Raw genomic sequence first — 72089 nt, forward strand, 5'->3', positions numbered from 1 at the left:
TTCAGCAAAGAGCTGAGTAAGCTAAAATGTGCATACAAGAATGGAACGTGCCTGCAAACACTGGAAGAGGTTACAGACAAATAGATAAGTTGAAAATGAACATCAAGATATTCTAAGCTCAGCAAACTTCCCTCATGTCAGCACTGAGGCAAGCCAAGTCACTGATAGGGGGGAGGGTCACCCGGCTTGGAGTAGGGGAGAAGTAAACAAGGGCAGAGCACAGCTGGGCAGGGGCAGAACACAATAAGGAATATTGATAGGTTTGAAGGCCAATGAGGTAAACGGGGAAGTACTGAGAATTAAACTGTATAAATTGTGGAGTAATTTTTGGATTGGGGTGGCTATCTGCTAGTTACCCCTTCTTGCAAGAATGTTTCAATAAAATTTGCTGCTTCAGAATTTGACTCGGACTGAAATTTATTATATTGTGAGCTCTGTTTCTCACACATCAAAAAAGGTGGGTTGGTTAAAAAATGTCAAGGTGAAATTGTGTAAAACTATCTTGCTGAAGTTTTCTGATGACTTAACAGAAAGGGTCAATGAGGGCAATGTTATTGATGTGATTAACATGGATTTCCAGAAGATAGCATACAACAAATTGTGCGGAAGATTATAAGTCATGATACAAGTGGCACGGGCAACATGGATACAACATTAACTGAGTGAAAGGAAAGAGAGAGTCAATGGTCAGTGGATATTTTTCTGGCTGGAGGAAGATTTGGAGTGGAGTTCCCAACGGGTCAACATTGGGACCGGCATGTTCCAGTAAGGAGAAAGGATAAGGATAGCAAGGTAAGGGAATCTTGGATAAAGAAGGAGGTTGTGAGTTAACTCAAAAAGAAAAAAAGCAAATGGAAGGTTTAGGAAGCTAAAATTGGACAAGGACTGTAAAGAATATAAAGAAAGCAGGAAATAATTCAAGCAGGGAATTAGTAGAGCAAGAAGGGACCATGAAATTGACAAATAGGTTTAAAGAGAATTCCAAGGCATTCTAGGCATACATTAAAAATAAAAACAAGAGGATAATGAGGAGAAGGTAGGACCTTGGAGGCTTGGAGGCTTGCGAAATCCTAAATGAATACTTTGTGTCAGTATTGACCCAGAAGAAGGATTTAGAGGATAGTGAGATTAGTGTGGAGCATACTAATATGCAAGGGCATTTTGAGATCAAGAAAGTAGTGGTATTGGGTTTTTTGAAGAGCATTAAGGTTGATAAGTCGCAAGGGCTTGATGCTATCTACGCCAGGTTTTTGAGTGAGGCAACAGAGGCGATTACTGGGACCTTGACCAAGACATTTGTATCTTCACTAGCCACTGGAGAGGTACTGGAGGACTGGCAAGCAGCTAATGTTGTTCCTCTGTTCAAGACTGCAATTAGGGATAATCCAGGAAGTTATAAACTGGTGAGACTTTCATCAGTCGTTGGGAAGCTATTGACAGAATTCTCCAGGATCGGATTTAAGCACATTTAGAAAAGCACTGCCTAATTAGGGGCAGTGAGCATGGCTTTGTGTAGGGCAGGTTGTGTCGTACTAACTTGGTTGAATTGTTGGAGGTGATCGATGAGGATAGAGCGGGTGGATATTGTTTCCATGGATTTTAGTAAGGTTTTTGACAAGGTCCCTCATGGTAGGCTCATCCAGAAGAGTATAATGCATGGGATCCACAGTAACTTGGCCACATGGATTCAGAATTGGTTTGCCCATAGAAGGCAGAGAGTAGTTGTGGAAGGGTTTTTTCTGGCTGGAGAATGGTGACTAGTGGTGTTCCGCAGGGAATCATACTGGGACCTCAGCCTTTTAACAGATATAAATGACTTGGATGAAGTTGTAGATGGGTGGGTTAGTAAGTTTGTAGATGATGCAAAGATCTGTAGAGTTGTGGATATTGTAGAAGGTTGTGAGAGGATGCAGCGGCATATAGATCAGTTGCAGATATGGGCGGAGAAATGTCAGATGGCATTTAATCTATCTAAGTGTGAGGTGCTACTTTTTAGGAGATCAAATGTTCAGGAAAAGTATACAGTTAAGGGCAGAACCCTGAACATATCGATGTACAGCGGGATATTAGGGTTCAAGTTTGTAGCTCCCTGAAAGTGGCCACGCATGTAGATAGGGTGTTAAGAAGGTGTGTGTCGTACTTTCAGTATTGGTCAGGACATTGAGTCCAAGAGTCAGGATGTCATGTTGCAGCTTTATATTATGTTGGTTAAGCATACTTAGAATATTGCATTCGTTTCAAAGTTAAAAATCACACAACACCAGGTAATGGTCCAACAGGTTTATTTAGAAGCACTCGCCTTCGCAGCGCTTTCGATGGTCGTGGAATATAAGATCGTAAGACACAGAATTTACAGCAAAAGTTTACAGTGCGATGTAACTGAAATGATATATTGAAAAAGACCTGTGTCTTATAATCCACAACCACCTGATGAAGGAGCAGCACTCCAAAAGCTAGTGCTTCCAAATAAACCTGTTCGACTATAACCTGGTGTTGTCTGATTTTTAACTTTCTCTTCCATCATTGTATAATTTACTCTAGAAATAGACTTGCCTTACCTATGAGATAGTATGCTTTCTCGCATGACTCATGAACTGCCTTATCTGGACACTGTCGCTAATCAGCATTTGAATATAGAGTATTGACCCAAGTCCTGGGAACAATGCACCATTAATACCCACCCTTGGCAAGGTCTCAACTCTGCTGCATGCAAGTGTAAGTCGGCCATCTAGTGGCTAATTGTGGTACTGAGTCTAGTTAAGCAAATTGTCGTTGGGCCATTTATAAATCCCCGCTGAACTGGAGCTTTTCGACGCAGTCACAATCCATTTGTTTTATGGACTGGCTGCTACCCATGACATATTATGAGATGTAATAAGCTTGGTCAATTCCCAAGGTCTGCATCTGAGATTTTCTTCAACACTGTCCGATGAAGGAAAGCATACCTTCACCTTCTTGATCACTCGGTGGACCTGCATTGCCACTTTCAGGGCCTGAACACTCTGTATGTCAATGTTACCAAGGGCATTTCCATTTACCGTGTAGTTCGCTCTCGAATTGGATCTTCCAAAATGCATCATCTCACATTTGCCCGGATTGAACTACATCTGCCATTTCTCTGCCCAACTCTCCAATCTATTTATATTCTGCTGCATTCTCTGACAGTCCCCTTCATCATCTGCTAACCCACCAATCTCCGTGTCATCCGCAAATCAGACCACCTGTACATCACTCCAGATCATTGATGTATATGATAAACAACAGTGGTCTCAACACGGATCCCTGTGGAACACCACTGGTCACAGTTCTCCATTTTGAGGAACTCCCTTCATTGCTACTCTCTGTGTCCTGTTGCCCAGCCAGCTCCATCCATCTAGCTAATACACTCTGGAGCCCCCCAGCAACTTCACTTTCTCCATCAGCCTACCATGGGGAACCTTATCAAATGGGAAAAAGTGAGGACTGCAGATGCTGGAGATCAGAGTTGAAAATGTGTTGCTGGAAAAGCGCAGCCGGTCAGGCAGCATCCAAAGAGTGGGAGAATCGACGTTTCGGGCATGAGCCCGAAGATTCCTGAAGAAGGGCTCCTGCTCCTTGGATGCTGCCTGACCTGCTGCGCTTTTCCAGCAACACATTTTTAGCATTTTTACATCATCCTCAGCTGCAAAATGCAGTCCAATTACTGAGCATGGGGAGAAGGCAGAAAGGTTTCATATTTAGTATGATTTTTATTGCTTTTGTAGGATGTTTCAGACAAGCTGACCAACCAATTTAGTTTTAAAACCTGTTGTGGCTTATGAAAAGTTGTCGGAGTTGTAAGATGTTTACCTGTTTTAAGGACATTCCCAGAACAGCTCCAATTATCATGCTCTGCTCCCAAGGCAAAACGTTTATTTCCCTCTACAGGAACTAAATAGTGCATCTACAGACCGAGTTATAACATAGATTAGACAATCAATCCAAAATTGCACCTCATAAATCCATAATTTGAAGGTCTCTTATGGTAAAATCCGTGTGTCTTGTCAAGGAGGCCTGGGATCAAATCCCACCTGCTCCAGAGCTGTGCAATAACTTTGAACATAGAACATACCTACAAACAATGCACCTGAAATTTGTGTTGAGAGGTTATGGATACGTGATTTTCCAGCAATCTTGTTTTTAACTTACAGTTTAGCAACAGGGCCAACACTAGCAAGGCTTGTCATTCACTTCCATTGAGACAGTGCTGGTGAGTTGCCAACTTGAACAACTGGTCTATCTGGTGAAGGTGCATCTGTACTGATGTTAGGCAGGGACTTCCATGACTTTGATTCAGTGACAATGCAGGAATACCAGTCTAGTTCCAAATTAAGGTAGGACACGAATGTGAATGCACCTGTCAACTTTGTCTTTTTCAATGATGGAGATTCCAGAATTGGAAGCAACAGCTTGACAAGTGGCTCCAGGATACAGTAAGGACAGGAGCTGCACATGGTGCTGAACATTGGACGGTCACCAGTAAATATTCTCGCCTCTGACATTATGAAGGAGCAAATAGATGCAAAGATTACAATAAAGCAAAAGATTTTCTCCCGATTTTGAAAAATCATTAGTTAAGTCCCAGTCAGAGAACTCTGCTCAACACTGGGTAACATAATATAGGACGAATGGCAACGCACAAAAAGGGGATTCACTGAAATGGTATTGAGGATAAAGGATGATAGCAAGAATAGTTGGAACCAAGAGAAGCTAGGAATATTCTTCTTACAGCAGAGTAGGTGAAGGGATGATTTGATAGAAGCTATTTATAGAAAAAGAAACAGGCTCCACTGACAGCAGGATGAATGGCCAGTGGATGTATTTGATGGAGGAATGATAGTTGATCAAAGGTGGTTTGGTTCCACATGGGACTTCCCTCCAAGTGTCCCTCTTCTCCATCTCCATTTACCTTTTCCCCAGGCAGAATTCAGCCCCATTCCCTATTCTTCCCCCCATTCACCAATCCTTCCATTTCCCCTGCTCCCTATAGTTCCTTGACCTCCACATCTCCCCCCCAGTCTCCCTCAAGCCCTCCAACTTCCCTTTTGCTCCACCCTCAGTGAATGGAAGTTGGTTTCTCTTGCTCTGTTACTGCATGGATAGAGCGTGTAAAAGCAGATAAGTTAGGAATACCTTATGCTTACCTATGCAGGGGCTATTCCTGAAGAAGGGCTAATGCCCGAAATGTCGATACTCCTGTTCCCTAGATGCTGCCTGACCTGCTGCGCTTCTCCAGCAACACATTTCCATCTCTGATCTCCAGCATCTGCAGACCTCATTTTCTCTATCACCAATCCGGCCAACCAAGGTGTTGGTTAGGCCTCCAGTGGAGGTGGCACAGGCCACATTCCCAAAACTGTCTAATGCAATAGCACATGGTCACTATTTTAGCTAAAAATGAAGCTTAAGAAATTGGAAATCATATATAAAGTATCAGTGCACAGCCCTTCAGTATTAAACTACTTTAACCAATTAAGCACAGCAACTTGGTTAAAATGACCTCTACTTGTCCACTTGAACTGAAGCAAGTGTTAACGCTCCAATAATGACATAATATTGTTCGCAGATAGTCAAACTTCAGGACATGAAGTTAGTGCATGGTGTACTGAAGTTATGCTCACGTTTCTGCACAGCCTTAGTCACAAAGATAAAATCTTTTATGAGTGACGGCAGAAATTGAACTCCCCCTCCCACTCTGACAAGGTCATGCAGGTCCTGGGCCTCCTCCACCGCCACTCCCTCACCCCCAACGCCTGGAGGAAGAATGCCTCATCTTCCGTCTCGGAACACTTCAATCCCAGGGCATCAATGTGGGCTTCACCATTTCCTCATTTCCCCTCCCCCCACCTTACCCCAGTTCCAACCTTCCAGCTCAGCACCTTCCTCATGCCCTGTCCCACCTGCCAATCTTCCTTCCTGCCTATCCACTCCACCCTCCTCTCTGACCTATTGCACACTTAGCTACCTTCTCCCCATCCCCACACCCCTCCCATTTATCTCTCCACCTCGGAGGCTCCCAGCCTCATTCCTAATGAAGGGCTCCTACCCGAAACATCGATTTTCCTGCTCTTCGGATGCTGCCTGACCTGCTGTCCTTTTCCAGCACCTCTCTAATCTTGACTCTGATCTCCAGCATCTGCAGTCCTCACTTTCACCTAAAACTTTAACATAGTAGAAGGAAACTGCTGGTTACTGCAAGTATAAGTGATTAACTCTGATATCACATGCCCGGTGACCGTGTTCTGAGGATCTGTGTACAATGTGATAAACACTATTGCGAATGTGACTATTTTAGGCAAATGGAGGGTGAATGAATAACATCCAAGTGTAAAAGTAGCTCTGGCCATAACCCAGGACCGTGCTTCTTTCTACATTTTGGCTCAGATTCTGCAGATATGGGAATTCAGAAAATCATGCTCAACTCCAGCTCCACATCTAACACCATAGTAAAACAGGGAAGGTAACCGGCAACTTGATTCAAACAAGTACCATATTGTAAGAAATGCTAATTATATCAAATGAGCCCACACTAAAACCCCATAACCATAATGATACTGAGGTCAATAAAAATCATTGTACAGGATTCTGTACAAGGTATAGTTTAATGAACAAAATAAGATAGAATTAAATACACTTCCATTTGCGAATCCACTGGGGTGAAAATGCTTGGAGGTTTCGCTGCCATCAATCCCCTAAACGTTCTGTAATTAAAGCCTCCATTGGGACTTCGGGAAACCCCAGTGTTTCAGCAAATCGCAATGTTCCTTGGTCACTCAGCATCACATGATTGGTCTGGAACAGCAGCAGCTTCCAATCAGCATTTAATTACACAAATCACAACATATCACCAACAAAAACAGAATTTGCTGGAAGACTTTAGCAAGTCTTGCAGTGGCTGTGGAGAGAAATCAAGATTTAACATTTTGGGTCCAGTGACTCTTCCACAGAGCTGCTAGTCACTAGGAAAGCGTTGTTTTTTTATGCAGAAGATAGAGTGGGTTGGGGTTGGGGGTGGGGGAGGGGAGGAGTAAAGTGGAGATGGAGCCCAGAGAGAGAGATAAACCGTTGGGCAGACGGAGAAGTGGAGCAGCATGGGAAATCAAATAGCTAATAGGGGGATAAATTAATGGCTAATAATGGGTTGGTATGTAATAGCAGACCATGCAAGGACAAGGCTTGGGGTTGGGACAAGGAATGGGAGAAGGTGTTTCAAGTTCTAAAATTGTTGAACTCAGAGTCTAGAAGTCTCTAGAGCTCTCAAATAGAAAATGAGGCACTATTCTGGAACAATGCAGCAAGCCTGACACAGTGATGTAGGCCAGAGAGCAAGATGGGATGCTGAAGTTTCAAGCAACTGGAAGCTCAGGGACATTTTTTTACACACAGAACATGGATGTTCTGCAAAGCAGTCACCCAGTCTATGCTTTGTTTCCCCAGTTTAGTAGAGACCACATTTTGAGCAGGAATTGCAGTAAACTAAATCGAGTGAAGTATAGATTAAGCATGACTTCATCTAGAAGGTGTGTTTAGCCGCTGAGATATTGATGAGGGAGGAAGTAAATGGGCAGATATTCCACCTTATGGGGTTGCAGAATGAAGGAGGAGTGCACCAGAGTCTCCCAGAGAGAATGGTCCTTGCAGAAGGCTGACACGGGAGGAGAGGAGAGGAGATGGGAGGACATATTTGTTGATGACATTTGGAGGTGGCAGAAATGGGGCTTATGGAGTGTAGAGAGACCTAACTCAGTTCTTCTTTTCTTCCCTTGTCCACATACCCCACAAAGAGACAACATAACTGGGCTCTACGTGGGTATCTATGGCCACCTCTCTGACCTGAAGAAGGTGAGTGCCATTAAGAGAAGCTGTTCAGGTGAGGATAGGCTCAGCCAGGTGGAGGAGGGTGGTGGTGGGTAGGGCCCATCAGGCCATTTTTCCAGGAAGAAGCAGAGAGCCCTGAGACCACCCTGATGGGGATGGATGGGGAAAGGATTGCTTGTCCACAGTAAAGGGGAGGTGGCTAGAGCCTGCAAACTGAAAATTCTGAAACTGACGTAAAGTATTAGAGAAATTATAGATGAAAGTGGGAAGGGACTGGTCAATGGAAGAAAACCAGATGTGAGTTAGGTATCTCTACACTGCATAAGCCCCATTTCTGCCACCTCCAAACACCATCAACAAACTGTTCTAGTAACTGTTTGTGTGGAGTTTGCACGTTCTCCTTGTGTCTGTGTGGGTTTCTTCAGGATGCTCCAGTTTCCTCCCACATTCCAAAGACGTGCAGGTTCGGTGAACTGGCCAAGCCTCCCATGAGAGGAAACATCCTCCCTGCATTTTCCCTGTCAAAGCCTATGTTTCAATGAGATCACGGCTCATTCTTCTGAATCCCAGTGAGTACAGTCCCAAACAGTTTAATGTTTGTTCATAAGACAATCCATCCATTCTCGGGACCATCCAAGTGAATCTCCACTGAACTGCCTGCAATGGAATGATGCCTTTCCTTAAATAAAGGGACTGAAACTGTTCACAGTACTCCAGATGTAGTCTCACCAGCACCTTGTACAGTTACAGGAAGACTTCCCTACTCTTATACTCCAACCTCCTTGAAATAAGGGCCAACAATCACAATTGCCTTTTTTTTCCAGAATCCCTACAATGTGGAAACAGACCCTTCGGCCCAACAAGTCCACACTGAGCCTCTGAAGAGTAACCCATCCAGACCCATTCCCCTACCCTACTACTCTACATTTACCCCAATCTAATGCACCTAACTTGCACAGCCCTGAACACTATGAGCCATTGGTTTAGCTCAGTTGGCAGGGCAGCTGGCTTGTAATACTAATAGCGGAGGTTCAAATGGCACATTGGCTGAGGTTACCAAGAAGGACTCTCCTTCTCAACCTTTCCCTTTGTCTGAGATGTCGTGATCTTCAGGTTAAACCACCACCAGTGACCTCTGTCTAATGAGAAATCAGGACTATGGTCACTTTGCCTTTTCTGTTCTGTATGATTTGAAATGGACTTTAATGGAGTGTATTGCACATATTATTTCATAAAATGCTGCATACTTTTGCAACAAAAAAAAATCCTTGATTCACATAAATTATCCAATTGTATTACTTAACAATTCAGTATTCTACCTCATCAGTGTTCTGATGTGGATAGCTGCCAGAATTTGTTAACCCAAACTGTACACAAAATCTTTGAAAATGCTGCAACCTGAATGTCCCTGTGGAGATTTCCAGAGAATATAGATAATTGGCTTCATTGACTCCAAGTTTAATTCAGTCGGGTTGTTCGAGGCAGAGTAATGCAGTCAGAAAATGCATGGAATTATTCGCAATGTTAGCAAAATATATGACATGATCCTGGCCATCATTGGTATTCCGGGTAAGTGGGTTTGTACAGAAACTGTGTAAATATGCTGGTTTTACTGTGGGACTGATACTGCTGACCGTCTTTCTGCAGATACCAGGTCACTTTTTATCATATATTTTCAAACTGGTCGGTTGGTCTCAATTAACTCTGGAGTTTTGATTTACTGCCTCGGATACAAGTGAGGTTCTGATTGTAGTTGGCATGACTGTTTAGTACAGTGATATCTAAACCAGCGATGCCTGCAAAAGAAAAATTGATATTATCAAATCAGAAACAGAAATTGCTGGAGAAACTCTGCAGGTCTGGGAGCATCTGTGGAGAGAAAACAAAGTCAACGTTTTGAGCCTGGTGACCCTTCTACAGAATTAAATCTGTTCCAAAAGCTTTGGTTTTGTTTCTATTTGCTTCATTGTCCCAGCTCATCTTGCTCTTCTGCTCCCACCCCTACCCAAATGTGGAATCCAGAGCAAACTGAGGTCCAGTTGCATTTGGTCCACTTTGGTAACTGAGGTCACTGCTCATGATATGATTCTTTAGCAATGTGTTTAAACTTTGGTCAGAAGACAACTCTTCCATACAGGGCTTCATCCTCGTATTTGGACCTTCTGTTACTCAACTGCAAGAGGCCACTCAAGTCATCATCCAGAGGTGTGATGGGAAATGGGGTAACATGGTGGAATGTGGAGTGGAATTCTGGTCCAGGTAATGTCTAAAATTAGGAATATCTGACCAAACTTAGATTGACCAAATCCCAGTACGATCTGAAGATACAACCGGAATGGGTTCCGATCTTCAACATTGTGCAGCTTTAGCTTCTCGTGACTCTAAAATAGGTGAGCTCAGTCAAAGAAAACCATTCCCATTTTTCCAGCCTGATAAGAAGTGTGCTTACATTTTCACTGATTCTGGGTTTACCTCCTTTCAGCTTCCTGAATTCCCACACCAGGCTGGGAAATGCTCAAACTGCAAAGTCAGTTAAATCAAGGTTCAAAAATCTCATTGAAACTTACAAAGATGTCAATCAGCTTTGAGGAAGTGGACTAAAGTTTATCCCATAAACTCTCTGTGTATTAAACCTTGGAATAGGTATGTCTGAGATTAAATGAGATCGCAGTTGTGATGTTTAACCATTTGCTTAATTCAAAGTCCATGTCTTTTTGTATCAAAATACAGATATGATAACCTGGACTGGACTCGGACAGTATGTTTGCTTCAAACTATTTTAGTCTATTTTCTTTTCTCTCCCTAGCAACAGTTAATTTAGTGGCACTTAATATTTTGTCTCTGGAAAGTGTGGCCTGTCTTCCTGCACCTCTTGCTACCTGGTGGCTATGGCAGCATCTGATCTGATGGTTGTTATCACTGAGGTCATACTGAGGCAGATCAATGTTTATTATTTCCCTTTATCTTTTTTAGATAAAACTCCTGTGTGAAGCATAACCTATGTCCTGTCAATAACAGCCACTTCTTGCTCTGTTTGGTTCATTGCCACTTTCAGCTTTGATCGTTTTGTCACTATCTGCTTCCAGAAAATGAAAAACTAAATATTGCACAAAGAGAAATGCTGTTGTAGTTCTAACAACAACCTACCGTGGTTTTGTATTTCAAAGCCGAGCTATTATAGTGAATCCCAGCTGGGTGGGATTTAAATGGTTCCTTACAGTTCTTAATCCATTGTTGCCATTTGATCTAATTCTGCTGCTCAATGCTCTGACAGTCAGACACATTATAGTAGCCAGTTGAGTCCGTAAGGGACTGAGGGGTCAGAACAAAGAAGAGAATCACAGTGATCCAGAGATGGAGAGCATAAGGAGGTCTATAATTTTACTCTCTACCATTTCTGGCAGCTTTGTTATTTTGTGATCCACATATGTGATAAATTTCATTTACAATACTATTCCTCGAACTGATCCCATCGATGGAAATCATTCTTTACACGTATATGAACAAGTCGGAGTTATTTTGGTGAATTGAAGTGGTTGCACAAATGCATTTATTTGTGGGGCAACATAGTCCAAATTCAGGCACCAGATCAAGAAAGCAGTGAAATGTTCTTTTACATAAATCAGCATTGTAATGAACAAATAGAACAGCATAGAGTGTCCAAATACAGATCCTAGTGTTTCCAAAGCATGGAAAGTTTATTAATATCTTAACTTGACATTTGCATATCTCTAGTGGCTGATTTTGTGGGTGGATGAATGAGATGCTGCTGGGAACGGTGTGTAGGGGGATGCAGGCAGTGTTGTAGATGGTAAAATAATTGTGATTCTGAAAAAACTGCATAGAGCTGGTATCCCATTATCAGGTCACCTTTTATCTACATGTGCACAGTACACTGGCTGTGGGTAGCCAGCTCAGAATCAGTCCCTGAAGTGAGGAGACTGAATTTCCTATTTTTTTTTCTTTTCTCTTAAACTATTTCAGATGGTGGTAATTCTGTGTGAAATTGTGCTCTGTTATTATCCTTATGCAGCCTGTTTTGGAAGTCAATTGCTCATTCATTCTCTTTGCCCAATCTGTCTAAATCATAGAATCCCTACAATGCAGAAGGTGGTGATTTGGACCATTGGGTCTGCCCTCACCCTTCAGACAGCATCCCACCTAAACTCAGTGCATCACCTTAACACTGTAACCCCAATTTACCATGGTCAATTCACCTAGCATTATACACCCCTGGACACTACTGCATAGTGAATCCACCTAACCGCTACACCTTTGGACTGAAGGAGGAAACCCATATGGACACAAGGAGAACATGCAAACTCTACACAGACATGGGGTGGAATTGAACCCAGGTCCCTGACACTGTGAAGCAGTGACGCTAATCACTGAGCCATCATTCCAACTTTCCCACAGATGGAAGAAACTGGAACCAAATCAATGAAAACAGAGTAGTTGTGGCTATATCTTCACCCCAATATTGTATAATGTTGCAGAACCATTGGCATTACCTCAGTGTCCCTTAGCTTGTTGTCAAGGAAGAGCTGAATCTCATGGTCATTTGTACAATTAACAGACTTGTATAACAGATCTGTGTAATCACTGGATGGCCGTCTGTGAAAAGGATTGATGTTTACCCTCAGAAACTCAATCAAAAAGTAAAACTTGCTGACTTTACAGGTTCATGTCAGTCTCATTCATACCTTGTGTTGATCCCGTGGGAATTGTGTGAAATAATTGCTGGAATAGGGAAGGATCCAGCAATTCCTTTCCCTCCAGCTCAGTCTGAACAGCATCAAGAAGCTGTGACTCTGGGACTGGAACAGATCTGCAGCAATTTCGGCTGGTTCTAACAAGTCAGTCTGACAGAGAGAGAGAGGTTTGTGTGTGGATGTGGGGATGGCACGGGCTGGGTCCTGGTCACTGGATATCCCACACTTAGTCTAGGTTCAACCCTCCCTGTTCCACTAAGCTGCCATCACCTGACTGGTCGCACTGTATACTGCAAAGGTTGTGCATCCTGACAACATCAGTCTCTAAAAATTGTCACATGCCTAATAAAGGTGTGCCAGTACAGCTACAGTGCTGGCGTGGAATACAATGTCTACAGTATGAGATAACTGATGTATGGACAGTCCACAGTGTGCAACGTATATACTGTCTACAGTAATACAATATCTATAGTAATGCAACATCTATAATATTTGATAACTAATATACGGACACTCTGTAGTGTGCAAAGTGTGAACTTCCAACAGTGATTGCTGTCTACAGTGTGTGACAATGACATGTAGACAGTTAGCAGAGTGCACGTTTGTATTGTCTACAGTAATACATAGTCAACAGTGTGGGAGACTGATATTTGAATATTTAGCTGAGTGCAGCCTGAATTGAACGCATGGGTGCACAATGAGATGCTGGGTCCTTTCCAGTCTTTACCATTGGACGATGCACCATTTGTTGAACTCTAAGACTGAATGGAACCTTGTGGAGATCTGTGTTAGAGGCAAATATTTAACAGACAAATCGACAAAATTGCCGTTGGACATTGACAAGTTGACCCTGTTTTAAAAAATTCTCAAGGTCAGGTTCGTAGGAGAGTAGTCTGACACAGAACAAACGACCAAGAGGCGAGTCTGCTAGAATATGGGCATTTTATTCCCCGCAGCGTCGCCAGAACGGGTCTGGCTTATACTCACTCTACATGTTACCAAAACTGGGAGCCGTCAGTTCTCGTAGAGCGGTTGCCAACAACCCACGCTCGGCGGTTAAATGTAACCCCGGAGCAGACTCACCGAACTGGAGACCTTTCCGGCTGATATACTCTTTTCCAGATATAAACATTCATGTGAACAGCAGAAAAACACATTCCATTCTGGTTACATACAGATAATAACAGCAGAGCAAGGCTAAAAAACACATTCCATTCTGGTTAGATTCACACATGTATTGGGACATAATTTTTAACCGTTTCACCACATTCCACTGCTTGGAATTTTACACCACATTCCACTGCTTGGCCCAATACATGTGTTACATTATGATTCACACATGTATTGGGACATAATTTTACACCACAGACCCGACCCTGCAACCCGACATGAGATAGGGACCAGAGATGGTCAAAGTGAAATCACAGTGAATGCAGTCGGAGCATCAAAGAATGGCCTTTTAGGGACTGGGAGGGATATTACTTAATTAATCTTCCCTTACAAATATGATTTCTTTCAGAGTTTTGTTAGCGGGATCTCTGCAAGTGTCGGGGTCTCCAGTGTATTTGATGAGAGTGGGACAGGCACACGTTGTGCAGATGGTCACTGGTTCCAAACTACGACCTGATACTGACTGATTTTACACACACTGTTGATGCAGACCCTGTCATTCCCACAGGGGAACAGTTACAGCACTGACCAATCTCTGACCCAGTATCTAACACAGACTGTCACTAAAGTCTAACGCTGGGAATAATTACATACTTGAACATATGTTTATTACACAAACAACCATATGTTTATGACAAATTGAGTATAGCTTTATGTACAACTGAAGACAGGTAGTAATAAGAAATAATTAATAACAAACAGGTTTATTGTAAAATTGAACAAATTGCAGAGTATGGAGTACAGGAGTTGGAATGCCTTGTTGCAGGTGTACAAGAGCTCTTTGAAGAAGTAACAAAGAGGATTGATGAGGACAGAGCAGTAGATGTGATCTATATGGACTTCAGTAAGGCTTTGACAAGGTTCCCCATGGGAGACTGATTAGCAAGGTTAGATCTCATGGAATACAGGAAGAACTAGCCATTTGGATACAGAACTGGCTCAAAGGTAGAAGACAGAGAGTGGTGGAGGAGAGTTGTTTTTCAGACTGGAGGCCTGTGACCACTGGAGTGCCACAAGGATCCTCTGCTTTTTGTCATTTACATAAATGATTTGGATGTGAGCATAAGAGGTACAGTTAGTAAGCTTGCAAATGACACCAAAATTGAAGGTGCAGTGGACAGCGAAGAGGGTTACCTCAGATTACAACAGGATCTGGACCAGATGGGCTAATGGGCTGAGAAGTGGCAGATGGAATTTAATTCAGACAAATGCGAGGTGCTACATTTTGGGAAAGCAAATCTTAGCAGGACTTATATACTTAATGGTAAGGTCCCAGGGAGTGTTGCTGAACAAGGAGACCTTGGAGTGCAAGTTCATAGCTCCTTGAAAGTGGAGTCGCAGGTAGATAGGATAGTGAAGAAGGCGTTTGGTATGCTTTCCTATATTGGTCAGAGTATTGAGTATAGGAGTTGGGAGGTCATGTTGCAGCTGTGCAGGATTAGGCCACTGTTGGAATATTGCATGCAATTCTAGTCTCCTTCCTATTGGAAAGATGTTGTGAAACTTGAAAGGGTTAAGAAAAGATTTACAAGGATGTTGCCTGGGTTGGAGGATTTGAGCTATAGGGAGAGACTGAATTGGCTCGGGCTGTTTTCCTTGGAGCGTCGGAGGCTGAGGGGTGACCTTATAGAGGTTTACAAAATTATGAGGGGCATGGATAGGGTAAATAGGCAAAGTCTTTTCCCTGCGGTCGGGAAGTTCAGAACTAGAGGGCATAGGTTTAGGATGAGAGAGGAACGATATAAAAGAGACCTAAGGGGCAACTATTTCACGCAGAGGGTGGTACGTGTATGGAATGAGCTGCCAGAGGAAGTGGTGGAGGATAGTACAATTGCAACGTTTAAGAGGCATTTGGATGGGTATATGAATAGGAAGGGTTTGGAGGGATATGGGCCGGGTGCTGGCAGGTGGGACTAGATTGGGTTGGGATATCTGCTCAGCATGGACGGGTTGGACTGAAGGGTCTGTTTCCATGCTGTACATCTTTATGACTCTATGACATGAGTGAGGTCACATTTGGAATACTGTACGCAGTTCTAGTCGCTCTACTTTCGAAAGTAACTATTAAACTAGAAAGAGGGCAGAAAGGATTTACTAGGATGTTACCTGGACTGGAAGGTTTGAGCTACACGAAGAGATGAGATAGGATGGGACATTTTTCCCTTGAGCGTAGGAGATTCAGGGGTGACCTTATACAGAACTATAAAATCATGAGAGGCGTAGATAAGGTAGGTAGCCAGCAGCTTTTCCCCAAGGGAGTCTAAAACTCTAGGGCATATGTTTAAGGTGAGAGGGGAGAGATACAAAAGGGTATAGAGAGGCAGTTTTCTTCACACTGAGGATGGTGAGTGTCTGGAATGGGCTGCCAGAGGTGGTGGAAGTGAGTGCAATTTCATCATTTAAGAAACATTGTTTTAAAAAATTCTCAAGGTCAGGTTCGTAGGAGAGTAGTCTGACACAGAACAAACGACCAAGAGGCGAGTCTGCTAGAATATGGGCATTTTATTCCCCGCAGCGTCGCCAGAACGGGTCTGGCTTATACTCACTCTACATGTTACCAAAACTGGGAGCCGTCAGTTCTCGTAGAGCGGTTGCCAACAACCCACGCTCGGCGGTTAAACGTAACCCCGGAGCAGACTCACCGAACTGGAGACTTTTCCGGCTGATATACTCTTTTCCAGATATAAACATTCATGTGAACAGCAGAAAAACACATTCCATTCTGGTTACATACAGATAATAACAGCAGAGCAAGGCTAAAAAACACATTCCATTCTGGTTACATACAGATAAGAAGATTCACACGGGACTAAGCAACACCTCCATTCCGGTTAGATTCACACATGTATTGGGACATAATTTTTAACCGTTTCACCACATTCCACTGCTTGGAATTTTACACCACATTCCACTGCTTGGCCCAATACATGTGTTACATTCACACATGTATTGGGACATAATTTTACACCACAAACATTTAGACAGGTGTATGGATGGGTTAGATACGGGGGTACATGGACCAAACACAGGCAAAAGGGACTAGTTTAACGGTGAAAACTGGACAGCATGGGCACGCTGGCCGAAAGGCCTGTTTCTATGACAGCGATCTCTCGGACTCTTTTATAAAAGCTTCACAGTCACAGCTCCATCTCCCTGTGCTCGACGGTGAATATCACCCACATACCAACACACACCAGCTGCTACTGAAAGTTTCTACTGAATACTCGACATCGTTCCCATTCTATTTCAGAATTCCAGGAATTGTTTTTCTTGAGCCAATGTAATATCTCATGTGTTTCACTTGATGGAAGTGAGAGAAATACACCTCTCAGTAATATTAAGTTCAAATAGTTGGTAATTTCTTGATCCTTTGATCACACAAATACTCGGACACCAGCCCTGCATTCTCTCAGTGATCGGAGCTGCTTCTTTCCATCTGAACTGAACTGATTCCTCCATAATCTAAGAAAGAAATTAATGATTAATAACCAACCAATTAATAAAGTTAAAATGACAGAATCATTCATAATTTTCCAATTGAAACACACATTTTGAAATCAAACTGTGAGCAGCTAAACAGTAACAAATCGGTGTAAGTGGTGGGGGAGAGAGAATCTAATGAGCTGCTGCACACACAGACAGTGCTGTAAGAAACTAAGGTGTTGATATTTGGGGAATGATGTAAATTGAGGATGTAGTTGGACTGGGGGAAATCGCATTGGACTTGTAATGCAGTGACCTAGAGTACAAATGCCAGCAACTGGCTGAATTTTATCTCAAATAATTAATCCATCTGGAATTGAAAGTTAGTTTCATAGTCACCATTGCATAACCTAATCAGTGATTGCTGTAAATACACATCTGCTTCACTCATGTCCATCACCAAAGGGAATCTGGGAATCTTACCTGGTCTGGCCCAGAGGTATTTTCAGAAGACATTAAATAGTTCTGACTGATATACAATGTGTGGTTAAAGATGTATGTTTCAGATATTAATATGGAATGAAAATGGGATGGATATCTGGTTTCAACTTTGGCACTAAGGTTTACAACACACGTAATTAACACGGTAATGACTCCTTCCTAACGACTGGTATCAAGACAGATATGGGCAAGGATTTTGATTTTGCTGATTTTTCATCACTTCACACAAATGTTGATTGTACTTTGAACACCACCTCAAAGACGTGCTTCAAATGTCAAGGACGGAGAATAGATTCCGACTGGGGAGCATCAGATTCTCAGTAGCAACACAAGGGACCAAATTCGTTAATTCGTGAGGACATTGTCAACCAGACTAGACCTGAAACTAGCGCAAAGGGAACCAATAAGAGATAACAACTTGTTTCAACTTAATGAAATGGGAATCGCGGAGGCCATGGGACTCAGCAGGAGAAAGAGCATCCACCAGAGGGTGGTAGTGAGAAGTGACTGAGGAAAATTCTGGAAGTTGAATCACTAGAACAGGGAAGGAGATTGCTGAGTATTCAGTGTCAAAGAACAGCTGGATTAACTCCTGGAAAGGGAGGGTGAACAGCAGTGTGTGTGATTCAGGTGGGAACTAACAATCAACAACTTTAAGGCAGAGCAAAGAGTGTCTTTCAGCAAGGTGACGGTCCTCCAGGAGCAGTTGATGTTTGTCTCGTTGTGCGTCCCGGGGAACAGACTGTAGAGCACAGAGTCTTGTGTCATGGAGCTGCTCAGGATGAACCTTGACAAAGGCCACTGCATCTTTCTCCGGACTTCCTTTGCAAAGACAAATTCCAGAAGGAGTTGTGTGACAGTCTCTCTCACCCCCACAACCAGAGAGTAGCATGCTGAGGCGAAGAGAGTCCGGGTGTGAGAGAGGCAGAGAGAGAGAGACAGACAGACAGACAAAGAGAGAGAGACAGAAAAAGAGAAAAAAAAGAGAGAAGAGGATTCAACGACAGGAGCAGGGCTGTCTAGTTGCCTATATGCAGTGCCTTGGTGAGACTATACCTGAAGTCATGTGTATAGTTTTTGTCCCTTATCTAAGGAAGGACATTCATGCATAGAAGGAATACAACAAAGGTTTCCCAGACTGACTCGTGGGATAGCAGGACTGATGAATGAAGAGAGACTGGATCAGTTAGGACTATTTTCACTGTAGGTTAGAATAATATGGGGCACCTTTTAGAAACCTACAAAATTCTAACAGGAAAGGTCATGGTAAACACAGGAAGGATGTTCCCAAGGTCCAGAACAAAGGGTCAATGTCTAAGGATCTGGGGTCGGCTATTTCGAGCTGAGATGAGGATAAATTTCTTCACTCAGGTTGAGGTGAGTCTGTGAAATTCCCTGTCAGAGAGAGTGTTTGTTGACTAAAACACTGAATGGTTGGAAAGAAAAAGTTACATATTGTTCTCAAAAAGAACAGAAATTTCTGGTGAAACTCAGCAGGTTTACACATAGAGAAACAGAGTCAGCTGTGAAGAAGGATCACTGGACTCGAAACATTAACCTTACTTTCTCTCCACAGATGCTGTCAGGCTTGTTGAGTTTCTTCAGCAATTTTGGCTTTTGTTTCAGGTTTCTACTATCTGTATTTCTTTGCTTTAGTATGTCATGTTGTGGTTGTGCAGGCCATTGCTTTGGCCACTTTTGAAATGCTGCATGCAGCTCTGGGCTTCTTGCTATAGGAAGGATGTAGTGAAAGTTGAAATGGTTCAGAAAGGATTTACAAGGATGTTGCTGGGGTTGGAGGGTTTGATCTAGAGGGAGAGGCTGAATAGGCTGGGGCTGTTACCCTTGAAGCGTGGGAGGCTGAGGGGTGACCTTATTGAGGTTTATAAAACAATGAGGGGCATGGGTAGGTCAAATAGACAAGATGTTTTCCCCAGGGTTGGGGGAGACCAAAACTAGGAGCATAGGGTTAAGTTGAGGGGGCAAGATTTAAAAGGGTCCTAAGGGGCAACTTTTTCACACAGAGGGATGGTATGAGATTGGAGTGAGCTGCCAGAGGAAGTGGTGGAAGCTGGTACAATTACAGCATATAAAAGGCATCTGGATGGGTTTATGAATGCAAAGGGTTGAGGGAGATTAGGGCCAAATGCTGTCAAATAGAGTCTGTGATGATGTTGCTCCTTTAACAAGGTTCTGTTGTACTTGGTTTTCTTCCCCCCCCAGAGAGATCGTAAAAGACACAGGTTCGAAAAGGTTTGGGTTTCGAAGGGTTTTAGGGCCAGTTTGATTATAGCTACAGATACTGCCTCCAGCAAAAAGTTTTATTTTTAAAAGAATTTGTGCAATGAAAGGGGAATGGTCACTTCCGCCAGCTCAGCTTTTCTCTGGTTTGATTTGGTTTTTGGACGTCTGGCTATTCACTGAAAGCAGGCAGGTAGTGTTTTGAGGCTGCTGATCCAAGAAACAGTTACGTGAAAGAAGCAGGTTCGTGCTGATCCTCTCTGTCTGACATCTCTCTCCTGTAAGAGCCTGTGTTTGATGCTACCTTTTGCGCCACGAGGTATTTATGGGGATTGTTGCAAGTATAGGGAACAACAGGTAAAGTCTGTTTGGTTTTTGGATAGGTGAGGTTATTCTGCATTCGGTTCTCTTTTGCTTCTATTGCATTGGGTAATCTTGTAAATAAATTTGGTTTTGTTTAAAACGAAGTGGTTTGACCAATGCACCTCTCCTGCAATATCCACTTTACACCTTCTTAAAACAACGAGCAAAGTTAGGGTCTAGGCTACTTTCTTGAACTGTTTTGAGGGGGTCTGGCCTGGTCCATAACAAGTCAGAGACATGTACAGCACAGAAACAGATCCTTCCGTCCAACTCGTCCATGCTGACCAGATATCCGAACCTAATCCAAAAATCATTCAACACCAGGTTATAGTCCAACAGGTTTAATTGGAAGCACTAGCTTTTGGAGCACTGCTCCTTCATCAGGTGGTTGTCCGAAGCAGCGCTCCGAAAGCTAGTGCTTCCAATTAAACCTGTTGGACTATAACCTGGTGTTGAGTGATTTTTAACTTTGTATACCCCAGTCCAACACTGGCAGCTCCACATCCTAACCTAATCTAGTTCCATTTGCCAGCGCTTGTCCCATTTCCTTCCTATTCTTGTACCCACCCAGATGCCTTTTAAACGTCATAATTGTACCAACCTCCACCATTTCTCTGGCAGCTCATTCCATACAAGCACCACCCTCTGCATGAAGAGGTTGCCCCTGAGGTCCCTTTTCAATGTTTCCCCTCTCACCCTAAACCTATGCCCTCTAGTTCTGGACTCCCCCATCCCAGAGAAAGACCTTGTCTATTTACCCTAACCATGGGACTCATTATTTTATAAACCTCTATAAGGTCACCCCTCAACCTCCGACGCTCCAGAGAAAACAGAGTTTATTCAGCCTCTCTGTACAGCTCAAAGCCTCCAACACTGACAATAACTTTGTAAATCTTTTCTGAACCCTTCCAAGTTTCACAACATCCTTCCTCTAGGAGACAGACCAGAATTGCACAGAATATTCCAAAAGTGGCCTAACCAATGTCATGTACAGCTTCAACATGACCTCCCAACTCCTAGACTCAGTCCTCTGACCAATAAAGGAAAGCATACCAAATGCCTTCTTCACTATCCTATCTACCTATGACTCCACTTGCAAGGAACTATGAACCTGCACTTCAAGGTCTCTTTGTTCAGCACAGTCCCCAGGACCTTCCCATTAAGTGTATAAGTCATGCCCTGATTTGTTTTTCCAAAATGTAGCACCTCACATTTATCTAAATTAAACTCCATCTGAACTAGATTAATTTGGGGTATCTGTTCAGCATGGACAGTTAGACAAAATAACCTGTTTCTGTGCTGAACATCTCTATAACGCCAGGCAGATAAAGTTCTTAAGGGTTAAAGGGGTCAAGGATATCAGGGAGAAAACAGGAACAGGGTTCAAAGTTGGATTATCATCCTTGGTATATATAATGATAGATCAGGGTCTATGGGCTGAATGGCCTGCTGCTGCTCTGATTTTCGATGTTCCGGTGAATTAATATGTTAAGCACCCCTGAAGAACTTGCTGTGGACATGACTTAAGGAAATTATTGTTTACAATACAATGGAAATGTTTAATGTTTTAACATATGCACTCACTGAATCAGCTCCAAATTCTTGCAGTTGATGATGAAGTTTCTCATTTTCGGAATGCAATCATCTGTGAATTTATTTCCATCCAGGTATAGCATTGACAATGATTCGCTCTGACTAAATGCCATCCTCAGGTCTTCAATGCAAGCAAATGTCAGATTGTTATCCTGCAAACTAAAGATTGAGAATTACAAATCAGTTTTCAATACAGCTCGAAAAGATAAAAGAAATTCCACTGAGAAGGAAGAGCAATCATTGGATCAGCATAACAAAGTGAGAAAGCTTTTGAACCATCAGCCTCCTTTTCATTTTATTTGACTCAGTAATGACGAACTAATAATCAATTAACTTTAATGCTTTTAGTCTTTAACACTATTATTCCTTAATTGAAAGACATTACTCTTAATTTTGAAAAGAATATGCGTACCTACAACCTCACAGAATCAAACAGGGTACAGTGCAGGAGGAGGTGATTCGAGGCTCCGAATGAGCAATTCACTTCCTGCCACTCTGTATCCCGTATCCCTGTGCACTGGGCCTTTCCATACTAAAGTTTAATTCCTTTTTGAACACTTCAGTTGAACCGGCCTCTGCCATGATGTCAGTCAGGCACAACATTCCAACCTTAACCAGTCACTGTGCAGAAAAGATTATCTCACATTGTTCTTGCTTCTTTTGGCAATTTCTTGAATTTTTGTGCTGATATACTTGATCATTTCATGGCAGTGAACAGTTTATTGTTACCGACTCTTTCCACTGTCATTATCATTTTTAATACTTCATTCAAATTACATCACAGCTTCCTTTCCTTAATGGAGACGGATCCAATGTTTTCAATCTATCTTCAGACCTTATGTTCAGGATCCATGAAATCCTTTTCATGAGTCATTTCTTCCTTTCTCCGATGCCCTGCATCTCTCCTCAAGCATTGTAACAACGTGGGATGTAAACACATCAGCTTAGGCCAAATTGTATTAATTGAACAAAAAAATTAACTTAACTTTTTTACTTTTGTCTCTGAATCTTAACAACACTTTTTGTTGAGAATCTGAAAATTGTGCTTCTCTAGTTGGAAGAAGTGTGGTTTGAACTGGCTCCTGAATGAATGGCTTAACTGTAACTTTAAAATAATGCTCTTTCCTTGATCTTTTAGCTAACGATCCTGTCCCATCATTCAGCATTTTAAACATCTCCATTGGTTACCATGTGACCATAATTTCCACAAAAAGATTCTGATTCAATTTCTCCCTAATATCTTCCTGTTGAAATTTGATTGCAGTCTAATATATACTTGTTGTGCAGAACAGAACAGAATACTCCAGATGCAGTCTAGCAAGATCGAAGAATGTGGTGCTGGCAAAGCATAGCCGGTCAGGCAGCATCCGAGGAGCAGGAAAATCGACATTTCGAACATAAACCCTTCATCAGGAGTCCTAATGAAGGGTTTATGTTCAAAGCATCGCTTCTCCTGCTCTTCGGATGCTGCCTGACTGGCTGTACTTTTCCAGCACCACATTCTTGACTCTAATCTCCAGCATCTGCAGTCCTCACCTTCCCCTATATATTCAACAGTGGTCATGCCAAAGATACAGCAAATTCCCGACTTGCCACAAATCATTGCACATAAAATTTGGGGTTAATGTTGGGAAGATTACCTACTCCAATCGCTTTGTTTTGCATTCCGAATACGCCAATGATGCAGACAAAATGTTGACTCCTGTATCTCCAATGTTATTGTCATTCAACCTAACAGCCAAGAAAAAAAAACAATCAAGGAATGGGAAATCTCTCCGATTAACATAACATAAACTTCACCTTACAGAAACTCCATCCAATTGTTTCTCATTGACACACTGAGGCATGGGTAGATAGAACAGTGTTGTGCAGTATTAGAAAACAGATTGAAATCTTGCATAACTATTCTCACTGAATTAGTTGGTGACCAGTGAACACATATTTCAAACAGTAGATTAATTGCTTGAATGGTGAAAAATGAGAGGTGTACAGTTCTTATCATATATTTTACTCAGTAAATTGCTGTTACTCGTTCACTGACTGAAAGGCTATTGACAGTACAACCCAGTACAACTCTGAAAAGAGGAATTTGATATATACCTGAAGAGAAAACATGTGATAGCTTTGAGGGAAGAGGAGGGGAATAGCATGAAGTGTGTAGGCCATTTAAGGAGCCAGTGCAGACATAATTGGCCAGATGGCCTTATTATGTACTACCCATTTTATGACCTGGAAATAGAATATATATTTTAACCCAAAACTGGACACATGGGATTCAGGGAGAGCTTGCCAATTGGCTTAACAGCAGGAGACAAAGTGGAGGGTTGTTTTTCACACTTGGAGGCCTGTCACCACCAATGTTCCATGGGGATCGGTTCTGGCTTGTCTTTTGTTTGTCACTTATAGAAACGATTTGGATGAAGGCATGGTTAGTAAGTTTGCAAATGATATCAAAATTGGTGGCATAGTAAAGAAGAGGATTTTCTAAGGGATTTTGACAAAATGAGTCAATGGGTTGAGAAATGGCAGATGGAGTTCAATCTAGATAAATGCATTTTGATACAACAAACTTGGGGAGAGGTTAATCAGTTAATGGGAGGGCTTTGGGCAGTGTTGTACAACAGAGGGAGCTAAGGATTCAGGTACATAATTCTTTGAAGTTTGCTTTGGTGAGGCCTCTTCTGGAATACTGTGTCCAGTTATAATCACTTAGGTAAAAGAAGAATATTGTTAAGGTGGAGAAGGTTCAGAAAAGGTTTACCAGGAAGCTTTGATATGGAAGGTTTGAGTTATAAGGAGAGGCTGGATAGACTGGGATTTTTTTCCACTGGAGCATAAGAGGTTGAGAGGTGACCTCAGAGGGTTATAAAATCATCAGCGGCATAAAAAGGCTTAATGGTAGGTGTCTTTTCCCGAGGATGGAGGATTTCAAGACTAGGGGCACATTTTTAAGGTAAGAGGAGACAGAGTTAAAAAAGTCACAAGAAGAAATTGTTTTAAACTCAGAGGGTAGTTCCTGAGGAAGTGGTGGATATGGGTGCAATTAGTGGCAGATGGAGTTTAATTCAGATAAATGCGATTTGCTGCATTTTGGGAAAGCAAATCTTAGCAGGACTTATATACTTAATGGTAAGGTCCTAGGGAATGTTGCTGAACAAAGAGACCTTGGAGTGCAGGTTCATAGCTTCTTGAAAGTGGAGTCGCAGGTAGATAGGATAGTGAAGAAGGCGTTTGGTATGCTTTCCTTTATTGGTCAGAGTATTGAGTACAGGAGTTGGGAGGTCATGTTGCGGCTGTACCAGACATTGGTTAGGCCACTGTTGGAATATTGCATGCAATTCTGGTCTCCATCCTATTGGAAAGATGTTGTGAAACTTGAAACGGTTCAGAAAAGATTTACAAAGATGTTGCCAGGGCTGGAGGATTTGAGCTATAGGGAGAGGCTGAACAGCTTGGGGCTGTTTTCCCTGGAGCATCGGAGGCTGTGGGGTGACCTTATAGAGGTTTACAAAATTATGAGGGGCATGGATAGGCTAAATAGACAAAGTCTTTTCCCTGGGGTCGGGAAGTCCAGAACTAGAGGGCATAGGTTTAGGTGAGAGGGGAAAGATATAAAAGAGACCTAAGGAGCAACCTTTTCACACAGAGGGTGGTATGTGTATGGAATGAGCTGCCAGAGGATGTGGTGGAGGCTGGTACAATTGCAACATTTAAGAGGCATTTGGATGGGTATATCAATAGGAAGGGTTTGGAGGGATATGGGCTGGGTGCTGGCAGGTGGGACTAGGTTGGGTTGGGATATCTGGTCGGCGTGGACAGGTTGGAGTGAAGGGTCTGTTTCCATGCTGTACATCTCTATGACTCTAAAAGATATTTCGATAAATACATGAGAAGGAAAGGTTCGGAGGGATATGGGCCTGGAGCAGGCAGGTGGGACTAGTTTAGTGGGATTACGTTCAGCATGGACTGGTTGGACCAAAGGGTCTGTTTGCATGTTATTTGACTCTATGACAAGTTGAACGCAAGACAGAAAATTGATTGTCTTATATCCATTTTTTTTAAACATTTGTGCAATTATATCCCATTGAACTCATCCATATGTAATCCAGCAAAGAGTAAAAGTAATGGTTAATTGTGAGGCATTATTGCCCTGCTTGGATAACACAACAAAGAAAAAGACTTATAGACATCAATCAATCAATAAATTCCTGCTTCTCTGATGTATTTAACAATCACATGCCATGTTTTCAGTTCCAAGCAGAATGGATAATAGTTTATCCCAACATTCATGTAAAATATGTGGTGATGAGCTGCCCAATCTCCCTGCTGCTGAGGTGAATGGTGAATTTGGTGCTACCACAAAGGGCAGATCATGCCTCCTGTAAATCACAGACTGTTGAACCTCTATTTCAAACCCACCCTGACCCTCACCCGTAACAGTTTCAGATACATGAATGGCAGCCTTGCTGTGTTAGCAACGTATTCTGCATTGAACTAGGTACAGCATTCACTTACTATTTATCTAGTGAATGGTTGGGTCAAACACAATATCAGATTAGCTTTGGTTTGTAAATGTAAACTACAAAGGATGATATTCATCTCTGCAATGGCACACAATTGGTGACAGAGGTTGGGTTCAACAGTTTGATTTGCCACCTGATCTCCATTGCTATTCTTTGTCAGTGAACTGTGTTCAGTCACATACCAGGTCTGTTCATTTAATTGAGGGCCTCTTAGGATTAGTGTTCAAACCTTCGCCAACTTTTCGTTTAATTTATTATTTTATCAATTTTGATTTGTAACTGTGAACTGCAATGAGCTGGAGATGATCTTTGGATTGTGAACAGCAACTTGTGTTTCAACAAAACAAACAAACAAGTTGCTGTTTGTTCGCGAGGTGGGGCCTCACAGGTAATGGCAGGTTAGCTCTTGATCAATAGGATCCTGTAGATGTTTCAGCACAGTGGGAGAGCAGCACATTGAACCAGATAAGAAATGTTTGGGAATTGATCAGGCCAGTACCTGGGAATTGTTGTGAACAAGCCTAGGATAGAACATAAAATCAAAAGGACTGTGGATACTGGACATAAGAAACAAGAACAAAAATTGAGGGAAAAGCGCAGCAGGTCTGGCAGCATCTATGGATAGACATATTTCGGTCCAATGAGCTTTCCTCAGAACAGCAATTTCCATTTGTTTCTGGGAGAGAACGAGATGGTCAAACATGATCACAGTTTAAGTTGGTTTTTGGCTGTGCTTTTGAGAGAATGAACTTAGCTATTGACGTTACAGCATGAAGATTTAAATGCTCCCTGCCTAACCTTCCACTTTATTTCAGAATTTCAGTCCTCAGAGTGAATTCAAAGGTGGCACAGATCGATATCTTCAGAAAATTAACAAAGAAACCATTAAATATACATTGAGAGTAAGATATGAAAACCACTTAATCTGGCCAGTTTTGTTACTTTATTTTAATTATCCCTTCACTGTGTTTATTTGTCTGTCTGTCTGTCTTTTGTGTGAATTGCCCTGAAAACAAGGTTATTGGTTTCAAACTTTGTTGTTTAAGTTTGCTCTGCTAAAGTTCCTATATTGGTAATAAATTGCTTTTTTTTGTTGTTTCAGTTATTAACCTACCGTTTCATTATCAACAGAGTCTGTGATTGGTTATAAAGTCTGGTTAGGAATTGTTGAGGTTAAGATCTTTGAAGGTTTTAATTTTACTCTGTTGTGAACACAGAGGTACGATGATTTGGCTCGGTTCTTTGTTTCCTTGTCATAGCACTAGTTAAAGACTCTGCCAGACTCCTTGTGGCTTTGAATGTCTCACAGTGTAAGACCAACCAAGTTAGCCTGGTGCTTTTTTTTTGTTATAGTTAGAGCACTCAGTATCAAGGTCAATGCGGTAGTAGCGTTAAAAATAAATAAAAAGCATGGAAAACTCCTTGACTCTCAGAAAAAAAACGAATAGTAATTGTGATTCAGCTACTATAGTGACAAGTGGCTCAACAATTAGCATTGTTTCCTCACAGCACTAGGGATCTGGGTTTGATTCCACCCCTGGGTGACTGTTGTGTGGAGTTTGCACATTCGCCCAGTGTCTGGGTACTCCGGTTTCCTCCCACAGTCAACTATGTGCAGGTTAGATGGACTGATCATGCTAAATTGCCCATAGTTTCCAGGGATGTGCAGACTAGATGGGTTATAGAATCATTAGAGATGTACAACAAGGAAACAGACCCTTAGGTCCAACTCGTCCATGTCGACCAGATATCCTTAATTAATCTAATCACATTTGCCAGCATTTGGCCCATATCCCTCTAAATGATTCCTATTCATAAACCCTCCAGATGCCTTTTAAATGTTGTAATTGAACCAGCCTCCAACACTTCCTCTGGCAGCTCATTCCATACCCATACCATCCTTTGTGTGAAGAAGTTGCCCCTTAAGTACCTTTTAAATCTTTCCCCTCTCACTCCCAGATCCCAAGGAAAAGACCTTGCCTATTTACCCTAAATATATTCCTCATGACTTTTTAAACTCTATATATAAGGTCACCCTCAGCCTTCAATGCTCCAGGGAAACCAGTCCCAGTCCATTCAGCCTCTCCCTATAAGTCAAACGCTCCAACCCTGGCAACATCCTTCTAAATCTTTTCTGTAGCCTTTCATGTCCCTTAGGAAATGCAGGGATAGGGGAGGGGTCTGGATGGGATGCACTTCAGAGGGTTGTTGCAGACTAGATGGTCCAAATGACCGTTTTCTGCTCTGTAGAGATTCTATGAAATTTATATCAGGTGGAATTTACAAGAGAAAATCAATGGGTCATTGCAGACATGTTATCTAATTTCACCCGGATCAATACATACCTTAGAACTTTGCACTTGTGGATTGCAGGGGCCAATCGTTTGATCCCCTCCTCCTGAATATAACATTTCTCCAAATTCAACTCCATCACTGATTCACAAAGTTGTTCAACATGAGACATTACAAAACAGTCCATTGGGTTCAATCTCAGTGCATTCTTTGGATTGGAGTCCCCAAAGTTCAAACGCTCCACAGATCCAATGGTCTTCTGAACTAAAGCTCTATTCTGAGACTCCGACAAATAATGGAATATGTTCAGCAGTTTCCTCTTTCCAGTGACTCTGTCCATGTTTTTGATTTCTGCCTGAACATTGACCTGCAGCCAGTCTATCACCTGACAGGTCGTGTGATGAGACAGCGGACCCAGGAATGGTTCCAGATTTCGGGATGAAGTGGATGTTGAAAGACCAACTAAAAATCGAATAAAAATCTCAAACCGACCATCATCCTTCTTAAAAGCACAGTGAAGCGTTTCCACCACGTTCTGATGCTTTGGACTCAAATACTGAGCCAGGGCGGCCAAGAATTCCTGGATGGTAAGGTGGAGAAATGTGTACACAATGTTTTTAGCTGTGTCATCCCTTTCCAAGATCTCCATCATGAATCCTGAAATGAATTTGCTGGACTCCAGCTGGTGCTGAATTAAGTGATTCTCATTAAAAACAATTCTCCTTTTCGAAACTCCCTGGTAAGCCAACTCCCCGAGTCGCTGTAAAACCATCCGCTGGTCCTCAACATCTCGCTTGTGGTTGTCCAAGAGATTGGAAAGGTAGATGGAGAAAAGTTGAGTGATGGTTTTGGGAAGAGGTTGCTTGCACTTCAGCTGTGTAAAGAGCGGGCCTAAAGTTGAGCAAATGATCCAGCAATATGAAGGGTTGTAGCACATGGTGTACAGGATCTCATTCTCCTCGATGTGTTTGAAGACATTGGTAGCGAGTTGCTCACTGCCAAAAAACTTTCTGAAAAACTCTTTTCTTTCATCAGCAAGAAAGCCCAGCATCTCAGCCCAAAGGTTGACATTGGCCTTTTCCAATGAGTCAAGGGCAGTCGGCCGGCTGGTAACCAGCACAGAACAACCTCTGAGCAGCTGCTGCTGTACCAGGGAGTGCACCATTTCAAAAACTTCACATCTGCAGTCAGGCGCAACACAGTGATTCGCAGAGACATCACCAGCCACGCGGCCAGTGAAATCAATCTGGTGTTTGTACTCATCTACTCCATCAAAAACCAAGAGAAGATATTCAGGTTTCATCCAGATATCTTCAATTATCTTTTCTAAATAAGGGTACTGATCCAATACGATTTCAGTCAGAGAAACGGCTCTGTTGATGGCATTAAGATTTCGAAATGTGAAATGTAGAACAAATTGGAACTGAGGATAGATGTTTCCTGCTGCCCATTCATGGACCATCCTCTGCACCATTGTTGTCTTACCAATGCCAGCCACTCCACTAACCACCGTGGTGCCAGACAGGCTGGAGTGGCCAAAACTGCTCCTGAATAATTGATCAATCCGGATTTTTTCAAGTTCGCTGGTAACGTACTTCCATTGCCATTCTTCATGTTCCCTGCCTCTGGAAAGGAGCTCATGTTCCACTAGTCTCCGTTCACGCAGAGTGGAAATAATGATAAGCTCCGTATATCGATCAGTGAGGGAAATGGTCATTATTTTGCTGTCTCCTTTGATGGTGTGTTTGACCACATGCTTGGTTTGGTGATCTTGTATACCTTTCATGACAATGATCAAAATTATGTTGGCATTGTTCTTATTTGTTAATTAACTACATTAAAACAATTAACGAGAAGCAAGGAGGAGTTTGAGTTGGGTAGCAATACAAAATATGTGAGTTGAATCCAAATTTTACTATGCTGGACTCCCTGTCTATTCTGAATCTTCATGTGAATCTACCTATACCCAGCTTGACCCCATATTTGATTTCATGAATTAACAAGTCCGAGACATAGATGAAGCAAATCTTATCTCGATATGAGCCTAAATATGTTTCCAAGTCAACTAATTGCCTGGCCAGACAATTGAGTACAGTCTTTGACACAGCCACTCTACGTCAGTAAGATTTCAGCCAATATGGGCTCTTCACAAATCCAATGTTTCAGCACTGTGTGTAGAAATGTGTTTCTGGGATATGTGACTTATTGAAAAACAATTCCTTATCTAGTCCTGGTTGATCAATTAGGTCAAGCTAATATCATTGTAGCCCTATTTGTGCCTTCATTCAATGCCCAAACAACATGTGTGCAATCTGATACATGTTGAACTCTAGTACATATGCAGTCGGTAGAAATATGACACTTGGATGTTTAAAGATTCTGTTTCTATACGTGACCCATAACCTCACCTTCTTTAGGTCACTGTGCGTTTCAAGTCATTGCCCAGGGTGGAGCCGACATATGAATCAAGACCTTCTTCAACCAGTACATACATATCAGTTCAGTCTGTCCACACTATGGGACCACACTCTAACTTCTGTATTCATCAGATCTGACTTCATCAGTAACTAGTCTAGAACCAATTGTGATCCTATAAATGACATCATCTTTACTCAGTCTGTAATGTATTTGATTTAAGCTTTAACTGGGTCTGGAGCTTTATGTGACTCCAGCCCAATGCAGACTTTGTAGACTCCGAGACTCTGGCGATATTGTGGTTTACATTTGCATAAAGCCACCCGAAGGCCTTGTATTGACAGTAAAAGCAAGACTTCTTTTCAGACCCTGATGTGACTGAAGGGAAAAGAAATAATGGCCTGACAAAATACCAGGGAAGATTTTGAAACCAACTGACTTGCAAAACTGAATGTGACTTTGTGGTTCAGCATCTAAAACTGGAAGGTTGGGCTCAGTCTGCTCCAGAGCAGCTGGGAAAATCAAAATGAGCATTCAGCAATTTACGACAAAGCTCAATATCACACATGTGGCATATAATCTGTGGCAGATGGAACACTGTCCATGCCCAAGTTCCAGTTCATTTGCTTTGTGTTGTAACTTGGATTGCATTTTATAGAAACAGTTCATGGTAATAATTTGGAGGGTTTGTTTCCTTTCAGTGATGAAATGTGAGACACAAATAAAATGTTAGAACTTAATTAATGCGGTACGTTTTTATGATTAACGATTACTTTTATTTTGACTTACCTTTGAGGTGATCTGATAGCTCTCCTTCCATCTCTCCGATGCGTGCATTATAAAGCAAGTCAAAACCTGGGAAAGATGTTTCATTTCATTAGTAGTGTGTGGCAGCCTCACCCATTAAAGATGAAACTTTATTGCTGGAACAGCACAGCAGGTCAGGCAGCATCCAGGGAACAGGAGATTCGACGTTTCGGGCACAGGCCCTTCTTCAGGAATGAGCAGAGAGTGTTCAGCAGGAGAAGATAAAAGGTAGGGAGGAGGGACTTGGAGGAGGGGCGTTGGAAATGTGATAGGTGGAAAGAGGTCAAGGTGAGGGTGATAGGTCGGAGTAGGATGGAGGCGGAGAGGTCAAGAAGAAGACTGCAGGTCAGGAAGGCGGTGCCGGGCTGGAGGGATTCGGCTGAGACAAGGTGGGGGGAGGGGGGGATGAAGGGAGACAGACTTTGGTCCAACAAAAACCTACGGTGATTATGACCGGATTAGGATTGATTTGTCCCCCTGGGACCTATGGGCATATCCTCCCGCGATCGGGATTGTCACTAAAGGGGATTGATGTAATGGCAGGAGTAATTGACGCGGACTACCAAGGGGAATTGGGAGTAGTCCTGGTCAACATTACATCTGGACCTTATGTGATACAGAAGGGAGACAGAATAGCACAATTAGTTATTAAACCATGTAACCTCACAACGGTGGAAGAGACGGGAGCTCCCGTTAAGGTTACTGAGCGTGGGACGGGGGGATTTGGGTCTACTGACACTAAGGGTGCCAAGGTATGGGTACGCCAGACAACTGGTCCCCCCAAACCGGCAGAGATCATAGCCCAAGGAAAAGACAGTCTGGTCACCATTATGTATCCTGGGGAATCAGTCTGGAGGAGTGTGCCAGCTCAGTCGTTGGTACCCTTATCAAAACAAAATGTAGGTTGGAAAATTAGTAGTGAGGAACGACAGCAAGATGATTTTAAGTGCGCGGCAAATCAATGGTGTGCAATTTTAGATCTCACGAGTGATTGTCAAATGTATACTTGTGTACGATGTTATAAGGGGAGAAATGTAACTTTGATAACCCCTAACTGTACATTGATGTTGAATGCAACGGTGAATATGTGTCATTGGAATATAACCGCTCGTGAATGTGAAAGCTCAAACGGGACACGATGGAACATCACGACTGGAGATGAAGACATCTGGATCAGCAATGGAACAGTTATTCAAAACCGGACTCGAATGTTATGGCTGATCTTGGTGCGCCCTAACGTCTCTGACGCGCACCGCACACAGTTGGCTCCCATTATGTCAACTTGTCAGCAGATGGCCCAGGCAGTACTGCACACTGATGTTCACTGGCAGGTGCGGCTGCCGGCTATCCCAGAATGCCAACATAAGAGGAGGCGGCGTGCATGGTATGACACTCTACGGGGAGGTGCAGGAACTGTCATGGGTATCTCAAATGCTATTGACTCTGAGGTAACCCGTACTAAATTATCTAACACGGGACAGGCCACCTCACAAGGACTACATACTATTGGAAGGTGGATGCCATCCGTAATGATGACTCAAGGAGAGACAGCTGAAATAATGATACGATCTCTGCAATGGGAACTGGATGTCTGGGGTGCCACTCAGGAACTGTTTGAGAACATTACGGCTCAGTTAAATTGGACTGCCTGTCATATTCAAATGTTGCATGCTCAAATACAGAAAGAACGCTTTTTGCGTGTGGTAACATCCCCCAATGTACAAGCGTGGAGGGGAATATGGAATGTATCTGAGAAATTGTGGATGATAACCCATCCATAGTGTAACGCAACTATGTGTAACGGATACTTTGTTACCATGAATGTAACCCACACTGTTACGGTCTGTCGATATTATGTATTACCAGTGATTGCATCTTCTGGATATTATTTTCTGAAGACAAGGGGACAGTGGTTTAGCCCAGATACCAATATTACCTATGATCTGTCCGCTTGTGAACAGACTGATCAGGGGAAAACTTGCCTACTGATGGACAGGTATCGGGACCCTTGCTTGACTAAGGGAACGGCCCTGTGCGAATGGACTGTTGAAACTCCAAGGGACATGATGTGGCAGATTGGGCCACACACGCTCTGTGTGGCTACCGATAATCCACATCCTATCGGGATGCCTCTCAAATGTCTATCAGTGGCACTGGCAGATCTTTATACATGGACAGGAGGTAGTACATGCTGCCCGTGTAGTGGACGTGGAGTCAGCTCATCATTGGTGGGACATATTGAGTGGTATGTCCTCCACTGCGGGAACATTCCTGTTCCCACCCTTGTCGATCCTGGTAGCGGTCCTGGTGATTTTAACATGCTGTAATGTCCTGACTTGCTTGTATATTTGGCGTGTACGTAGGCGCTTGTTAGAAAGAATACATATGGGCATAATGTAACACATGTATTGGGCCAAGCAGTGGAATGTGGTGTGTCCCAATACATGTGTGCTCATAATGTAACACATGTATTGGGCCAAGCAGTGGAATGTGGTGAAAGGGTTAAAATTGTGTCCCAATACATGTGTGAATCTAACCGGAATGGAGGTGTTGCTTAGTCCCGTGTGAATCCTATTACACACCTCCCCGTGTGAATCTTCTTATCTGTATGTAACCAGAATGGAATGTGTTTTTTAGCCTTGCTCTGCTGTTCACATGAATGTTTATATCTGGAAAAGAGTATATCAGCTGGAAAAGTCTCCAGTTCGGTGAGTCTGCTCCGGGGTTGCGTTTAACCGCCGAGCGTGGGTTGTTGGCAACCGCTCTACGAGAACTGACGGCTCCCAGTTCCAGTAACACGTAGAGTGAGTATAAACCAGACCCGTTGTAAGTACGAGACCTGGTTGTGGCGACGCTGCGGGGAATAAAACACTTATATTCTAGCAGACTCGCCTCTTGGCTGTTTGTTCTGTGTCAGACTACTTTCCTGCGAGCCTGGTCCTTGACCTTGAGAATTTTTTAAAACAACGTCGTCTCTCCTGCTCCTCGGATGCTACCTGACCTGCTGTGCTTTTCCAGCACCAGAGATTCTGATCTCCAGCATCTGCAGTCTCACTTTCTCATCCTTAAAATTAAATTGGGCGATTTTTCTTTTTCAATTTCTTTCTGGTTAGTGCAGACATGCTGCACTGAATTGCTTTATTCTGTATCTTTATATTTCTATCGTACCAAACCCACAACCCTGATATTCAATCTACAAACAATCTGGACTTGGAAATATTCTACCTTTCATTCACTGCAGCTGTTTAATAATCCTGGATCCCAATCCTATCGAGAATTCAGCTAGATCACATCAAATCGAGTGCAATGCTTCATGAAAGCATGTCATTCCCAACTTGGCAAGAACAATTAATGACGCAATGCAAATACTCACCGAGCCACTGGGGAGGAAACTTAATGAAATGATAAATTTGCATGTTATTATATTTCACTTTGATGTCATAATCATTATCTGACTTAGCTTGATGGTTCATGTTTTTGAGGAAGCCTTTCTTCCACCAAGGAATAATTTGTTTTTGGAATTATGAAATGTTTCCTTCACAGCTCTGGTCTTAATTTGTAAACATTTTCCCGAAGGTTTTTTTTACTGTGGAATAGCTGTCATGATATACTTTTATAAATGTATGTCATCTGTCCAAACATGAAAGGCTCTTCCCTTTAATATGAATTGATACATTTTCAAGCTGTGTTCATTCTTGGTGACAGGCATATTCACTATGGCAAAACTGTATTCATTACATGTAACTTGTTTTTGTTTTGTTTAAAAATATTTTGTAGTTGTAAGAAATCATTTTGAATGAACTCTGCGTGTTAATTTCAAGTCACATTTACCAGTTTGTTTTGTACGTTTTACAATGTAACATATGAGCACGTGGAAAATCTATATTATGATTTGACTAGAGACCAATTACCTTCACCTAAAAAGTAGACACAGTGAGTTCAAGGAACTTAGTCAGTGAAAAAAGCTGAATAATTCTCCAGCAACAAACAGCAACAGATTTTACTTAATTATATTTATGACAGTGGGCCAGAATTTATGCACCGTTTATATTCAACATTCAGAATTAACAAGAGGCAAATATGGGAACAGACTTTGATAGAGCACACTACGGAGCATATTGATTAGCAAAAGTAATTTGAACAGTGTCCAGAGATTTCTCAGCTAAACTCACCGGACATGAATAACATGGAACACTACCAAGTCAAGAAAACTTCACAAGGGGTTGTAATTCCTCACTTTCAATGATCTGGACAGGACACTTCTTCAAGAGTCCCTCAACATTACCTGCGTCAGTGACATGAGTGGCACCTAACTGGTACTTGAACTTGAACTTCATAAGGTGACCTGTTTAAAACTTGACAACATATTTCTTATTTTTTTTAGATTCCCCACAGTGTGGAAACAGGCCCTTCGAAGAGTAACCTACCCGGATCCATTTCCCTCTGACTAACGCACCTAACCTATGGGCAATTTAACATGGCCAACTCACCTGACCTGCACATCTTTGGACTGTGGGAGGAAACCGGAGCACCCGGAGGAAACCAACGCAGACACGGGGAGAAATGTGCAAACTCCACACAGACAGTTGCCTGAGGCTGGAATCGAACCTGGGACCTTGGTGCTGTGAGGCAGCAATGCTAACCACTGAACCACCGTGCCGTCCCGTGACAATGTTTCACTTATTTCTAGGTCGAGCCAAACTTAGCTCTCTCAGTTCTGAATGACACAATGACCATAGTGTTAGGGCTTAAACCAAAAGCTGCATACAACATAAACTGAAGAATTCCATCATAATTGATTTGGAACTCACTGGGTATTCCAGCGTCTCCCTTAAAACCGCTGACACCAATCCCTCCCCACCATGGTATTTTTATTTGTGCTCTCTGCTAGGATCTTGTTGCTTGCAGAGCACACACAAGCTATTCTTCCCAGTGAAATATTCATCATGGCATTTCTTCCATCTCGCTAAAACTGATCTGGGGTATCCTGACATTCTCTGACATGTGGTTTTCATCATCACATGATTTCATCCACTAACCACTAAGCCATGGGGTCCCACCTCACTAATTTCTATTTTGCTCTCAGTTCGTTATCGGTCCTTCAAGTAAACAATTTTTCATTATTGTTTTTTCTTTGAAAAAAATATTGTTTCAGTATTTTCTATTTTCTGGTGCATTTTTATTTTTGTACCCCTGACCCTTACTTTTATTGTTTTTCATATCATTAATGAGATGCACAACTTTGTTACTTTTCCTTAAATTTCCAAAGGTTCCTTCAATTACATGCCCACTTCAATCATTTTACTGATTAATAATAGAATAATGGAAAAATTCTATCATATAACTTACAGCGTAATTTCCATTGCTCAATGAACCAGTTGCTGTTAATGTCAGGGCAATACTCTCCACCAAGTCTAATATTGCATCCTCCAATCTCTCACAGTAGAATCGGGTAATCAGCAATTTACTAATTCCTTTTCCATCATCGTCTGTCAGAAGAAAGTGAACAAAACATGCAATTAAAAAATCGAATGTAAAAAGTTAAAGAAATATCACACCGAAAACCTTCTATTTTCAACCATTGATACAAAATATTAATTTGCAATAAATAATTGTGCGATTTTACTCGCAGACTCTTCCTGTCTCTATGTAGCAATTTCAAAAGGATTAATGGTCTCTTTCTCCTCCTACATGACAGAGTCAAAAACCTAAATTGTTTCAGTTCTCGTTAGTTATTTCTAATCACTCTGCCCATAGATATTACACATTTAGGATAGCAGGCTGAACTTGAACACACTTAAGAATTCTAACCCTGCACCATAGGAGCCCTTCATTGCTGTGTTTTATTAGTATATGTTTCTACACAGAAGTGTTATCACACAAAAATGAGTTCTTTCCCACTGCAACTTCTTTTGTTGTTTTTTTTTGTATAACGAGCAGCCACCACCAGTAAAAACTCATGTGTATCCAATTGATGATTTACAAGCGCAGCCTTTTTTGGGCAATGCTATACCAAATATAAACATGGCAGGGGACGTAGTAGGAAGAGAGGGAAGGGATAAAATCGAATGGAGTTGGACGGGAAATAAAGCATTGTATGCCTCTGTGGTGTTCCATCCCTCTAAAGGCATTGAGATGGACATTCTGCGCCCCATCTCCAAGGACACCTGGGCTTGAATGGAACCACAGAAGGACAGATAGTTACCTCCCTCCACAGCCACACTGCCAAGACCTGTTTACAACCAGCCTGACCATCCAATTGATGTTACGAGCTGGTTCAGTAAACTGAATTCTGTGTTTCCATGTAGCAGGATTGTGAGCCTAGATGATCTCTCCTGCTGCCACAGATCATGTATGAGGGGATAAAACAACTGTTTTTGTTCATAGGTGGTCTGCCCAGTGGCCAAGCACCAAATACCATTCATCTGCAAGTTGTGCTCAGGCTATGCAGTCTCCTGAGATGCCTGCCATGCTGTTTACCATTCGGATAGCCACAGTTACTTCTCAGCCTTTCCTGAAATTGTAACAGTCTATCCTGGAGTGTCTGATACTCATCAGGGAATATTGCCAGTAACACAGCTGATCTTTGAACTTTACCTTTTCCATTTCTTCCTTTCATTGAAGTACATTGTATTTGTCCCACATTTACTCCGTCCGTCATAATTTTGCATTTGTTCACCAGCTAAACAAAAGAATATGTACCATTGTTAGACTGATCAAAATGCTGGCGGAATTTTGTTGCTGCTGCTATTCAACAAATGTAAGCAAACTACATTCTAATAACAGCAAAATGATCGTGTTGATATCAAAATGCAATGACACTAAAAATATTTAACTGTATTGATTAGGATGAAGAGTCATCTAGACTCGGAACGTTAGCTTGTTCTCCCTCTGTGAATGCTATCTGACCCGCTGTGATCTCCAGCATTTGTTGTTTTCAGTTCCGATTCCAGCATCTGCAGTCATTTGTTCCCGCACCTTGATTAAGATCTCAGTGTGTTACCTTCTGGTTATATGATTGCCGTAGAGATCGACAGCACAGAAGAAGGTGATTCCGATTTATCCCCTTTTTCACACCTCTCTCAGTGACAGGTTGAGCAGATTAATATTTAACCGACACGACCAACACCCAGCACAGTCAAGGCTTCCTGTGACCCGGCATGAAACGGTCTCACTCAGTGGGAGCTTCCACATCAATCCCGAAGGAGCGGACTCGGGTTTGAGGACACACCTTGAGGGGCTGAGGCAGCGGAAGGAGCTTCCGGGGCCAGACCTGGAGGGGAGTGACGTCACAATGCCAGAGTAACGTTTTGGACAGAAGGGCTGCTGATTGGTCAGTAACGGTCAGATGACTCACTCTGTTCTGACCTGAAACCTCCATTCACCTTTCCCTCTCCATCAGGTTTAAGGGCCATGGGAGTCAGGCTGGTGGGGGAGCTGTACAGTCCTGGGATTTAGAGTGGGATCTAGAATTAATTGCACATTTAATGTTCTTTAATGAGATTCTAACTCTAGGGCCGTCTAGTTTGCTGGAAGTTAATTTTAATAGACATTAATTTTCAATGAAGTCGTTGTGAGAAGATTAAAATGGCAGTACACTGGGTAGTTTGCTTATCATATCGAATGTGGGAAATAAGAGACAGTTCGAACAGTCATGCCAACCAAACCTGTGGGAACTGTCCAATTGTAGCTTCTGTCAGATTACATGGGTCAGAGTGGGGACACACTTCGGGGCATTCAGGAAAGTGGGTGGAAAGCGTCATAGACAGGAGTTTTAGAGTCGTGGACACTACCAAGGTTCAGGTGGGTAGCTGGAAGGGACAGGCAGTTGGAGACTGGGACACCCCTGTGGCTAAACCATCTCCAACATGTATACTGTTTTGGATTTTGAGAGGAGAGGAGTGGAGTGGTGGGTAGGGCCCGATCAGGGGATAACAACAGCAGCTGCCAGAACAGTGCTACCACAGCTGGCACTGTTGTTCAACAGGCAGGATCAAAGTGCAGAAAACCAGTACTAATAGCGGTCTCCATATGCATTTCTGTGGTTGCAAAAGGGACCAGGATGGTGCATGGCCTCCCTTGTTCCAGGGTCAAGGATGTCTGTGAGTGGGCAGAGAACATTGTCAAAAGGAACAATGAGTTGAAGCTGTACAGGACATTGGTTAGGCCACTTTTGGAATATTGTGTGTAATTCTGGTCTCCCTCCTGTAGGAAGGATTTGTGAAACTTGAAACATTTCAGAAATGATTTGCAGGAATGTTGCCAGGGTTGGAGGATTTGAGCTATCGGGAGAGGCTGAACAGGCTGGAGCTGTTTTCACTGGAGTGTCGGAGGCTGAGGGGTGATCTTATAGAAGTTTATAAAATCATGAAGGGGCATGGATGGGATTAATCGACAAAGTATTTTCCCTGGGGTGGGGGAGTCCGGAACTAGAGGGCATTGGTTTAGGGTGAGAGGGGAAAGATAAAAAAAGGACCTAAGGGGCAGCGTTTTCACACAGAGGGTGGTGCTTGTATGGAATGAGCTTCCAGAGGAAGTGGTGGAGTCTGGTACAACTACAGCATTTAAAATGCATGTGGAATGGGTACATGAATAAGAAGGGTTCAGAGGGATATGGACCAAGGTGCTGGCAAGTGGGACGAGATGAGGTTAGGATATCTGGTTGGCATAGATGAGTTGGACCAAAGGATCTGTTTCCATGTTGTACATCTCTATGACTCTGAGCAGCCAAAGAGTGTGGTACAGGTTGGTATGAATAACATAGGCAACCCCTCTGGGGTTCACATCTCGGGATTACTCCATGTGCCAGTGAGGCGAGGAATAGGAAGACAGTGCAGTGAAAAACATTGCTAAAAGGCTGTCGGATGGAGGGCTTCCAATATGTGGATCGTTGGAATGTCCTCCAGGGCGATTGGGAACTCAACAAGAAGGAAGGATTTAATGCAAATTGGAGAAGCACCAATATCCTGGCAGGGAGGTTTGCTGGTGTCACTCGGTAGGTGTTTAAAGCAGGTGGGAGAAAGGGAGGACTGCAGATCAGAGTCGACTGTGGTGCTGGAAAAGCACAGCAGGTCAGGTAGCATCTGAGGAGTAAGAGAGTCAACGTTTCAGTCATAAGCTCTTTATCGGGAATGGGGCTTGTGGGTCAGGGGTTTGAGAGATCAATGGGAGAAGGCTGGGGCTAGGGGGAAATGTAACTGGAAATGTGTTAGGTAGGTGAAAGTGGCAGGGAAAGGTGATAGGGTGGAGTGGACAGGTGGGAAGGAAAATGGACAGGTCAAGAGGGTGGTACTGATTTCGAGGCATGGGACTGGGATAAGGTGGAGGGAGAGGAAATGAGGAAACTGGTGAAATCCATATTGCTCCTGTGTGGTTGCAGGGTCCCAAAGTGGAAGATGAGGTGTTCTTTCTCCAGGTGTCGGGTGGTTTGGGTTTGGTGATGGAGGAGGCCCAGGACCTGCTTGTCCTTGGTGGAGTGAGAGGGGGAGTTAAAGTGTTCGGGGGGATGGGGTTGGTTGGCGCTGGTGTCCCAGAGATATTCTCTGAAACAATCAGCAAGTTGGCGTCCTGTCTCCCCAATGTCAAGGAGACTACATCGGGTGCAACAGATACAGTCGATAACGTGTGTGGAAGTACAGGTAAATCTCTGTCAGATGTGGAAGGATCCTTTGGGGCCTAGGATAGAGGTGGGGGGGAGGTGTACATGGGATCAATGTGGACTTCACCAGTTTCCTCATTTCCCCTCCCCTGCACATTATCACAGTCTCAACCCTCCAACTCGGCACCACCCTCCTGATCTGTCCATCTTCCTTTTCACCTCCTCCTCTCCGACTATCACCTTCCCCCACCCCCCCCACGTTCACCTACTTATCATATTCCCCCACTCCCCCCAGCCCCACACCCCTCCCATTTATCTCTCAGCCCCCCTGAACTACAAGCCTGATTATTGATGGAGGGCTTTTGCCTGAAACATCGAGTCTCCTGCTCTTCGGATGCTGCCTGACCTGCTGTTCTTTTCCAGCAGCGCACTCTCAATGAAGTAGAAGAACAAACAGGAAGAGGTTACTGAACACTGCAGGACTGGCGATCTGAAGTGAATTTGTTCTAATGCAAGGATTATGACACATTAAACAGATGAACTTAGGGCTTGGATTCATGCCTATAACTATGACATTGTAGCTATTACTTGGTTCAAAGAAGGAAAAGAATGGTAGCTTAATGTTCTATATTTTATCATGCAAAATAGAGAGAGATATAAAAGATGTTGAGGATTATTGATTAGGGAGAATATCACAGGTTTACTGAGGGAGGACATCTTGGAGGGCTTATCCAGTGAGGTCATATGGGTAGAGCTCAGGAATAAGAGGGCTGCAAACCTTTCAATGGGTTTGTATTACAGGCTTCCCAACAGCCAGTGGGAGACAGAGGAACATATCCATGGAGAGTCAATGGAAAAATGTGAAAACACCAGGTTTGTGGTGATGTGTGATTTTAACATTCTAGAAATTGACAAGGACTCTCTTTAGGAAAGGGGCTTTTGTGTGGGTGGGGGTAGAATGTGTCAGTTGAGTCCAAGAGGATTTCTTGAAGCAATATGTCTCTAGTCCAATTTTGGAAGGGAAATACTTGATCCGGTATTAAGGAATGAGCCCAGTCACGTGATCAAAGTTTCAGTGGAAGAACATTTTGGGAACACTGACCATACTTCTGCAAGTTATACATTACTATGATGAGGATGAAAGTGGTTCCTGGCGAAATTGGGAGAAGCTAGTGATGGCGATATTAGTCACAAACTGGAGCATATAGATGGGAGTAGCTGTTTGCTGATAATATGAGACTCTTTTAAAGGCTAGTGAATTCCAGGCCAGCGTTTCCTGTGAAAGTGAAGGATAATGATGGCTCGATTCAAGTGCTTTGGATGGCAATTGGTTAAGCTACTTTTGGAATACTGTGTGCAATTCTGGTCTCTCTCAATATGTTGTGAAACTTCAAAGGGTGCAATAAAGATTTACAAGGATGTTGTTAGGGTTGGAGGTTTTGAGCTACAGGGAGAAGCTGAATAAACGGAAGCTATTTTCCCTCTAGCACTGGAGGCTGAAGGGTGACTTTATAGAGTTTTATGAAATCATAAGGTACATGTATAGTCAATGTCTTTTTCCCAGGGTATGAGAGTCCAATGTCAGAAGGCATAGGTTTAAGATGAGAGAGGAAAGGTATAAAAGGGACCTAAGGGGCAACGCTTTCACACAGAGGGTGGTGCATGTCTGGAATGAACTGCCCTTGGAAGGGATGGAAGCTGGGACAATTACAACATTTAAAAGGCATCTGGATAGGTACGTGTATTGGAAGGGTTTAGAGGGATATTGGCCAAAGCTGAAAAATGTGTTGCTGGAAAAGCGCAGCAAGTCAGGCAGCATCCAAGGAGCAGGAGAATCGACGTTTCAGGCATAAGCCCTTCTTCAGGAATGAGGAGGGTGTGCCAAGCAGGCTAAGATAAAAGGTAGGGAGGAGGGACTTGGGGGAGGGAGGAGGGAATGCGATAGGTGGAAGGAGGTTAAGGTGAGGGTGATAGGCCGGAGAGGGGGTGGGGGCGGAGAGGTCGGGAAGACGATTGCAGGTCAAGAAGGCGGTGCTGAGTCCGAGGGTTGGGACTGAGATAAGGTGGGGGAGGGGAAATGAGAAAGCTGGCGAAATCTGCATTCATCCCTTCTGGTTGGAGGGTTCCTAAGCGAAAGATGAGGTGCTCTTCCTCCAGGCATCGTGTTGCCGTGGTCTGGCGATGGAGGAGGCCAAGGACCTGCATGTCCTTGGCGGAGTGGGAGAGGGAGTTAAGGTGTTCAGCCACGGGGCGGTTGGGTTGGTTGGTTGGTGCGGGTGAGGGAAATGCAGGTCCAGTTGAGGACAAAGAAGGAAATTTCTGCATGAAGCCAGAGGATGTGGGTGAGGACCTTAGTGAATAATTTGCATGTGTATTCAAAAGAAATGGACATGGTGAATCTAGACAAGGGTATGTTGATAATTCTAGGGCATGTCTATATAAAAAAAGAAGGAAGTGTTGGGCTTTTCAAAAATCCATGAGGTTACAAGTTCCCAGGAGCTGATGGTGGCTATACTAGGGAGGAAATTTCTGGGTCCTTGTACAAAATCTTTAAATCCTCTTTAGTTACAGGAGAGATCCAAGAGGACTGGAGAATAGCCTTGTTTCCCTTGTTTCAGAAGGGCAACACAGATAATAGGGGAAATGCAGTGAACCTTATGTCAGTGGTAATTTAACATATCTGGTCAGTATGGATGGGTTGGACTGAAGGGCCTGTTTCCTTGCTGTACAACTCCATGATTTTATACCGCCAAGCCAAGAGGTCTTGGAGAAGATTCTTAGGGCCAGGATTTACTCACATTTGGAAAAAAAAGGACTAGTTAGTGACAGGCAGCAAGGCTCACAAACTTGATTGAGATTTTTGAGGAAGTGGCAAAGATCCCTGAAGAGAGCAGAGTGGCAAATATTGTCTCACTGGATTTTAGCAAGGCCTTTGTCAAGGTCTGTCATGGTAAGCAGATACTGGGGGTGAAATCATATGGCCATATGACCAATATTGTTGCACAGGGATCAGTATTGAGACCCCTCATTTGTTTATAAATAATTTGGAGGAGAATGTCCATCGTCTGATCAGTAAGTTTGCCGATAACACAAACATTGAGGGAGCTATGGATAATGTGGAGGATTGCCAGAGGATACAGCAGGATTATAGATAATCTGGAGATTTGGGTGAAGAAATGGCAGATGAACTTTAATCTGGAAAAATATGAGCTGATACATTTGGAAGGTCCAATGCATAAGGGAAGTTACACAGTAATTGGCAGAACCCTTAGAAGCATTAAAGTACAGGGGCTTGAAGCATACAGGTCCACACTTCCCAGAAAGGGACAATGTCAGTGGATGAGGTAGTCTAGAAGGCATATGGCATGCTTGCCTTCATTGTTTAGGACACAGAGTATAAAAATTGGCAAGCCATGTTGCAGAGCGTTAGCAAGGTCGCATTTGGAATATTGTGTACAGTTCTGGTCATTGCATCATGTGAGAGCATTGGAGAGGGTACAGAAAATGTTCTCCAGGATTTTGTCTGGTTTGGGAGGTATTATCTGTGAAGAAGATTGGACAAGATTGGTTTTTACTTGAACACCAGAGGCTGAAAGGCGGCCTGATAGAGATTTACAAAATTATGAAAGGTATGGATAGAATGCAGTTTTTTTTCCCCAGGATAGAAATCTCAATTACTAGGGGACATAGATTTAAGGATAAAGGGGGAATGATTAAAGGAGGTGGGAGGGGCAATTTCTTTTTCCACAGAGGGAACTTCCTGAGGAAGTGGTGGATGTGGGTATAATTACAATGTTTAGAAAGAGATGAGAGAAGTGCATGAATAGGAAAGGTTTGGAGAATTGTAGGCCAGGAGCAGGCAGGTGGGACTAGTTTAGTTTGGGATTATGCTCGGCATGGACGGCTTGGACTGAAGGGTCTGTTTCTGTGCTGTATGACAATATGACTGACTCAATGTGCCTGGAATGTGCTTTCAGAGGAAGTGGTCGAAGCAGACATTATAGCAATGTCTATTGGCATTTTGACAGACATGATTGGCAGGAAATAAAAGGATACAGACAATACAATATACAATACTGTTCACCTCCATCAACATCGACCTGGCAAAGGAAACACTTACCACACTTTTAGAAGAGACTATCTCACACACCCCAACCACCATCCAATCACATTACCAACGAAAACATCATGAAGCTAGTGGACGTGTGCCTCACCACCCACTTCACCTTCAACAACAAAATCTACAAACAAACCAACGGCACACCCATGGGATCTCCGCTATCAGGATTCATAGCAGAAGCGGTAATGCAAAGACTACAACAAACAGCCCTACCAACCATCAAACCAAAAATCTGGGTCCGCTACACAGATGACACCTTTGTCATCACAAAACGAAACAAGATAGAAGAGACATTTAACATCATCAACAACACCCTCACAGGAATAAAGTTCACCAAGGAGGAAGAAATCAACAACAAACTTGCATTCCTAGACGTCACAGTCGAAAGAAAGGACAACAGAGAACTACAAACCTGCGTATACAGAAAACCGACAAACACTGACCAAATACTTAACTACACCAGCAACCATCCCAACACACACAAACGAAACTGCATCAGAACACTATTCCAACGAGCCGCCACACACTGCAGCACAGACGAACTTCGGAAAACAGAGGAGAGCCACCTATATAACGTATTCAAGAAGAACAGATACTCAAAAAGTACAGTCCGCAGATTCCTCAAGAACAAACCACGACAAGCAGACCAAACACAGCCAGAAACCCTAACCACCTTGCCATACATCAAAGAAGTTTCAGAAATGACAGCCAGACTACTAAGACCCTTCGGAATCCTAGTAGCACATAAACCCACCAACACTCTCAAACAAAAGCTAACAAACTTAAAAGACCCAGTACAACCCATGGACGTCATCTACAAAATTCCATGCAAGGACTGCCACAAACACTACGTAGGACAAACAGGAAGAAAGTTAGCCACCAGGATACACAAACACCAGCTAGTCACAAAAAGACACGACCCTCTCTCCCTCGTAGCCCTACACACGGATGAAAAAAACCACCAATTCGACTGGGACAACACATCTATCCTGGGACAGGCTAAGCAAAGACATGCCAGAGAATTCCTAGAAGCCTGGCACTCCAACCACAACGCCATAAACAAACACATAGATCTAGATACCATCCATCAACCCCTCAGAAAAAGAACAGGAAATGACATCACCACAAATGCCAGGAACCCCATCCAGGACAAACATATAAATAGCCAGGTAATGCAACGTCTGGATATCAAACCTACAGCTCAGCGAGCAAACCTACACCCTAAACCTCAACCTGAGCTACAAACCTTCACAAACCTTGCACATACAATACTAGTCCGATTAAAACATCCCTGATTAAGATTTACAAAAAAACCCCAAAACTTCTTATCTCAAAACCAGGCAGCTTTTGTTCTTCTCTGTATTTCAGTCTTCTTTCAGTCTCCTTGGGGATATTGCGTCACAGGTTACTGATCGATAAAGGGACCTTTGAAGAGAGCTATTCTGCTGGGCAGTGTGCAGATGCTGTTGCAGTTGAGAAGATGCTCCTCCTAACTGTTCAAATTTCCCTGGTCTTATACCCCTAAAGCACTGGATTGTATCATTTTAAGATTGTCAATATACCAAATTCAAACTGGATTGGAGTTTGGTATTTTTGGGGGTATAATTTAAACTGATTGGCCTAATTTGATTCTGTTTTGTCATTTCCTGGCAACCAGCTACCCTAGCTACACCAGTAGCTGGGGCACGTTACATTATTTTTTTTTTCTGTCAGGTAGTTCTGTAGCTTTTAACTCTCTTAAAGGTACAGTACACCCCACATCTTCACAACACTCACCCAAAATTAACTTGTTGGATAAATTAATTTTGTACTTATGGATGCTTCTTAAACTCGCATTCAGATGCGTTGTGGCACAGCTCTGAAGTAGATGGGTTTTAAACATAGGCCTCTGGGCTAGGGGAAGCAATGGCCTAGTGATATTATCACTAAACTGTTAACCAGGGATGCTGGTAATGAGCCTGGTCCCCAAGTTCAAATTCCACCGTGGCAGCTGGTGGAGTTTGCATTCTGTACAAAATCAGGAATGAAGAGTCTCACAATGACCGTGAATCTATTGTTGACTTTTGGGAAAAGCCCTCCTGGTTCACTGATGTTCTTTAGGGAAGGAAACTGCCATCCTTACCTACATGTGACTCCAGACCACCTAGCTAATGTGACTCAATCACAACTGGCCTCTGGGCAATTAGGGATGTGAATTAAATGCTTCCTGAGCCAGCAAAGCCTTTCTCCTGTGAATGAATACAAAAACCCAGCCAAAAGAGTCTCTAAATATTTCAATCAATCTGTTCAGACCCATCTTTAGAGAAGATTGGTCTTGAACCCAGAGCTCCTGGGCCAGAGGTAGAAGTATCGCAAGAGCCCAATTTTGCTCCCGTGTTGAATATTGGGAGTAGCAATCTAAATTTTTCACAAGTACTTAAAGGGTGAGGTGCAATGTTACTAAGCGTAATATGCCTTCAGAGGCACATTGTGCAGTGGTAATGTCCCCATCTCTGAATCAGGTGGCCAGAGTCCGAGTCTTGCCTGCTCCAGAGGTACGCAATAATATTTCTGAACAAGTTGCTTTGCAGAAAGTAAAATGAACAGAATGGTTAGTTTTCAACCATAATTTATTGGTGCCCTGTTGCTCAGAATTTGAAATGCCCATTTTTAGGATGGTGCTTTTGCCTCCAAGGCAGAAACATATGGGATCCTGCTCCCAAGACCTGCTCCAGGTCGATGCTTGTTGCATAATAATAATGGAAAGTCACTCATCATCTGCGATATTCTCTGGTGGAAATTTAAAACTCCATTACAGGAGCCAGAAAACATCACACCACTGCTAGTTCAGTTTGGGAAAGTTGGGCGGCATGGACAAGTTGAACCCAAAGGTCTGTTTCTGTGCTGTATAATTCTATGACTGCAAGATTAGAAGAATTTTGAGCTGAGTTCTGTTCCTCAACTAACAACCCAGAGATCACAGACATTTCATGTGATGTCTCTTTATAAATTTAGAAGTTTAAGCGGTAATCTGATCAAACTCTTTGGGATATTAACAGGAAAAGACAGGGTAGGTAGGGATCAACTCTTTTCACTGATTCGAGAACTAGGTGATATGGTCTGTGTATAGGACAAAAGGTGTTAGGAAGCACATCTATGCATAAGGCAGGTAGATATTTAACATCCTCTTCCACAAATAGCTATGGATGCTGTATCAGTTCTAATTTCAAATCTGAGGTTGATAACTTTTTGTTAAGCAGAGATATTAAGGGATCTGCGTCAAAAGCAAGTAAATGGGGTTAGGCCACATGACCGCATTGAATGGCAGAAGAGTCTTGAGGGGTTGATTGGCCTATTCCTGTTCCTATATTTCCTTTCATTTTAGTGTATTTTGGGTAGTCAGTGAAACTGTTGTCAATTTGCCCACCTCTTGACCTCAGCAGGCTTGCGAAGCATGGCAGAGAGTATTTACCAGTCAATCACACCGTGGGTCTGCGGAAAAAAAAAGGGATGGCAGATTTTCTTCCCAAATGTAAGTTGCTGAAAAAATAATCAGCTTTGATGAAAATAGCTGTTACATTCACTGCCACTGTATTCCACGTGATTTCATAGATCTCAAATTCAATCAGCCAACACAGCAGAATTGGTACACTGTCTGGAGCTTTCATCCTATTAGTTCAAGAACTACAATACAACAATACTGCCTCTGTGCAAAATAAATGTTCTTTATTTCTATTCGTTACAATAATGTGAAAGGATTTCAAAGTCTGAGAAGATTTGTAGCTCGGGTGCTCGTTGTTGTAGTTCTGTTCGTCGAGCTGGGAATTTGTGTTGCAGATGTTTCGTCCCCTGTCTAGGTGACATCCTCAGTGCTTGGGAGCCTCCTGTGAAGCGCTTCTGTGATCTTTCCTCCGCCATTTGTAGTGGTTTGAATCTGCCGCTTCCGGTTGTCAGTTCCAACTGTCCACTGCAGTGGTCGGTATATTGGGTTCAGGTCGATGTGATTATTGATTGAATCTGTGGATGAGTGCCATGCCTCTAGGAATTCCCTGGCTGTTCTCTGTTTGGCTTGTCCTATAATAGTAGTGTTGTCCCAGTCGAACTCATGTTGCTTGTCATCTGCGTGTGTGGCTACTAAGGATAGCTGGTTGTGTCGTTTCGTGGCTAGTTGGTGTTCATGGATGCGGATCGTTAGCTGTCTTTCTGTTTGTCCTATGTAGTATTTTGTGCAGTCCTTGCATGGGATTTTTTACACTAGATAGACAGCTAATGATCCGCATCCATGAACACCAACTAGCCACGAAACGACACGACCAGCTATCCTTAGTAGCCAAACGCAGATGACAAGCAACATGAATTCAACTCGGACAACACTACTATTATAGGACAAGCCAAACAGAGAACAGCCAGGGAATTCCTAGAGACATGGCACTCATCCACAGATTCAATCAATATGCACATTGACCTGGACCCAATATACCGACCACTGCAGCGGACAGCTGGAACTGACAATCGGAAGCGGCAGATTCAAACCACTACAAATGCCAGAGGAAAGATCACAGAAGCGCTTCACAGGAGGCTCCCAAGCACTGAGGATGTCACCTAGACAGGGGACGAAATGTCTGCAACACAAATTCCCAGCTCGACAAACACAACCACAACAATGTGAAAGGATACTCATACAGGATCGTGTTTAGGGATGACAAAAGATTAGGTATAGCAGCTTAGGAATTGGGTTTTGTTTGGCTTAATGGCAAATAGAAGTGCCGATGCAATGTATGCTCCATGTGCAGTCATGTTTATAGTTGTTTGAAGTAGTCACTATCAGATAAAAATTGAAAGAACTAGGGATGCTGGAAATCAGAAACAAAAACAGAAATTGCTGGAAAAGCTCAGCAGGCCTGGTCACATCTGTGGAGCGAAATCAGACAATGTTTGGGATTCAGTGACCTGTCCTCAGAACTATTCTCTACTTTTCTTTGTTACAATAATTTCAAAAGGATCCCTTATACAGTGTAAAACATTCTGAGGGAGGATCACTAGACCCGAACTGTTAACTCTGATTTCTCTGCACAGTTGTTGCCAGACCTGCTGAGCTTTTCTAGCAATTTCTGTTTGTTTCAGTCACTATCAAATATCCTTCCATTTAACACTGAGACTCTGGTAATAGCTGCAGATTCAACCACATCAATATCTGGCTTGGGAAATTAATGTGATCAATTTTCCATCTTCTCTGCTGAGCTTTTTCTGACAACTTGCTTAGGAAGGAGGCTACAAAGAGCAGAGGACAAGTCTGACCGTCTGTGAAAATACCCGAAATAGATAACACTCACATTTATTCTTATTTCGAAACAAAGTGATGCAGTAATCAGACTGATACCTCAGGCTGTTGTTTTTTACTCAAATTAGTGGGACAAGTAGAGTTTTACTGGAATGGTGGTGTTTCGAGCCATGCTTCATTGATTTTGTTCCTACCTCATAACGAGCACTGTGCAAAGTGACACAATTGGATGTATACAGTATCATGTTAACCACACAGCCTAACCAAAGGCCACTGATTGAGAGTCTTCTTCCCGTCCTTACAGTCAATTTATCCCACTCTCTGGTCAAAGTTGAGACTCCGATTACAATTACCAAGGGTGACTCAATCTGATAAGCACTAGTTTTTATTGATTTGTAATTATACTTGTTGATAGGAAGCCATCAGTTTACGATCTATCATTGCAAGTCCCGAACAAAGGTTACACAAACGGGCTTCAATCTTTCAACTTTGAGGCAGGTTACATGCAAAGGAAAAAGAATAATGATTGATCAGGTCCACGTGAGAGGGTTGTGATGACAACTATTTTTCCTCAGTCAAGAATTATTTCTCGATGCCTGTAACGGTTACGGACAGTTAAAAACAAATGTTTCTGTGGCAGCAATCGAGACACCAAAGTGGTGTGTTGCCTTCCTGGTGCCAGGGTTAGGGACATCCCTGAGTGGTTGCATGAAATTCTTAAGGGGAGTGTGAGCAGTCATTGTACATATTGGTACCAACTGCATGGGTAGGAAAAGGGATTAGGTCCTGAACAGTGATAGTAGGGAGTCAGGCAGAAGGTTAAAATGTGGGACCTCGAGGGCAGTAATTTCTGGACTACTTCCGGTGCCATGTGGAAGCGAGAGTAGGAATAGGAGGATTTGGCTGATGAGTGCGTGGCTTGACAGATGGGGCAAGTGTTCAGGTACTTGGATCATTGGGATCTCTCCTGGTGTAGAGATGATCGGAACTGGAGGTTGGGAGACCTGCTAGAGCCACAAGAGATGGATGAGATCCTAAATGAATATGTCTTGTCAGTATTTACTGTTGAGAAAGGCATGGATGCGAGGGAATTTGGGGAAATAAATTGTGATGTCTTAAAGACAGTCCAAAGTACAGAAGAGTAGGTGCTTGAAGTCTTAACGTGAATTAAGGTTCAATCCCCAGGACCTGATGAAATGTCTTCCTGGACTGTGAGAGGCTAGGGAGGATACTGAGAGGTCCCTGGTGGAGATACTTGTATCATCGACTGCCAGGGATAGAATGCCCGAAGATTGAAGAGTTACTAATGTTGTACTATTATTTAAGAAAGGCTGCAGGGAAATGCGTGGGAACTTTCCACCATTGAGCTTACCATCTGTGTAAGTTGCTAGAGGGCATTCTGAGAGACAGGATTGAAGGTATTTGGAAAGGCAACGATAGTCTGGGATAGTCAGCATAGCTTTTTGCATAGGAAATCGTGTCTCATGAATTTGACTGAGTTTTCGAAGAAGTGATCAAGAAAGTAGATGAGGGCAATGTAGGAGATGTTGTCTATGTGGACTTTAGTGAGGCTTTTGACAAGGTACCACCTGGTAGATTGTTGAGTAAGGTTAAAGCTCCTGCGATTCAGGGAGAGCTAGCCAACTGGATCCAAAATTGGTTTGACAGAGGGTGGTGGAGGTTGTGTGTCCACTGTTATTCATCATTTATTTAAATGATTTGGATGTGAATTTAGTAGGAATGGTTAACCAATTTGTGAATAAGACCAATATCGATGGTTTAGTGAATGATACAGAATGTTATCTGGGAATACAGCGAGATCTTGATGAACTGGTCCACTGGGCCGAGGAATGGCAGATGGAGTTTAATTTAGACAGGTGCAAGATATTGCATCCTGGTAGGGCAAACTGGGGCAGGAGTTACAGTCATGGGCCTCTGGGGAGCATTATACAACAACGAGATCTGGGGATACAGGTTCATAGTTCCTTGAAAGTGGAGTCACAGGTAGACAGGGTGGTAAAGAAGGCTTTCGACATGCTAGCTTTCATTGGTCAGAACACTGAATACAGGGATTGGGGCGTTTTGTTGCAGCTGTACAAGACATTGGTGAGGCCACTTATGGAGTACTCCATGCCGTTCTGGTCACCCTACTTTAGAAAGGATATTATTAAACTAGAAAGCGTGCAGAAAAGATTTACGAGGATGCGACCTGGACTGGAAAGTTTGAGTTATCCAGAAAGACTGGATAAGCTCGAACTTTTCCTTGGGGTGTCGGAGAAGGAGGGGTCCCCTTATAGAGGTCTATAAAATGAGAGGCACAGATAAGGTAGATAGCCAACTGCTTTTCCTCACAATGGGGGAGTCTAAAACTAGACAGCATAAGTATAAGGTGAGAGGGGGAGAGATACTAAAGGATCCAGCGGGGCAATTTTTTTTCACACCGAGGATGGTGTCAGGAAGGAGCTGTCAGAGGTCGTGGTGGAAGTGAGGGCAATTTCATTATTTGAGAAACATTTGGGCAGGTACGTGAATGGGATAGGTATGGAGGGATATGGACTAAACGGCCTGTTTCTATGCTGTAAAACTCAGTAACTAGGAATGGCAGATGTGCACAATTTCCTCATGACTTTTCCTAACTATCCCATATTTTTTCCATATGACTTTATCCCAAATAATTGTTCCCCATAGTTAAACTGACAAGGTTGTAATCGCCAGGATTAGCCTTAGGTTTTCAACCCTTTTTAAAACAAAGCTGTAATGCTGGCAACCCTCCAGTCTCCTGACACTTCCTCCCAGTCCAGGGGAGACTGTAATGTTATAATGTTTATGGGCAGCACGGTGGCACAGTGGTTAGCACTGCTGCCTCACAGCGCCAGACACCCGGGTTCAATTCCTGCCTCAGGTGACTGAATGTGTGAAGTTTTCACATTCTCCCCGTGGGTTTCCTCCGGGTGCTCCAGTTTCCTCCCACAGTCCAAAAATGTGCAGGTTAGGTGAATTGGCCATGCTAAATTGCCTGTAGTGTTAGGGGCAGGGGTAAATGTAGGGGAATGGGTCTGGGTGGATTGCGCTTCGGCAGGTCAGTGTGGACTTGTTGGGCCGAAGGGGCTGTTTCCACACTGTAAGTAATCTAGTCTAACCATAAGAAGTAGGAGTGGAAGTAAGGCCATTCGGCTCATCGAGGCCACTCCACCATTCAATCATGGCTGATGGGCATTTCAACGCCACTTACCCGCACACTCCCTGTATCCCTAATTCCCTGCAAAATTAACAATTTATCAGTCTCTGTCTTGAAGACATTTAACGTCCCCGCCTCCACTGTGCTCTGTAGCAATGAATTCCACTGACCCATCACTCTCTGGCTGAAGAAATGTCTCCTCATTTCCGTTCTAAATTGACCCCCTCTAATTTTAAGGCGGTGTCCATGAGTCCTAGTATCCCCGCCTGACAGAAACAATTTCCCAGCATCCACCCTTTCTAAGCCATGCATTATTTTGTAAGTTTCCATTAGATCTCCCTTCAACCTTCTAAATGCTAATGAATACAATACTAGAATCCTCACTCATTCATCGTACATTAGGCCTACCATTCCAGGGATTATCTGTGTGAATCTCCACTGGACACGCTGCAGTATCAGTATGTCCTTCCTGAGGTGTGGGGCCCAAACCAGGACACAGTATTCTAAATCAGGCCTAACCAGAGCTTTATAAAGTCTCAGTAGCACATCACTGCTTTTACATTCCAACCCTCTTGAGATAAATGACAACATTACATACTTTCTTAGCCACGGACTCAACCTGCAAGTCAACCTTTAGAGAATCCTAAACTAGCACTCTCAGATCCCTTTGTACTTTGCCTTTATGAATTTTCTCACTGTTTAGAAAATAGTCCATGCCTGTGTTCTTTTTCCCAAAGTGCAAGACCTCACATTTACTCAGATTGAATTTCATCAGCCATTTCTTGGACCATTCACCTAAACTGTCTAAATCTTTCTGTAGCCTCCCCACCTCCTCAGAACTACCTGCCTGTCCACCTAACTTCATATCATCGGCAAACTTCACCAGAATGCCCCCAATCTCTTTGTCCGGATCATTTGTGTAGGAAGTGAACAGCTACAGCCCCAACACTGAACCCTGCGGGACACCACTTGTCACCAATTGCCATTCTGAAAAAGAACCTTTTATCCCAACTCTCTGCCTTCTGTCAGACACTCAATCCTCAATCCATGCCAGTAGCTCACCTTGAACACCATGGGCCCTCACCTTACTCAGCAGCCTCCTGTGAGGTACCTTATTAAAGGTCTTTTGCAAGTCTAGGCAGATAACATCCACTGGGTTTCCCTGGTCTAACCTGCTTGTTACCTCTTCAAAGAATTCTAACAGGTTTGTCAGGCATGACCTCCCCTTACTAAATCCATGCTGACTTGTTCTAATCGATACTACACTTCCAAGAATTTAGAAATCTCATCCTTAACGATGGATTCTAGAATTTTACCTACAACCATGGTTAGGCTAATCATTTATAATTTTCCATCTTTTGTCTTGATCCTTTCTTGAACAGCGATTTTCCATTCACCTGGGACTTTCTCTGACTCCAGTGATTTTTGAAAGACTATAACCAATGCCTCCACTATTTCTTCAGCCACCTCCCTCAGAACTCTAGGATGTAGCCCATCCTGGCCAGGAGATTTATCAGTTTTTAGACCTTTTAGCTTTTCAAGTATTTTCTCTTTTGTAATGGTTACCATACTCAACTCTGCCCCTTGACTATTGTTGGGATATTACTCATGTCTTCCACTGTGAAGACTGACACAAAGTATTTATTAGGTTGTTCAGCTATTTCCTTATCTCCTAGCACTCGCCTTCCTGCATCAATTTGGAGCAGCCCGATCTCTAATTTTGCCTCTCATTTGTTTCTTATGTATTGAAAGAAACTTTCATTCACATTTCTAATATTACTGGCTAGCTTACCTTCATATTTGATCCTCTCCTTCCTTATTTTTCTCTTTGTTATCCTGTTTGTTTTTGTAGTCTTCCCAATCTTCTGATTTCCCCGTGCTCTCGGCCACTTTATAGGCTCTCTCTTTTTCTGAGTTCCTTCATCAGCCATGGATGTCTAATGTTGAGGGCAGAGGTACAGGACGTGGCTGAAATACATTGGAGGGCATTTTCAACCACGCGGGAGGGGACATTACGGTCTTTAAAGAAGGAGGCCATCTGGTGTGTTCTCTGGTGGAACTGGTTTCTATTTCCCCTCCCCCCACCTTACCCCAGTTCCAACCTTCCAGTCAGCACTGTCGCCATGATCTGTCCCACCTGTCAATCTTCCTTCCCACCTACCTGCTCCACCCTTCTCTCTGACCTATCACCTTTATCCTCGCCTCCATCCACCGATTGCACTCTCAGCTACCCACCCCTCTTCCATTTATCTCTCCACCCCCGAGGCTCCCAGCCTCATTCCTGACGAAGGGCTCCTGCTCGAAAGGTCGATTTTCCTGCTCCTCGGATGCTGCCTGACCTGCTGTGCTTTTCCAACACAACTCTAATCTTGACACCGTGAGAGTCCTCAGGACGGGCCTTGGTTCTCCATCCCGCTCTGATTGGTTAGAAAGTCTGTCCATCTCGAGCTTATAGCCAATAGGAAGTGCGGTCCCACCTTGGGAATGTCGTCTGGATGTGAATGTGAATGAAAAGAGAAATCGCTTGAGAAACTCAGCAGGTTTGGCAGATTCTGTTGAGTTAAAGCAGAGTTAACGTTTCAGATCCAGTAATCCTTCATGGTAACTGATGGGAGCTAGGAAAAGGTGCAGATGGGGGGGTTGGGGGGTGAGGCATCTCACTGCTGCAATAGGTGGAGATGGAGCCCAGAAAGAGACAGAAGTGCAGTCAGACAGATAAAGGGGACCAATAATTGTGAGGCAGGGAGAAAGGAAAAGCTGATCATGGGGCGACAGATGAAAATGGGGTTGGCTTGCCTCCATTTTGACAGAGCGGCGAGGAGAGAAGGTGGAGTGAAGCGAGGGCTGCCGGGAAGGTAAGGGCTTAATTTATATTTGGGCAGTGGCTAAACCCGAGATACTACACGTGTGGTATCTCGCTCCTGCACACCCCCCACCCCCCCACCTTGAACCGGAAGAAAAAGATTCTGAAAGATAAAGCTTTTATTTTTCCTTTATCTTTCTTTTTCATATATTTAAGGGCATTGTTAGGTTTTAGTTAGTTGATATAAAGCTAAGCCTACAATGGCAGGGGACCTCAGACCCATGTCCTGTGCCTCTTGCTTGATGAGGGAGCTCAGGGATGTGTCTGACGTTCCTGACCCTTACACTTACAAGAAGTATGTCCAGCTGCAGCTCTTGTTTGACCGTATAACGGTTCTGGAGCTGTGGATAGACTCACTGTGGAGCATCCGCGGTGCTGGGGAGGTCGTGGATAGCACGTTTAGTGAACTGGTCACATGCAGGTTAGGATTGCTGAGGGAGACCAAAAGGCAGAGAAAGAGTAGGAAGGCAGTGCAGGTGTCCCCTGAGCTTATCTCCCTCCAAAACAGGTATACCATTTTGGATACTGTTGGGGGAGATGGCCGACCAGGGTAAGGCAGCAGTTGCCAGGATCACGGCACCGTGGTGGGCACTTCTGTTCAGAATGGCAGGAAAAAGACTCATAGGGCCATAGTCATAGGGGATTCTATTGTGAGGGGAGTAGATCTGCAGTTCTGTGGCCGAAAACGGGACTCCTGGATGGTATGTTCCCTCCCAGGTGCTTGGGTCAGGGAAGTTACCGATCGGCTGCAGAGCATTCTAAAAGGGGAGGGTGAACAGCCAGTTGTTGTGGTGCATACAAGCACCAATGATATAAGTAAAAAACAAGGTGAGGTCCTGAAAGCAGAATTCAGGGAGCTAGGAGAGAAGTTAAAGAGAAGGACCTCAAAGGTAGTGATCTCGGGATTACTACCAGTGCTATGTGCTAGCCAGCGTAGAAATGAAAAAATAGGCAGGATGAACACGTGGCTAGAGGGATGGTGTAGGAGGGAGGGGTTCAGATTTGTTGGACATTGGGACCGGTTCTGGGGAAGGTGGGACTATTACAAAATGGACGGTCTACGTCTGAAACAGACTGGAACCATTGTCCTTGGGGGAGGTTTTGCTACCACTGTTGGGGAGGTTTTAAACTAATGTGGCAGGGGACTGGGAACCAGAAAAGAAAACAAGTAGGTAGCGAGGTGGAGACTGGAGACGGTAAGAATAATGAAGATAACATTAATAAAGGGAAGAGTAGGCAGAGACCAGATGAATGCAAAAAAAAACTGGTGGCCTGAAATGCATTGAATTTAATGCAAGGAATATTTTGTATCAGGCAGATGAACTTAAGGGCTTGGATTGGAGCCTGGGAGTATGACATTATTGTGATCACAGAGACTTAATTGAAGAAAGAGCATGATTGGCATGTTCCAGGATATAGATGCTTCAGACAGAACAGCGAGGGAAGTCAAAGTGGGGGTGGGGTGGAGTTGCATGGTTGGTCAGGGATGATACCACGGCTGTGCTAAAGGAGGTCACTATGGAGAGCTTGGGTAGTGAGGCAAGATGGGTGGAGCTGAGAAATAAGAAGGGTGCAGTTACATTGTTGGGGCTTTATTACAGGCCTCCCAACAGTGAGCGTGAGGTAGAAAACAAATAGATAAATAGATTATAGAAAGATGTAGAGGCAATAGGGTAGTGGTGATGGGAGATTTTAATTTCCCCAACATTGACTGGGATACACTTAGCGTCAGAGGTCTAGATGGAGTAGAATTTGTACAAAGCGTTCAGGAAAGTTTTCTAGAGCAGTATGTCAATAGTCCGACGATGGAAGGGGCCATATTGGACCTGGTACTGGGCACTAAGCCAGGACAGGTGGTAGAAGTTGCAGTGGGGGATTTCTTTGGGAACAGTGACCACAATTCTGTAAGTTTTAGAATACTTGTAGATAAAGATGAGAGTGGTCCTAAGGAATGAGTACTAAACTGGGCCAAGGCCAAGTAGATCAAAATTAGACAGGAGCTGGGAAATGTGGATTGGACACAGCTATTTGAAGAGAAATCCACATTTGAGGTGTGGGAGGCTTTCAAAGAGAGGTTAAACATGGTGCAGGGTAGGCACGTCCTATTGAATGCGAAGGATAGGAAGGGCAAGATTGGTGAACCATGGATGACAGGAGAAATTGTACAACTAGCCAAGAGGAAAAGGGAAGTGTACATAAGGTCTAGGCAGCTAAGAACAGAAATCATAAGAGACTGTCAAAGAATACAGGAGAATATAGATAGACTGGAGCGTTGGGTGGAAAAGTGGCAGATGGAGTTCAATCCAGACAAATGTGAGTTGATGCATTTAGGCAAGACTAATTCTAGAGTGAATTATACAATGAATAGAAGAGCCTTAGGAAAAGTTGATGAGCAGAGAGATCTGGGAGTGCAGGTCCTTTGTATCCTGAAGGTTGCTGCACAGGTGGATAGAGTGGTCAAGAAGGCATATGGTTGCCTTCATTGGACGGGGTATTGGCAAGTCATGTTAAAATTGTACAAGACATTGGTTCGGCCACATTTAGAATACTGTGTACAGTTCTGGGCGCCACATTACCTAAAGGATGTGGACACTTTGGAGAGGGTGCAGAGGAGGTTTACGAGGATGTTGCCTGGTATGGACGGTGCGAGCTATGAAGAGAGGTTCAGTAGGTTAGGTTTATTTTCATTAGAAAAAAGGAGATTTGGGGGGGGGGACCTGATTGACATTTACAAAATCATGAAGGGTACAGACAGGGTGGATAGAGACAAGCTTCTTCCCAGGGTGAAGGATTCAGTAATAAGAGGTCGCGCTTTGAAGGTGAGAGGTGAAAAGTTTAATGGGGGTACACATGGCAAGTACTTTGCACAGAGGGTGGTGGGTGTCTGGAATGTGTTGCCAGCACAAGTGGTAGAGACAGGCATGGTAGATTCATTTAAGATGCATCTGGACAGATGCATGAGTAGGTGGGGAGCAGAGGGATACAGATGCTTATCAATTGGGCGACAGGTTTAGATAGTGGATTTGTATCGGCTCAGGCTTGGAGGGCTGAAGGGCCTGGTCCTGGGCTGTAAATTTTCTTTGTTCTTTGACTATGAAATGTGTCTGCAAGAAGTTAAAAATCACACTACACCAGGTTATAGTCCAACAGAATTGTTTGGAAGCACTAGCTTTTGAAGTGCTGCTCCTTTATCATAACCACCTGATGAGGAACAGTGCTTCGAAAGCTCGTGCTTCCTAATAAACATTTTGGACTATAAACTGGTGTTATGCGATTTATAATTTTGTCCACCCACCCCAGTCCAACACCTCCAAATCATGTCTGCAGGATGAGATACAAGAGAGAGTACAGATTTTCAAATCCACGGCGACTTCCATCCAACTAAATCACTAATCTCAAGATTAGATCAAACATCTTTTTTAAAGCTAATGAGGAGTATTGGGCACCATGGCCACATGCTGAGAATTGTTCGCATCTCTGCAAGCTCTTGAGATTGGCACCCTTGGCAATGTTGGTGGAATTGAGGGCAATGATGATGTGAAGCAGGGCATCATCTCTCCACAATGCCTTCCCCTCTAATCCTCACCATCAGACTCCTCTCCTACCCTACTCTCTCACAGGGAGCTCCACTTCAATCAATCTCTCTCCAACTCAATTTCTGACCCGTCTTCCTCCCAGTCACATGCATTGAGGGCTCTCCTCAAACTGTTGGCACATCAGTTCTCTACTGAACAATTTTTACTACCCTTAGTGCTTTTCAAAAGGATGAACAGAGGGGTTGGCCTAGGTCCGAGGAGAAGGGTGGCATTTGGGACAGTTTCTGTCCCTCATTAAGAATCAGTTCTGTGTATCTCACCGGTTTCAATAAGCCCGAAACTTTCTCAGAATAAATCTCTAGAGCATTACTCCCCAGTCACCCCCAAATCCTCAGTCAGTGCAAGAGGAAGAATTTTACACTAACCTTTTTTAGGGCAGCACGGTGACTCAGTGGTCAGCACTGCTGCCTCACAGCACCAGGTCCCAGGTTCGATTCCAGCCTCGGGCGACTGTCTGTGTGGAGTTTGCACATTCTCCCCGTGTCTGTGTGGGGTTCCTCCGGGTGCTGCGGTTTCCTCCCACAGTCCAAAGATGCGCGGGTCAGGTGAATTGGCCATGCTAAATTGTCTGTAGTGTTAGATGCATTAGTCAGAGGGAAATGAGACTGGGTGGGTTACTCTCCGGAGGGTCGGTGTGGACTTATTGGGCCGCAGGGCCTGTTTCCACACTGTAGGGAATCAAATCTAATATCTAAAAAAAAACTTTCAAACTTCCCCATCTTCTGCCTGATCCAAATGCTGATGGTGTTTTCAAAGCTTTGTTTTCTCTTTGTAAAGTCCAGCTGTTTTGATGATCTCTCTGATCACATTCACTCCCAGACAGATCAGCCCGAGACACAGTCGTGCAGTGACCTAGCCTTCCCTGTGTTTCCTGACACAGCCTCGTATCTCAGTTGAAGCCTGTTTACACACCAGTTGTGATGTCAGAACTCTCTCTGTGATGTACACGGTGAGGTCACAGTTGTTCTGCGAGGTCACACTTTGACCTGTCCAGTTCAAGTGGCCTCACTGCAATCAAACAGGGAATAAGCCGGGGAGGACCGAAACCCTCACCTTTCTCAGGTTACAATGTGTTCATATTCCAGAATATACAAAGCAGTTGAAGACATAGACATTAGGGTGTACGGGTGATGCTCAATGACACGGAGTCAGAGACACACAGATACAGATTGAGACTGCCCTGGAGATGTTTCAGAGCTGACTCTGAGACACACACGATATGTACGGCAGCAAATGGGGGTGAATCTCATTCTTTGTTCCCTGCAGTGTACCTGGCATGCTCAGTGTAGAAACCCAAACCAGCTGACTGATGATGGAGCAGTTTGAAGGGAGATGGAGGGGTGAGGCCAGGGAGGGTATGGGTCTGGGCCCACTATACAGAGGGATGTGGGTTCACTCCTTGTCTGTCATATCCTCTTGCTTCACTGTCTACATCAGTCTGCAGCCTTGTCCACTGTGGCATTTCAAAATATCATTCATATAATTCTGAATTGTCTTCAGGGTTCACACCTCTACCACTCATTTTGGCTGCGCTTTCCAGCTCCTTCTGTTATCCTCCAGCCATTTAGTTGTTGACACTCTACTCCTCCTTCAACTAAAGGGTTCAGTTTCCTTCACTTAAATCTATGTCCCGGCCCTTAATCCCCCCATCCATAGGAAATGTTCTCTTCCTGTATACCCTACGCCCATCATAGTTTTATACATCTCAGTCATGTCTCCTCTCCATCACCTCTGCTTTAATGAAAACAATCCCAGTCTGTCCAAACTCTCTTCAGAACTAAAACTCTCCAAGCCCAGGGAACGTCCTGGTCAATCCCCTCTGCACCCTCTCCAATGCACTCACATCCCTTCTACAATGTACAGAACTCTGTTGGCCAATATTTCAAGTGAGTTTGAGAACGGTCATGTCGAACCTTAGACATCGCTGGTAGTATCATGGACAGTTCTAGAGTGTTCTGTTCTGGATGGAATTTGATTGGTCAGAATGTTGAGCTTTACACAAAACACACTTAATTCTTACACCACAATTAAAATGCAAACAATGAAAAAAAACACAACTTGAACCTGTCGGAATACAGAACAAAATAATATATTATTCAATTCTACCCATCAACTAGTCCAATACAGCCACATCCTATAAACAGACCCTTAGTGAAGGCATATTCAGCAAAACAGATTTCCCTCACTTACTATCTCCTCCAATCCAAAAGATGGGAACACCAAAACAAACAATCTCACAGCAGAGAGAGAGTTCAAGCTTTTTTCCTACAGCAGAGAGAGGTGACAGCTGTGACTAACAGCTTCAACACCAAATAACGCAACTTCAGTAACTGAAAGCAGCACTAAGCCCCTGGATCGGTGAGAGCCGGACTCCACTTCCTCATGCTGCTTTGGTCGTAATTTAAGAAAACCCAAAGTTATTTACTCTACTTTCCATTGAACATACACCTTGGCACCAGGTTGATAACATCCCTCATCAAGAAAACAGAACACATCCTCCTTAAAGGGACAAGGTATCAGTCTGCTCTCCCTGGGGTCAGTGATACCGACACAGTGGGGTCAGCCTTCCCTCTCTGGGGTCAGTGACACAGACACTTTGGGGTCAGCCTTCCCTCCCTGGGGTCAGTGAAACAGACACAGTGGGGTCAGACTTCAACCCCTGGGGTCAGTGACACAGACACAGTGGGGTCAGCCTTCCCTCCTTGGGGTCAGTGACACAGACACAGTGGGGTCAGCCTTCCCTCCCTGGGGTCAGTGACACAGACACTTTGGGGTCAGCCTTCCCTCCCTGGGGTTAGTGACACAGACACAGTGGGGTCAGACTTCCCTCCCTGGGGTCAGTGACACAGACACAGTGGGGTCAACCTTCCCTGCCTGGGATCAGTGACACAGACACAGTGGGGTCAGCCTTCCCTCTCTGGGGTCAGTGATACAGACACAGTGGGGTCAGCCTTCCCTCCTTGGGGTCAGTGACACAGACACAGTGGGGTCAGCCTTCCCTCCCTGGGGTCAGTGACACAGACACTTTGGGGTCAGCCTTCCCTCCCTGGGGTCAGTGACACAGACACAGTGGGGTCAGCCATCCCTCCTTGGGGTCAGTGACACAGACACAGTGGGGTCAGCCTTCCCTCCCTGGGGTCAGTGACACAGACACTTTGGGGTCAGCCTTCCCTCCCTGGGGTCAGTGACACAGACACAGTGGGGTCAGACTTCCTTCCCTGGGGTCAGTGACACAGACACAGTGGGGTCAGCCTTCCCTCCCTGGCGTCAGTGACACAGACACAGTGGGGTCAGCCTTCCCTCCCTGGGGTCAGTGATGCAGACACAGTGAGGTCAGCCTTCCCTCCCTGGGGTCAGTGATACAGGCACAGTGGGGTCAGCCTTCCCTCCCTGGGGTCAGTGATACAGACACAGTGGGATGAGCCTTCCCTCTCTGGGGTCAGTGATACAGACACAGTGGGGTCAGCCTTCCCACTGTGGGGTCAGTGACAGAGACACAGTGGGGTCAGTCTGCTCTCCCCTGGGTCAGTGACAGAGACACAGTGAGGTCAGTCTGCTCCCCCTACATCAGTGACCCAGACACAGTGGGGTCAGTCTGCTCTCCCCTGGTTCAGTGACACAGACACAGTGGGGTCAGCCTTCCCTCCCTGGGGTCAGTGATACCGACACAGTGGGGTCAGCCTTCCCTCCCTGGGGTCAGTGATACAGACACAGTGGGATCAGCCTTCCCTCTCTGGGGTCAGTGATACTGACACAGTGGGATCAGTCTGCTCTCCCCTGGGTCAGTGACACAGACACACTGGGGTCAGTCTGCTCCCCCTACATCAGTGACCCAGACACACTGGGGTCAGTCTGCTCTCCCCTGGGTCAGTGACACAGACACACTGGGGTCAGTCTGCTCTCCCCTGGGTCTGTGACACTGACACATTGGGGTCAGTCTGCTCCCCCTACGTCAGTGACACAGACACAGTGGGGTCAGTCTGCTCCCCCCCGGGTCAGTGACACAGACACACTGGGGTCAGTCTGCTCTCCCCTGGGTCTGTGACACTGACACATTGGGGTCAGTCTGCTCCCCCTACGTCAGTGACACAGACACAGTGGGGTCAGTCTGCTCCCCCCCGGGTCAGTGACACAGACACAGTGGGGTCAGTCTGCTCTCCCCTGGGCCAGTGACACAGATACAATGGGGTCAGTCTGCTTTCCCCTGGCTCAGTGACACAGACACACTGGGGTCAGTCTGCTCTCCCCTGGGTCAGTGACATAGACACACTGGGGTCAGTCTGCTCCCCCCTGTCAGTGACACAGATAAAATGGGGTCAGTCTGCTCTCCCCTGGGTCAGTGACACAGACACAGTGGGGTCAGTCTGCTCCCCCCGGGTCAGTGACACAGACACACTGCGGTCAGTCTGCTCTCCCCTGGGTCAGTGACACAGATACAATGCGGTCAGTCTGCTCCCCCCGGGTCAGTGACACAGACACACTGGGGTCAGTCTGCTCTCCCCTGGTTCAGTGACACAGACACACTGGGGTCAGTCTGCACTCCCCTGGGTCAGTGACACAGACACACTGGGGTCAGTCTGCTCCCCCTACATCAGTGACCCAGACACACTGGGGTCAGTCTGCTCTCCCCTGGTTCAGTGACACAGACACATTGGGGTCAGTCTGCTCCCCCTACGTCAGTGATACAGATACAATGGGGTCAGTCTGCTCTCTTTGAAGAGAAAATGAGGTCTGCAGATGCTGGAGATCAGAGATGGAAATGTGTTGCTGGAGAAGCGCAGCAGGTCAGGCAGCATCTAGGGAACAGGAGAATCGACGTTTCGGGCATTAGCCCTTCTTCAGGAATGAGGAAAGTTTGTCCAGCAGGCTAAGATAAAGGATAGGGAGGATGGACTTGGGGGAGGGGCGTCGGAAATGTGATAGGTGGAAAAAGGTCAAGGTGAGGGTGATAGGACAGATTGGGGTGGGGGCGGAGAGGTCGGGAAGAAGATTGCAGGTTAGGGAGGCGGTGCTGAATTTGATGGATTTGACTGAGACAGGCTGGGGGGAGGGGAAATGAGGAACGGGTGAGAGAGAGAGAGGAGGATGAGGGGGGTGAGAGAGCGAGGGTGAGAGAGAGGGGTTTTAGAGAGAGATGGGGTTTGAAAGAGCGAGAGAGCACGGGTGAGAGAGAGAGAGGAGGATGAGGGGGATGAGAGAGAGGTTGAGAGAGGGGTTTTAGAGAGAGAGGGATTTGAGAGAGCGAGAGAGAGCGGGTGAGGGAGAGAGAGGAGGATGAGGGGGTGAGAGAGCGAGGGTGAGAGAGAGGGTTGAGAGAGAGATGGGGTTTGAGAGAGCGAGAGATCGCGGGTGAGAGAGAGAGAGGAGGATGAGGGGGGTGAGAGAGAGAGGGTGAGAGAGAGGGGGTTTAGAGAGAGAAAGGGTTTGAGAGAGCAAAAGAGAGCGGGTGAGAGAGCGGGAGGAGGATGAGGGGGGTGAGAGAGAGAGAGTGAGAGAGAGGGGGTTTGAGAGAGCGAGTGAGAGCGGGTGAGAGAGAGACGAGGATGAGGGGGGTGAGAGAGAGAGGGTGCGAGAGAGGGGTTGAGAGAGAGGCGGTTTGAGAGAGCGCGGGTGAGAGAGAGAGAGACGAGGATGAGAGGGTGAGAGAGGGTGTGAGAAAAGGTGTTTGAGAGAGCAAGAGAGAGCGGGTGAGAGAGAGGGATGAGAATTAGAGGGGTGAGAGAGAGGGTGAGAGAGAGGGGTTGAGAGAGAGGGGGTTTGAGAGAGCGAGAGAGAGCGGGTGAGGGTGAGAGAGGTGGAGGAGGGGGGTGAGAGAGAGAGGGTGAGAGAGGGGTTATAGAGAGAGACGGGGTTTGAGAGAGCGAGAGAGCGCGGGTGAGAGAGAGAGAGGAGGATGAGGGGGGTTAGAGAGAGGGGTTTTAAAGAGAGAGGGTATTTGAGAGAGCGAGAGAGCGCGGGTGAGAGAGAGGCGGATGAGGGGGGTGAGAGAGAGGGTGAGAGAGAGGGGGTTTAGAGAGAGAAAGGTTTTGAGAGAGCAAGAGAGAGAGGGTGAGAGAGCGGGAGGAGGATGAGGGGTGTGAGAGAGAGAGGGTGAGAGAGAGGGGTTGAGAGAGAGGGGGTTTGAGAGAGCGAGTGAGAGCAGGTGAGAGAGAGACGAGGATGAGGGGGGTGAGAGAGGGTGTGAGTAGGTGTTTGAAAGAGCAAGAGAGAGAGGGTGAGAGAGAGGGGTTGAGAGAGAGAGGCGGTTTGAGAGAGCGAGAGAGCGGGTGAGAGAGAGAGACGAGGATGAGTGGGGTGAGAGAGGGTGTGAGAAAAGGTGTTTGAGAGAGCAAGAGAGAGCGGGTGAGAGAGAGGGAGGAGAATGAGAGGGGTGAGAGAGAGAGGGTCAGAGAGAGGGGTTGAGAAAGAGGGGGTTTGAGAGAGCGAGAGAGCGCGGGTGAGAGTGGAGGAAGGGGGTGAGAGAGAGAGGGTGAGAGAGAGGGGTTATAGAGAGAGACGGGGTTTGAGAGAGTGAGAGAGAGCGGGTGAGAGAGACAGAGGAGGATGAGAGGGGTGAGAGAGAGAGGGTGCGAGAGAGGGGTTTTAGAGAGAGGGGGTTTGAGAGAGTGAGAGAGCGCGGGTGAGAGAGAGAGAGGAGGGTGAGAGGGGTGAGAGATAGAGGGTGAGAGAGAGGGGTTTTAGAGAGAGAGGGTGTTTGAGAGAACGAGGGAGAGCGGGTGAGAGAGAGAGGAGGATGAGGGGGATGAGAGAGAGAGGGTGAGAGAGAGGGGTTTGAGAGAGCGGGTGAGAGAGAGAGAGGAGGATGAGGGGTGTGAGAGAGCGAGGGTCAGAGAGAGGGGTTTTAGAGAGAGATGGGGTTTGAGAGCGCGAGAGAGCACGGGTGAGAGAGAGAGAGGAGGATGAGGGGGGTGAGAGAGAGAGGTTGAGAGAGGGGTTTTAGAGAGAGGGGTTTGAGAGAGCGAGAGAGAGCGGGTGAGGGAGAGAGAGGAGGATGAGGGGGTGAGAGAGCGAGGGTGAGAGAGGGTTGAGAGAGAGATGGGGTTTGAGAGAGCGAGAGATCGCGGGTGAGAGAGAGAGAGGAGGATGACGGGGTTGTGAGAGAGAGGGGTTGAGAGAGAGGGTTTTAGATAGAGAGGGGGTTTGAGAGTGCGAGAGAGCGCGAGTGAGAGAGAGGGAGGATGAGGGGGTTGAGATAGAGGGGTTTTAGAGAGAGGGGGGTTTGAAAGAGTGAGAGAGCGCGGGTGAGAGAGAGAGAGGAGGATGAGGGGGTGAGAGCGATTGTGTGAGAGAGCGAGAGGATGATGAGGGGGGGTGAGAGAGACGGTGAGAGAGAGGGGTTTAGAGAGAGAGGAGGTTTGAGAGAGCGAGAGAGAGTGGGTGAGAGAGAGAGGAGGTGGAGGGGGTGAGAGAGAGAGGAGGAGGAGGGGGTGAGAGAGAGAGGGGGTTTGAGAGAGCGAGAGAGAGCGGGTGAGAGAGAGAGAGAGGAGGATGACAGCGGTGAGAAAGAGAGGGTGAGAGAGAGAGGAGGATGATGGTGTGAGCGAGAGAGGGTAAGAGAGAGGGGTTTTAGAGAGAGGGGGCTTGAGAGAGCGGGTGAGCGAGAGGAGGATGAGGGGCGTGAGAGAGAGAGAGGGTGAGAGAGAGGGGTTGAGAGAGAGGGGGGTTTGAAAGAGCGAAAGAGCGCGGGTGAGATAGAGAGAGGAGGATGGGGGTTGAGAGAGAGAGGGTGAGAGAGAAGGGTTGAGAGAGAGAGGGTGTTTGAGAGAGCGAGAGAGAGCGGGTGAGAGAAAGAGAGGAGGAGGAGGGGGGTGAGAGAGAGGGGTTGCGAGAGAGAGGGTGTTTGAGAGAGCGAGTAAGAGCGGATGAGAGAGAGGAGGATGAGGGGAGTGAGAAAGAGAAAGTGAGAGAGAGGGGTTTTGGAGAGAGAGAGAGGGGGTGAGAAGGAGGGAGAGGGGATGTGAAAGAGAAAGTGAGAGAGAGGGGTTTTGGAGAGAGAGAGGGGGTGAGAAGGAGGGAGAGGGGATGAGGAAGAGACAGTGAGAGAGAGGGGGTTATGAGAGAGGGGTGAGGGAGAGCGAGTGAGAGTGAGAGGGGGTTAAAGCGAGCGGGGTGAGAAGGACAGAGACTGGATTAGAAAGAGACGGAAAGAGGGGTGGGAGAGAGGAAGGATGTGTGTGAGTGTGTGTGAGAGAGAGAGTGAGAGAGCGAGGTGAGAGAGAGGGGAATAAGAATAAGAGAGATTGGGGTGCGAGAGAGAGAGGGGGTGACAGAGAGAGAGGGTGGGAGGGTGAGAGTGGGAGTGAGGTGGGAGAGAGTGAGGGGGTTGAGAGATGGGGGTTGTGAGATGGGGGTTGAGAGAGGGGTATGAGAGAGAGGTGGTGAGACAGATGGGCTGAGACAGATGGGGTGAGAGAGGGGGTGCGAGAGAAAGCGGGTGAGACAGAAGGGCGGTGAGAGAGAGAGGGGGTGAGAGAGAGGGGGTGAGAGAGGGGAAGTGAGAGAGTGGTTTGGGAGAGAGAGAGGGGAGAGAGAGGGGTGAGTGGGGTGTTGAGAGAGAGGGGCAGTGAGAGAGAGTGGATGGAGAGAGGGAGTGAGTAAGAGAGGGGGTGAGAGAGGGGTGAGAGAGGGGTGAGAGAGAGAGTGAGAGAGAGCGTGGGGTGAGAGAGAGGGGATGAGAGAGAGAGGGGGGTGAGAGAAAGGGGAGTGTGGGGGGGTGGGGTGAGAGAGAGGGGCGGTGAGAGAGAGTGACGGGTTGAGAGAGAGAAGAGAGTGAGGGAGAGGAGTGAGAGAGAGGGGTTGAGAGATAGGGATCGAGAGAGAGGGGGATGAGAGAGAGGGGGATGAGAGAGGGGGGATGAGAGAGGGGGGATGAGGGGGGGGTTGAGAGAGACGGTGTGAGAGAGAATGGGGTTCGAGAGAGACAGGGTGGGAGAGCGATGGGGATGGGAGAGAGAGAGAGAGAGAGAAGGATGAGAGAGAGAGAGAGGGTGAGAGAGTGGGTGGGAGAGAGGGGTGAGAGAGAGTGGGTGGGAGAGAGAGGGGTGGGAGAGACAGCGGGTGAGTGAGAGAGGGTGAGAGAGAGAGAGGGCGATGAGAGGGGCATGAGAGAGAAAAGGGGAGAGACAAAGGGGGTGTGAGAGTGGGTCAGAGAAAGAATGGAGGTGAGATAGCGAGGGGCTGGGAGAGAGGGCGTGGGAGAGAGAGGGGTTGAGAGAGAGAGACGGTGTGAGTGAGATGGGGTGTGAGAGAGAGAGACACTGAGTGGGAGAGAGGGAGGGAGTGAGAGAGAGAAGGGTAAGAGAGAGAGGAGGTTTGAGAGCGAGAGAGAATGTGGGTGAGGGGTTGAGAGGGGAGTGAGAAAGGGGGTTAAGAGAGAGAAGGGGGTGAGATAGTGATGCTGAGAAAGAGAGAGGGGTGAGAGTGAAAGAGAGAGGAATGAGAGAGAGGGGGTAAGAGAGAGATAGTTTGAGAGAGCGAGAGAGCAGGTGAGAGAGAGAGGGGATGAGAGGTGTGTGAGAGAGGGGTGAGATGAGAGGGTGAGGGAGAGAGAAGGGGGTGAGAGAGAGGGGGTGTGAGAGAGAGTGGGGTGAGAGAGAGCGTGCGGGTGAGTGAGAGAGAGGGGTGTGAGAGAGGGGGTCGAGAGAGAAAGAGGGAGAGACAAAGGGGGAGAGACAAAGGGGGACAGAACGAGTGGAGGTGAGACTGTGAGGGGGTGGAAGAGAGGGCGTGAGAGAGAGAGGGGTTAAGAGAGAGAGGTGGTTTGAGAGAGCGAGAGAGCAGGTGAGAGAGTGGGGGTGAGGGGGTGGGAGAGAGAGGGTGAGAGAGAAGCGTGTGAGAGAGAGGGGGGCTGAGAGATGGGATGAGGGGGGTGAGGGAGAAGGCAGTGAGAGAGAGAGAGGGGGGTGAGAGAGGGGAGAGAGAGGGGGGATTGAGGGGGGTGAGAGAGAGAGTGAGGGGGTGAGAGAGCGAGAGTGTGTGAGAGAGAGTGGAGAGATGAGAGAGGGAGTGGGGTGAGGGGGTTTGAGAGAGAAAGTGGGCTGAATGAGAGGGGGCTGAGAGAGAGGGGGTGAGAGAGAGGAGATGAGAGATAGAGCGGGGTGAGAGAGAGGTGGTTGAGAGAGAAAGGGGGTGAGAGAGAAAGGTGGGTGTGAGAGAGAGGGGGTGTGAGAAACAGAGAGAGAGTGAGAGGTTAAGAGGGTGAGAGAGAGAGGGTATGAGAGAGGGGTGAGATGAGAGAGAGAGCATGGTGTGAGAGAGAAAGGGGGCTGAGAGAGGGGGGGTAGGGAGAGTGGGGTGAGAGAGTGAATGGACTGAGAGAGAAAGGGGGCTGAGAGAGAGGGGGTAGGGAGAGAGGGGGTGAGGGAGAGTGGGGTGAGAGAGTGAACGGACTGAGAGAGAAAGGGGGCTGAGAGAGAGAGGGGGCTGAGAGAGAGGGGGTGAGAGAGAGGGAGGGTAGGGAGAGAGGGGGTGAGAGAGAGCGGGGTGAGAGAGCGAGTGGGCTGAGAGAGAGAGGGGGCTGAGAGAGGGGGGTAGGGAGAGAGGGGGTGAGAGAGAGCGGGGTGAGAGAGCGAGTGGGCTGAGAGAGAATGGGGGCTGAGAGAGAGGGGGTAGGGAGAGAGGGGGTGAGAGAGAGCGGGGTGAGAGAGAAAGGGGGCTGAGAGAGGGGGGGGGCTGAGAGAGGGGGTGAGAGAGAGCGGGGTGAGAGAGTGAACGGGCTGAGAGAGAAAAGGGGGCTGAGAGAGAGAGGGGGCTGAGAGAGAGGGGGTGAGAGAGTGAACGGGCTGAGAGAGAAAGGAGGCTGAGAGAGAGGGGGTAGGGAGAGAGGGGGTGAGAGAGAGAGGGGGTTGAGAGAGAGCGGGGTGAGAGAGCGAGTGGGCTGAGAGAGAAAGGGGGCTGAGAGAGAGGGGGTAGGGAGAGAGGGGGTGAGAGAGAGCGGGGTGAGAGAGCGAGTGGGCTGAGGGGGGGGGGCTGAGAGAGTGGGGTAGGGAGAGAGGGGGTGAGAGAGTGGGGTGTGAGAGAGGGTGTCAGAGAGGTGGGGAGAGTAAAGGGTATGTAAGGGAGGGGGGAAAGAGAGAGGGGGGAGAGAGAGGGTGCAGAGAGAGTGTGGAAGAGGGGATGTGAGAGAGAGGGTGAGATGAGAGGGAGAGAGAGAAGGGGGTGAGAGAGAGAGAGGAGGGTGAAAAAGAGAGAGAGAGGGAGAAAGAGAGAGGGGAAAGTATGAGAGGGGGTCAGAGAAAGAGTGGAGGTGAGGGGGTGAGAGAGAGAGGGAGTGGGAGAGAGGGGTTGGAGAGAGATAGAGGGTGAGAGAGAGGGTAGAGAGAGAGAAGGGTGAGAGGGTGAGAGAGAGAGGGAGAATGAGAAAGATCAGGGTGGAGGAGAGAGCGGATGCGAAAGAGAAAGGGGGTGAGTGAGAGAGGGGTAGAGATACGGGGTGAGAGAGACGTAAGAGAGAGAGGGGAGTGAAAGAGAGAGGGGTAACAGAGAGAGGGTGAGAGAGAGAGGTGTGTGAGAGAGATCAGTGTGGGAGAGACTGGGGAGAGAGAGAGGGCTGAGAGAGAGAGATGTGAGAGAGAAGGTGTGAGAGAGAGATCAGGGTGG

General features: G+C 45.2%; 1 protein-coding gene across 1 annotated transcript; it reads right to left on the bottom strand.

Moving 5' to 3' along the window:
* Positions 1 to 17025: 17025 nt before the first annotated feature.
* On the bottom strand, positions 17026 to 39147 carry LOC148142313 (NACHT, LRR and PYD domains-containing protein 3-like). The gene is made up of 9 exons (XM_087976569.1): positions 38880 to 39147; positions 38474 to 38558; positions 37226 to 37365; positions 35250 to 35367; positions 31859 to 31924; positions 28708 to 30433; positions 23484 to 23570; positions 21831 to 21998; positions 17026 to 17180 (listed from the first exon to the last, which is right to left on the bottom strand). The coding sequence occupies exons 2-9, from the start codon at positions 38535 to 38537 to the stop codon at positions 17093 to 17095; spliced, it is 2457 nt and encodes an 818-aa protein (XP_087832695.1). The 5' UTR covers positions 38538 to 38558; positions 38880 to 39147; the 3' UTR covers positions 17026 to 17092.
* Between the last annotated feature and the right edge of the window lie 32942 nt (positions 39148 to 72089).

The sequence above is a fragment of the Chiloscyllium plagiosum genome, unplaced genomic scaffold, assembly GCF_037043375.1.
Source record: "Chiloscyllium plagiosum isolate Xiang-an unplaced genomic scaffold, Cpla_swu_hap1 HiC_scaffold_29, whole genome shotgun sequence".
Classification (NCBI taxonomy): Eukaryota; Metazoa; Chordata; class Chondrichthyes; order Orectolobiformes; family Hemiscylliidae; genus Chiloscyllium; species Chiloscyllium plagiosum.

Excerpts from the sequence above, each read along its gene's own strand:
- LOC148142313 (XM_087976569.1), bottom strand. The coding sequence starts at position 38,537 with ATGACGGACGGAGTAAATGTGGGACAAATACAATGTACTTCAATGAAA. Across the intron at positions 37,366-38,473 it reads GAAAGGAAGAAATGGAAAAG|ACGATGATGGAAAAGGAATT; the intron begins GTAAAGTTCAAA and ends TTCTTCTGACAG. Across the intron at positions 21,999-23,483 it reads TGCAAAACAAAGCGATTGGA|TTTGCAGGATAACAATCTGA; the intron begins GTAGGTAATCTT and ends CTCAATCTTTAG.